At 47.0% G+C, this 58,770-nt stretch overlaps 1 long non-coding RNA gene across 2 annotated transcripts; it reads right to left on the minus strand.

Moving 5' to 3' along the window:
* Positions 1 to 25,899: 25,899 nt before the first annotated feature.
* Positions 25,900 to 42,442, minus strand: LOC127024049 (uncharacterized). Of its 2 annotated transcripts, none has more exons than XR_007767517.1 (3): positions 42,177 to 42,442; positions 40,850 to 41,037; positions 25,900 to 26,812 (listed from the first exon to the last, which is right to left on the minus strand). It is a non-coding gene; the product is annotated as an uncharacterized LOC127024049 (long non-coding RNA). The 2 variants fall into 2 exon arrangements; XR_007767518.1 differs by lacking the exon at positions 25,900 to 26,812 and adding an exon at positions 35,612 to 36,017.
* Between the last annotated feature and the right edge of the window lie 16,328 nt (positions 42,443 to 58,770).

A 58,770-nucleotide genomic window follows, 5' to 3' on the forward strand; every position in this document is an offset into this window, starting at 1 on the left:
TGGGAGGGAGAGAGGAGCAGGTCCCTGCGCTGCACCGGGCAACACCTGGGTTTATGGGGTCATGCCTTTGCAGAAGGATATTTCAATACTTTGCGCAGGATATTCCAATTGCCTCCTGGTCCTAGGGCAACGCTCTGAAAAAGCACCCTGGATGGTTTTGGCCTTAAATACATCTCCCTGCAGCTTTTTTGTTTAATATGTAAGATCATTAAGTGTCTCACTATACGCTAAGGGCTATTTATCTTCCCATCCAAAGGAAAAACATCTGGAATGAACCAGAAATGTTAATGTATGTCCTTTGCTTTGAGGATCCTCTCCATGCAAAGGCAGGGAAAAGAGCAGGGAGGGAAGGGGAGGCATCAGACATAGCAGCAGAGTGCTCTTTTCCCCTGACCAGGTATCTCAATTACCTGCAGCTTCAAGACATGTTGTTACCAAAAATCAGAAAGCGCTGGGGTCTTGAAACCTGTCTCAGCAACCTCACGTATTTTATATTTTGTAAAGAGTGAAGTGTTCGCCTTGTAGACAGCACCCATGCCTCCCCGTAATCCACACCCATGAGCTTTGGTTTTGCCTTTCAGAAGGAATTTAATCCATGACATGACACAGCACCGCAGGTCGGGGCGCAGGGGAATTTCCCTTCAAAGCCCCATGAGAGACTGACAGCCGCCGGGTCACGTCTGTCCCTTCGCGCTGTGCCTCCCGCTCCAGCGAGGGCTGCGCCCCTTGAGACGTGGCTGGGGGATGCTGCTGCTCTGGGTGTAATGCTCTGAGAGCTCTTTGGTCCCCACATTTCAGCAGAGCACAGACTAGCTCGTCCCACAGTGCTTCCCGAGAGAGGGGATGCTTCTGCACTGTCTTCCCATCGAGAAGACCCATGGGCCCTCAATGCAAGGTCCACCTGATGCTGGGAGAGGCGAGATGGCTGGGGGCACCTCTCCTGGCAATGTCCCACGAGAGAGAGTGGGGACACGCATCCCGGCGGCGTGCAGCCTTTCCGAGGTGAGCGGTATCCCAGGAGGACACTCACAACTGCCTGTCTTTTTTTTTTCCCCTTGGCAAAATTGCTTCTCTGGGCAATAAGACCTCATCCGAATGAACGGTTAGTAGGGAATGAGATGGGGTTTGTGCTGCTTTGAGACAACATTAAGCAGGGAGAGACTGAAATTATCACATGCTGTCTGATAAAAATACTGTTCTCCAGAGCCCAACATGGAGCCGCCGGATGGCACTTTCTTTCCTCACAGCCTACGTTCAGTAGCTGCTTCATTACTTCTCAGAAGAAGCCAGTGAGAGCTGAGCCATGGCTCCTGCTGAGCAGAAAGCCAGACCGTCTCCTGCGGCCCTTCCATGGTGGGTCTGTTCTCGTTGCTGAAGCCAACACAATTTATCCAGCTAGAAAAGACTCCTATCTTCCTATGAGTAGCCGTGCTCCAATTTAAAAGCAGAGGAGCTGTAGCACTGCCATGCTCGTTTGCAGGTGAAGCTGGGATGTCCAAGGTGGTTTCCCACGGCTACCGGCCTCGGGCTGCCCTGACTTACGTGACGTGCTCGGGGCAGCGTGTGCGCGGCAGCGTCCCTGCCTGCTTGGGCAAGAGGGGGGGAAGCCCCAGGGGACGGTGCAAGCTCAGGCGGTGCTGTGGGTGGCCACAAGATACCAGCCTGACAGGGTCCTCCAGCATGGCCTGGGCGCGCCAGCAAGGCTGCAAGGCGGCAGCGCCTGTTTTCATAGCGACAAGCAAAGCAGAAGACCCATGCGTGTATTGTGGAAAAAGAAAACAGGTCATCCTCCTGCCCGGCGGAAAGGAGCGCGGCTGTGCTGATGGCAGGGCAATGCCCCCTCTTTGCACCAGTGCTGGATTTGGCCAAGTCTGCTCAGGAAGTGAAGAGGGATCCAAAATGCAAATGTAAATAGATGCTGTAAAAAGCACTGGAATATATACAAGCTCCAGCAGGAATGCGGGGAGCAGCTGCTGTTTTTCTCCTTGGCCCTCTGCTGAATGTACACATGCACATTTTGTTGGTTGTAAATGTTTAGAGAAAACAGTTACAATTAGACTGTTTGAGGACCACTTTATATCAGCTGGGCACTCGTATGAGAACTGCGGCGGTGATGAGCTGCACACGTACAGCCCAGGCTATCAAAGTCTTCACCCTGAAGCATGCTAGGCAGAGCTCCTTTGCTCTTACATGCTGGTATTTCAGCATAGGTTACAAAGAGCAATCACAAAGAAAGCTGTTGAAATGATTGCTCTTACCTCTAGCAAGAATATCCCTAAGCTACTTATGAATTCAGTGATTGTCCCACAGAGCTGCATCGGGGAAAAGTCTGCTGGCCCCACTGGCAGCAGCCTTAGCCCTTGTACTGAGCTGTGGTTGCTTTTTTGTTGCCAGCTTTCGCTTAGTAGTTGGAAGAAAGCAGAGGTGGGCTGAAAGCAAAATCTCTGGGTCCAAGCAGATGGATGCTGCCGCAAAAACCCCTCTTCTCTTTCCTTCCCTTATGTCCATCTCACCCATTGAAGAATTACCAGCCAGCTTAGGATAATGTAGCAATTTAAGCCAGTGAGATAGGGAGGAGGGAAGGAAAGTCAATGGGCTGATCTCCATAAAGGTAATTGAGAAAGGCATGCACATCTTTAGCCCTGCCTTAGACTCCTGTCTCCCCCCATTGACTTGTATCCCTTGCTTAGACATCTAACACATCTGAAGCTAGATGAGATCACCCATCCAACGAGTTGAGAGGTAGTTGAAGATGTGAATTTGGGATGAAAGGAAAGGAAAGGAGAGAAGCAAGAGAAGAGATGGAAAAAAAAAGCCACCAGGAGCTGTTGCAGAGCCTGGCTGAAAACCTGTGCAGCTCTCCCTGTACCCCGAGCAGCTCTCTGTCCTCCCATGCAGAGGAGCAGAAGGCACTCCAGCCCTTTTGGCCAAGGCTCTCCGCAAAGAGCTTTGCTCACGTCTCACCCCGGCCCAGGCTGGAGCTCTCCTCCAGCTGGGACAAAGTCAGGCAAGGCAGAAAACAAACATGTCCTAATTGCAAGTGGCATCTCCTGCTGCGGGTGGTCGCCGGCCACAGAAGCGTGACATTGTCTGGGAGCCCCGCCGCACGGTGGGCAGCAGCGCGGAGGGGCGGCGTGTCCCTGCCTGGGGTTTTCGTCCTGCTGCTGGGTAATAAGGGCTTAATGCGGGAAAGGACGCACTGGGCTGTGCAGCAATCAGCCAGGAGCCGGCTGCAATAGTCATCATTAAAGGTGCACAACTGGCTCCTGGAGAACAAAACCCCTGTCTCTCCCACCAGCCCTCCCAGTACAGTTTTGGTGCTGGGCCAGGGCGTTGCAATTGTTGTTTTGACGGACGCTGATTCAAAACAAGCCCTCAGTCAGTAATGAGGCTTGTTCAAATTGCCTGGGACTCCATTTGTTCTCTTCTCAATTAATACTTTCAGAGGAAGAATGCAAATTATTTCCCAAACTGGGGGATGAGGAGGGGGTGGGGATGAAGATAGTGTTGAGAGAGGGTGACTGGTTCATTGGAGGCAAGGATGAACCTCCAGCTCTTTGCATCCAACCCAGCTTTGCCTCTTGGACAGTAAAACAGTTTAATGTTGACAAGCGAGTTCATAATTAATAACCTTTAACTGCGTGTCATTAACGAGGAAGGTTATGGCAAATTCTAACCCCACCATGCTACATTCTAGCAGTGTTCATCAGTGTCCTGGTTTTGGCTGGGACAGAGTTAATTTTCTTCTTAGTAGCTGGTACAGTGTGTTTTGGATTTAGTGTGAGAATAATGTCGGTAACACGCTGATGTTTTAGTTGTTGCTAAGTAGCGCTTATCCTAAGTTAAGGATTTTCAGTTTCCCATGCTCTGCCAGCAAGCAGGTGTGCAAGAAGCTGGGAGGGAGCAGAGCCGGGGCAGCTGACCCCAACTAGCCAAAGGGCTATTCCATACCATGGAACGTCATGCCCAGTATAGAAACTGGGGGGAGCTGGCTGGAAGGGGCAGATGGCTGCTCGGGCATCGGTCAGCGGGTGGTGAGCAATTGCATTGTGCACCACTTGTCTTTTCTTGGGTTTTATTTCTCTCTTTTTTTGTTATATTCCTTTTCAATACAATTATTATTATATTTTTATTATTATTATTGTTAGTATTATATTTTATTTTACTTTAGTTATTAAACTGCTCTTATCTCAACCCACAAGTTTTACTTTTTCCCCCCCGATCCTCCTCCCCATCCCATTGGGAGCAGGGAGGGGACGGCGGCTGCGTGGTGCTTAGCTGCTGGCTGGGGTTAAACCACGACAATCGGTCATTAACCGCGCGCGCTGAGTGCTGCTCCCTGGGTTGCAGCTCTCTTCCAGCCTCGGCATAGGCAAAGGGGGAGGCAGAAAACTGCCTCCATGGAGACAATTAGGTGACATCTCATGGCACCGCGATGCCCTGGATGTGGCAGCAGAGAGGCTGACTAGTCCTGATACACAAGTGGGTCATGGGAGAAATTTTTCTGTGGTTAGACAGGTCTGAAATACGCCAAAGTTGGGTTTCCCCTGCTGGTGTTCAGTCTGGAGCAAACTGGCATAAATCTGTGCGTTCCCACCGAGGACTATGCAGATGGGTGCCCACGGGCCACCTCCTCCCACCCATGTCGCCATGCACTTGGTGTCCCCTAAGTACCACATCTGGGCCACAGCGTATGGCTGTTTCTCACCCCTTCCCGTTTCCTGGGGGGGAAATTTCTACCTGTTGTTTGCCTATAAGTTACACTCGTGCCAAGGCAGACCACCCTGTGTGCTGGCCAAACTTATTTGTCATATGAGAAGACGCCTAGAATTGTTTTTTTCACCTGCTCTGATGAAACATGTCCCCTTTCTCCCAGTCTCCCTTCCCCTCCCTCCTGGCTGAGCCAAGAGACCCTGAGACCTCCGTGGGCTGGATGCTCTAGCACAGACAGAAACACTTCTGAGCTTTTACATTCAAAAAAAAAGGGCATTTTTGGGCCAGCAGGGTCTGAGTAGAGAGTCCTAGGATTGCAGTTTGAATTTGGGTCCTCAAATTTTTATCTGCCCTGGGCTGAGTGTGCAGGACACAAGGCATGCAAGCGTGCTGCAGGGTGCATGGCTGGGATGGCAGGATGCAGGCACATGCAATGGGGAGCCAAGCAGGGCTCAGTCCAGCACATGGGGCCCAGAAAAGAAAGTGGTGTTGAAAGGAAAGAGTAAGGAGCGCTGTTTTGCTTTTGGGGCGAAAGATAAAGGAGTGTAAACGAATCTCAATCTGTTCAGTTCTTAAAACTGATTGAACTCTTTGAAGGAAAAATAAACAGTTCTGGATTTTTTTAAGTTTGTGCTCAGTTCCTTATGTGCTCCGTCCTCTCCTTCAGAAATGTTCTCTGCGCTCTGTGTTTGATGGTCATTTTCTAATTGGACAAATGCTTTTTGTTTTTTTCCCCCCCAAATGAAAGCTTAGTTTTCCTGGATAATTTAACTTCTTATAAAATATTGAGAATTAAGACCTAATGGAAAAAAAACCAAAATAAATACTTTATGGCTCTGAAAAACTCCCAAACTCCAGCACGGAAAGCTGTTAGATACTGCTGTGTTTCTTTTAAAAAAAAAAAAAAAAGTAAGTTTACTGCTTGGAAAAACTCATAACTGATTTATTTATGCCCTTGGTGGCCAGGGGCAGCAGATTGTCATGAGGGGAGGGGATAGGCATTGGGCAGTTTTTAGGAGAAAAGCAGAAAGAACGAACTTTGCCCCCTTAAAAGTATCAAATGCTGATCTGTCTTTATTGACACTTTCGCTACACAAGCCACTTTTTAAAATCCAGATCCTGTGAAAGCCCAGCCCTTGTCAGTAAGATGCTTGAAGGGGCTCAGGCTCCTTGTAGGAGAAAGCTGAGCACTGGGAACAGGCCAGGAGAGCTGCTGCTTGCACGAGGCCAGGCATCGCTGGAAAATCACTGAGTTACCTGCTGGGGACAGGGAGCAAAGTTCACAGCCATTGCCTTGGGTTCCCCAGGGAAATGCCTACATCTAGGCAGTGTGAATCCATCCATGTGCATTTGAACATAAAGATTTAGGCATGTTTTCCTGCTTGAACTTGTTAGTGCTGCTATTGGCTTTCCACTAGATTTTTAAAAATGCAGAAAATGCAGCTTTTGTGAAAAATCCCCTTCCTGTACCACTTCTTGGCTAACGCCAGCCCTGCCTTTTCCCGGTCCTCATTACAGGCTGGGCAAGGGAGCGGGTCCAAGAGGTGACGGCGTCAGGGAGAGGTCAAGAAAAGTTTAAGAAGTGCTGTAATTAGGATTAGCCCATTTTTCTTTCTATCTAATCAATGAGGTTCTCTACATGGATGCATACGAACCCATTTCCTAGGAGGGAGACTGTAACTGTATGGGGGACGTGGGTTTTGATGGATCATCCGGCACAAGGGCGGCCTCTTCATTGGCCCCCTAATAACATCCCCACGGTATGGCAGCTGACTGATAGATGGCAGCTAGGAAACCCCAGGAGAGGGAAAGTGAAGGATATTCCTATTATCTGCAGGCATGTTCAGTAGACAGGATTCCTTTTTTTTTAATTATTATTTTGAATCTCTATCCAGAGAGGGTTGTTATAAAGGGGAAAACTGTTCGGCTCATTATCCTTTAATTATTGAAGTGAATGATTTGGGTAAAATGGAGGAAACTGAAAACATGGAGATTATATTCCAGTCCATTAGGCAACCTTAGATTTCCTAAAGCAGTATCTTTAAGGCTGGCAGGAATATTTTTTAATTTATTCTGTCATCTGTGAACAGAGAGAACTGTGTCATTACGGAAAGGACTTTTCAAAAGCTAGACATTTTATCCCCCTGTTTTGCTCTTCTTAGCAATAATCTCTCCGTGCCTCCCACCCCTAAGCTGCTGGTTTCTGTTGTAGTTGGGCTTTTAATTTAAAAAAAAAGATCAGTCTGGCATTGGAAAGGACTGCCTGACTGCCTGTTCCACTAGTGATCATACCTCATCTCTCCAGAAAAGTGAAATACTAAAAAGCAAGGAAAGAAAAAGTTTCATTGTGGTTAGAAAATGTTAAATAAGAAGTAATATTGTGAGAAAGATAAAAACATTTTCACTAAAAATAAATTGGTATTATGAGAATGCCCCGGATGAAGAATATGGATACTCTACAATCAGGAAGAGGGCTGTGACATTAATCACATACCTCTTTCTATAGCCCCATTTTTTTTCTTGCCAAAATGGGCCAGGGTAGCTCTGGGATTGCCCCTTCCCTGCTGATTTGGTGGGTGGGAGCTGGGCAGCTGCAGAGCCATGTCCCTCGCTGCTGGTGGCACCTCGCAGCCCTTACTGGGACCTCGCTGCTGCCAGGGCCAGAGCCAGGACCAGCATCCCCACACCTCCTCACTGCTGCCCACCTGGGAAACGGCACTTGTGATAAACTTTATAATGAGGTTTGCTAAGAAGTTTCCCAGAGAAAGGGAAGAGCTTCAGCCACTCACTTCACAACTCCTCTGCCGGGCTGCAGAAACCCCAGTAATGCTGCCGGGTTTTTCTTCCTGCAGTGCAAAGGCACTAGCCAGTCACTGATCTCCTACAACATCTCTTTGCTGTCACGGAGTCACCTCCCGCTCCTCGCCTCTGGACCAAACGCCTTGACCTTCCTCAGCTACCCTCTGCAGCTGGTCCTTCCTGCACTTCACATCACTCTGATGACCTCCAGCCCCTAACTTGTCCCTGTCTTTTTTGACAGTACCAGATTCGAAGTAGGACACGGTGTTTTGGACAAGACCTCAAACGTGTTAATAAAGCAAAGAAATTATCTTCATACATCCCCAAATGAGATTCGACTGAGAATTGGCATTACATTGCAATATTGGTCCATGTTTAGCTTGCGATCCACTTTCACACCATACTGTTCGGTCAATTAATTTTGATGCGGTACTTGTGCATTTGTATTCTTCTTAAATGTACCGTTTTACAGTTTTTACTGAATGTTACATTGCTAGATTCCTAATCAGGTACTTGGCTTGTAAAGATCGTTTTTGTTCCGATAAGGTGTTTTCAACCAAGTGTATATCCAAATTACATCTTTCAGACAGTGATTTCCTCCAGACAGCACTGTCCTAAGTTATGAGAGCATCAATCCAAACACTGTCAAAAGCCTCCTTACTCAAAAGCCATCACATGTATCACTTGGCTCTTATTCCAAAGGAGGAAATGAAGTTAATTTGACGTGTCAGCCTACATTTAGGTAAAACTGAGGAGTATTTTTAGCGTGGGAGAGTTGTTGTTGGGTTGTTTTGGAGGTTTTTAGCACAGAGCACCACTCTTCAAGTAGATCTACTCCACAAGACTCCAAAGGCTGGGATAACTCAACAGACTGTTGGTACACCAATGAGTTTGTCTGATGAAGAGAAGATCTAAATATGTCTTAAATAAAGAGATAAGTTCTCAGCTGGCTTCAGAGTCTGTCAGACTCAAACACCAGAAAGTTTTCAACAAACCTCTTCAGCTGCTCTCCCTCTATAGTTTACCTTGGTCCTTTCCATTTATCTCCAAAATCCAAACAGCTTGATACTTATCTCATGTGAAAGCTAACAGAGAGTTTACATTTTTTTTCTGAGAGAGACTTCAGTTCATCAATCTTGTTGCTTTTTTTCAGACACTCACTTTCCTAAGTGGCTTCAATAACAGAGTTGAGTTATGGAGACAACGTTACTATATTTGTTGTTGCCTCAAAGTGTATATTGCTGATGTTTGGCCTTATTTCCCTTTCTTTCCTCTATCTGAAATGTCATATCCTTCTTATTTCTGTTCATTACATCTTACATCATTATTCTCAACTTGCACGTGCATTTGTGAGGGTGGTTTTTTTCATGGGTAGCCTGAATCAAATTCAGTTTGAAGTTGTTTTATGTCTTTGGAAACCCATGAAAGATTTCTGAAAGCCAGACTTGTCCCTTATTAGCTGTATAACTGATGGATCAAACATAATGATACTAAAAATAAAAACCTGTTCTTAACAACTCTGATGGGTGGTTGAAGATTGAAAACTTAAAAGTGTTGTCTCTCAATAATTACTTTCAACTAATGCGTTTGCCTTTTGCTGAAGACTACTGAGGTGCAAATGGCTTCTGGAGCTGACTCTACCATTGTGCCTGAGAAATTTAACTCCAAGAATAAAGGTTGTTTCTTTGCAAAGACACAATGCAGTGTCCGTGGGATTTTGTTTCTATCAACAGTAAATCCTGTGTTTCAATCTTAGCAAGTATTTTTACAAAGTAAATTCTTAAAAAATATGATGGACCAGCTCCAAAAGTTGTGAAAGGACCCTTAGTTTCCCTTGTGCTAGCAAACCACCGTAAAAATATATACAGAGTTGAGACAAAGTTGACAATTTTTCCTAACAAGTAAAGAAAACACACTGCACTCAAATCCAGCAATAAGAAATGCAGAAGTTTCATAATGGTTTTGGATCTGATCCACAGCTGGTAAATTAAAATAAAATATTTTAAACCCACTTCTTCCCATAAGAAGGTACAGACTCTTAAGATCTATTTTTACATAGCTAAATTAGGATGATAATAGTTTCACAACTGTTTCCCATGAAGGGGAACTGACAGCGAGTCCCCCAAAATACCTGTTGAAATGCTGCAAGCTCCAAATTTGGGTACAAAAGACTGATGGAAGCATTTGACCTTCTTTTGGAAAGAAGTGGGGGAGGCTTCTTGCGAATCTTTCAAACAATGTCAGTCTGTCAATTTTCAGACTCTTTAATTTTTTCCAGCTGTAAATCAATCATCTTATTAACTCTTCTCTAATGTCTCCCACCAAGTTATCTGGGACTGGCAGCTTGACAAGCCATTTTTGCGGAGCCGTGAGAATAAAGTTTCTCTTGTGCATTGCCGTGATGTCATGAGCACTCACTCCTGGCTTTCACTGATCCTCCTTCACAAAAGCCTCCTTCTTTGCTCGTAGCAATTATTCAGCTATTAAAGCACATTACGTTAGGTTTCTTATTTTAAGAGTGATATCACTCCTTGCTTTAATGTCCAGCCGATGGAGCAATTTGAACTAACTTCCCCTGACACCGTGTTGGTGCTCGAGTCCCCAGGTTATATTCCTGCCCGCATAAAGCTGCTATTGATGGGATCTACATGTGGAGGAGGCAGAGGGGCTGTGACTGATTTAAACATGTAAGTATGCAATATTATGTACTCACTCCTATGAAACAACACTACCAGAGCCACCATTGAGCCCTGCTTGACAAATCTTTAAACCTTTCCTCCACGCCTCTTCATCTTGGCTTCTTAAGAGGATGAAGCTCATGAGCTGTCATGTGTGTGGGCACATGCATGTGTGTGAATGTCTCCTCCCCACTTCTGGCCCATCACCTATGCCAGACCGGACCAAGACATTGTTGCTCCAGGTATGCAGCTCCTACCAGTCCTGCAAAACCAGGTGGCCAAGTTGGAGAGGAAAACATGCAAAAAGGAGCTCGGCCCTCCTAGCAGAGAGCTGCCATGGAAGAGATGCTCCAGAGAAAGTTTCACTTGGAGCCTGCACCTCCTTATGAACCAAAGCATGCATACATAATGCTTTGGTGATCTGTCCCTTGTCTCTCTCCAGCCCATCACCATGCTAACCGCATTCAGGGATCTTCCTTCCAGAGGGAACCAGAAGAAAGTGAACTCTGGGCTTGTGGGAACATGGGAGCACACCCGGTGAGGGACCTGGCGAGGGCAGAGCCTGCTGGAGTCCATCCATCTCCACGGAGCCATAGAAAACCACATGGCCTGAGCCCTGGTGCTCTGAGGACCAGCTGCTGACATCCCCCCGCCTTTGTTACACTCCCTCTTCCTCCTTTCCTGCAAACTCAATTTCCTCCTCCCATTTGACACATTAATCACTAGCTTTCAACCTTCCATCCAAAACCCTCGTCCTTTCTCCCCTTTGCTACAGCGTGACGGGGGATGACCGCAGCCGCTGGAGCCAGGCTGAGCACCGAGGGGCTGCGTGCGCGGGGCTCTGCTCAGGCTAGGCAGGCTCACGTCTGCAACTCAAACAGCTTCTGTTCTCCCAGTTCAAAACCAGAATGACTGTAGCCTCTGACTTCCACCCAGGAAATGCCGATTTCAGCTAACCCTTGGTTTCTATTTCTGTCCCCAGTTTGGGAGTAGCACAGGGAAAGGGCTGATGCAGGAGAGCTCCCTGCCTATCCCAGCCCGTAGGTCCACTCCTGCTCCCCTGAGGGCATTGTAGCAAGATGGCAAGTTAGGGCAACCCAAAACTGCTCTAGAGCATCACGGTGGGACTGACACCACAGAGGCAGCCACAGAGCTGGCTGTCACCGAGCCACTTCTAAGCCTCTGCACATCCATGTGCACACCCTCCTCCTGTCCGGAGGATGCTGACAGCAGCTGTATCCCAACAGGCAGCACCCAGCTCCAGCCTGCCCATGGAGCCTGCCTGGCACCCACAGCCCTTTTCTGGGGGGGGGAAAAAGGGAGGTCTGACTGCTTTGCCCTGCTCACAGTGTCCCCTCAGAGGGGCTGAAGGTGTTCAGCTCCAGCTCTGGTTTCTTCACAGGTGGTCCAAAGCTCAGGAGGCTCAGGTGCACATATAAGACCTGCTATTTATAGGTCTGCTTAATTTCCCAGTTCCACTGTGTATTAACCACAAACTAAGCAAAATGTGCAGCAATCTCTTATTACTGCTACGTCTTGCATGCAAGGTGTGGAGCTCAGAGGCCACTGAAGGACTTTCCACTGACAAATGCCTATCCGGTGCGGCAAGCAGTGCTTTGGGTTTAAAGAGCCAGCGAGGGCTTAAAAATCTCTTTTCATGACCTGATGTAAATGTCAAATGAATACAGACACGCTGATGGTTTGATTCTGAATTTATCGTGGCATAACCAGGGAACAAGTGCCTACCACACAATGCAACTTTCTAGTCTCTCTCAAAAGCCTGAGCTTGTGATCTGATCAGCCTAAATTCATATGATTAGCTGATCAGATCAGCTTGCAATTAGTCTAAATTCATCATTAGTATCTTGTCTAGTCTTAATTAAGAGTTAACAAGGTGTTATCACTATTAACATCACTGTTCAAAGTGCAATTCACGATGTACGTGAGTATGTCAAATAGAGGTGCCAGTGTTTGAAGACTATACTGAATTTTTAAGTCCTAGCATGCTGAAAATAGCAGAAATCAAAGAGAAACAAGCACTTTTTGAAAAGTGATTCATCCAGACCTAAAACATTTGGGGTGAATTGCTCTCTGCAGATCCCTTTTCTCTTCACTACCAACTGAGGGAAACAAAATGACCAACTGACTCCATTAGCCTCTGCTAAGCTGCACAGGCCAGTTTGGGTCCCAATAATGCAAAGAGTCAGTTTTATACAACCTTTTTTTTTTTTAGACTATCTTGGCATGCAGCAGGACAGTGGAGAGAGAGCCTGAAATTTACGGGTTTCCCTCAAGTATGCAACTGAGAAGAAAATGCATTAGGTGCTATTAAATACTTGGACAATATACTGATGCATAGTGAGAAAACCAGTTCAGACTTTCCAGGAAATAGAGCAGAAGCAGCAGAATGGATGATGAAACCTGGGAAGGATTTAGTTGTGGTTACATGTAAAACAAGCTCAGAGGAAATCACAAAAAGGGAAAAGGTGTCGTAGGAGAAAGTGGCAAAGAAAAGCTTGACAAGCTGAAGGAACACGGGTTGGAAGGAGATTCATGGGACAAGATGTTATAAAGCAGCTCTGGGATAACATGACTACAAAGCACAACCTGGATGTTGGAGCAATCACATGACAAGGGAAATCCAAGCAGAAGACTTTGGTCTGTGTTAGCTCCCAACAAAACACTTAACACAATGCTCTTAAGTCTGAGGATCCGTGTTACTCATTCCTTCTGGGGTAGGACATGAGGCAGCCATTTAGCAGCACATGGCAATGGTGCAGAAAGGATCTGAGCAGGCTGTAAAGTGCAATAACACACTCAGCTATAACTACCTGGAGAGCATGGGCTCATGGCATGTAACTGCTGCCCTGATGGGAACACGAATGACCACACATGGTCAGGAATTCAGTCGATTCCCAGAAATGGAATTAAATGGAATGAAGTGATGCATCGGTGTTAGTGACTTCGTCTTTGGCAAAAAAAATCCAAAGGACTTTGGGTTGTGGAGTCTTCTCTGAGGTTTCCCTCTGCATCAGCATTATCTGCTGTAGGATCGCTTCTGCGTGACAGCTATGGGACTCTGGCTTCTGTCACCACTGGGATAACAGACCCTTTGCAACACACACCTTTTTAACTAATCGTGTGACTCACTTAATGAAGGCCCTGCAAATTCACATAAATTTTCATTTGAGAAGAATCCCATCAAGGAAGAGAAGCCTCCTGCCAGACTGGTTCTAATGCTTCTTGGCTCTGGGCAACAGCCAGCCCTGCCAGCTCAAAGCAAAAGAAAAAAAGGAGGGGGAGAAAAACTTGCAACTAAAGAGGCTTTAGTGGCAAAAATGTGCTTCAGATGAACTTTTATGGGGTCCCTCTGGACAGCACTAGTTAAAATCCGATAATCACTTACAAAAAATATCCTATCAAACTGGCAAAAGGAAAAAGCTGAATAAGGAAAAAATTGCATGAGATGGGTTATATATAATCACCATCATCATCAAGGTTTAATGCAGTTCAGATATGCACCATGGAGAGGGGAGATGTTCTCTGCTTTCACTTTGGTGCAGGGTGGGCTGGAGTGAAATAACAAGAGTCCCAGAGAGCCACCCTGGACATAATCTCCATGACTGCCATCGGAGGTGGCTGATGGCTGTACAAGAGAGCAGCCTGGCAGCTCAGCGCTGCTTCACGTCGTCTGCTCCTATGTGCAAACCTCTGCAGGGAGCTGAAGCTTTTTAAGCCCCCAAAGCAGCTGGTTATCATATCTGGTGCCCACTGGGGCCACCCTGCCTGGCACAAGGACTGCAGCCCTGCAAGTGGTCCAGCCAAAAGCAGCCGAGAGGGGGACAGTTACAAGGGACGGATGGATGGAGCGCTGAGTTACAAAACCCTCCTTAATCAATGGCAAAATGACACGACAACTACACCTGCTAGTCACTGAGCCCTAAACACCTCATTTAAAACCTCTTGGGTTTGAGGGGGTTTGCTGGGTTTACGGCACGTTAAGACCTGAGTCATCTTTCCCTGTCTGGGTACCCCTGTTGTCCCACGAACATTATGGGTCAGTTCTGGACTTCAGAACTGGCAGCCACTTGTAGCTGCTCCATGAATTTTTCTTTCATTAGCAGACGTTTTCTGCATTATGCATCTCTGCTGACAGCCTCCAGCTCGTGAGAAATGTGAACACTCATGGTTTCAACCTGATTTGGACTGGAAGCAAAATTAACGCTAAAAGAGTCCCATGAAAAGGAAATCCTGCTTCTTGACCTGCTGCGACGGCAGCAGCAGCAGAGCTGATCTCCCAGAGCGGGCCATAGGCAGCTACTCCCATTTGCAAGTTTCTATTTCAAAAGTCGTTGCAGTTGGATGGACAATGAAAGCCAAACACAAAATAAATCTCTTTGCAAAGGGAATACCTGATCCAGACACACTGGTGGGCCCTTCTGCTAAGGCAGTCTGCAAATAAGATGCCCCACCATGGGATGCCCTGGGGACCTGGCCTGGGAGATGACCAGAAACAGGGCTTTTTGCCCCTCATCAGCTGCCCATCAAAATGCCAAAGGCTGAGCAGAAAGCTGCACACACCCAGACAGACTTCCAACAGAAGGACACATGGCAGGGTATCTGCAGTACAGGGAGGTCTCATATACTGTATTAATGTAGGCACATACGTTTCCTTAGCGTTGGCAGAGGCCTCTCTGTTGCGCACTTTCTGACCTGGCAATGTCAGCAGGTCTTACAGCAGAAAGTCCAATATTTCTTAAACATCACTGTTCATGCATACATCAACTTTATAATTATCAGTCTGACAAAGTGTTTGCAGCACACACCTATGGCGTATACGCTGCAAAGAGCAGAGTTGCTCCGTATAGGCATAATGGGAATTTCCCCATGATTTTTTGAGGTCCAATAGCCTGGACTGCTGGATATCCAGAAGTCAGGTACACCACAGCCCACATTAGTATGGTGGTAAATCATCACCAAAATCGGTAGTTCACTGACCAAGTTGTTAAAGTCAGCAAGTCTGTGTATTAAGCATGTTGATAACTAGAGGACATCAGGTTTTTCATTGGGACCTCAACACCTTTTGCCTGCTGCGATGTTCAGCAGTTCTGAAAATCTGGACCTCAACCTCCAAAGGTTTTTTAACTTGCTCTAACATACAGGAACACATCAAGCAGAGGGGTTCATGATAAGGCAAGTGATCGTCACTGGGTGCCACGTAAGGTAAGTTTTTCCATCAGGTAAAAAGAAATAAAAATATGCATTTAAATGAAAAAAAAAAGTTACTCTTGAAGTTCCGAGAAATCCAGGTAATTTACAGGGTGAATGAAGGCTTCTGCACACACAATGTTTTCAGAGTATTGTTTGTCTTGGAGAAGAAGCGCTCGTAAATCTATGGCCTATGCCGTTGCAAAAATTATCTCAGCTAATTTCAGGCCCAAACTAATTAATCAGCACTTGTTGCCATGTTAATTAGCCAAAAGTGACCTCAGATGTATTTGGCCTTTTCTGGCTACTTAGCCTGAATGGGAGAGCATGCACCTGAGGCAAAACCTAGGAATAAATAGATGTGAAGCCTGCTTCCAGCTGGGTAAATACAGCCCAGACTGCCTGGTTCCTACGCTTATGAAATAAACTGTGCCCCAACCTTGCCTCTTTTTGCTTTCTGGCCTTGTGGAACATCTACAACTCTCCGGGCTTTAAATCGAGCCTTTGCAATGTGTTATTTATGCAGCGGTGGCCTTGGAAAACTTTACAGCTTGGTCTTGGCCACTCGTAAGGTTATTGCTGTAGTATGTCCTGCTGGGAAGGCTTGTTCTGTTAGCAGTAAACCGTGTGCCAGGCATGCACGACTGCAGCAAAGCGCCCTTTGCAGAGGGAACGTGGAGGGTTGCGCACTGAGCGCCCGCTGCCTGCGACAAGCTCCCATGCCTGATGCCAGCTACCTTCACGAGTGCGGTCTTTCTCCAGTCTCACTCCTTGCATTACAACTAATACTCAGGATTCATGCCTTAATCGCCAGCTTGTTCTCGAGACTAGAGTTGCAAGGCCAACTTTATCGCAAGAAAAACGGCCCCAGTGCCTTTCCAGCTAAGGATTAGTGGTGGTGAAGAGGGGAAAGCTGATGCCACATCACCATTTGAAAGATCGTTTATATCTACACAGCCATTCCTGTTGGTTTGCCTAAATCAGATGATCTTTTTCTTTTTCAGACTGAAATTAAGGAATCTGGCTTTCCCCTTCAGAAAGCTTCTTCTAGATTAGGACATGAAGATGTATTATGTGAGCTAGCTTGAGCTAAATCATTGATTAAGACAAAGCACTTGAGAATACACAAAGCTGACCAGGTCAAGAATATTATTCCTATAGATCTATTATTCTATATAGGTCAAAATTCTATATAGGTCTATTATTATAGATCCCTTTATTCAGTTTTGTGATTCCTAATGTGCCTAACTTTGCAATTCTCTGACAAGAAAAGAAACATGATTATCCCCATTTCACAGATGAAGTGACTTGCCCAAAGACTTGAGTGAGAAACCAAACCCTCCCCATCGACACGAACTCAGCCTTTCCAGCTTCTGTGTGCATAGGAATCTGGACTTCACTGCAACCCAGTACCATCACAAGCAGCTGGATCAAGCAGGCTAACGAAATACAAATACAAACCCTCTTTTCTATCAGAGCCCATGATGGGACTCCCAAAGGCAGTGCAACCATCACTGAATGCCTCCCGCTATCATAGGGATAAAGCTGGAGCACCTCCAGCCACTGCTCCCATCCTGCTTATGTGCAAGCAAGTTACTTTGGAAAGTTTCTGGTCTCAAGAAAGTTTCTGGTTTTGAAAGTGTTTTTTAATCTACTGGAATATTTTTCCTTCTAAAGAAATTGCAATTCCCACTCCGAACTATTTTAGCAAAACACCAGTTTTCCTATTTTCCCTGAGTCTCTCTGACTCCTGCCAACTTGCTTTAAGAACCTTTTCAACTGAATCATCCCCAGCTGAAATTGCTTGTTGTTGCTCTTAAACAGCCATTAACATTTCAAAAAACTGTTTGAAAATCCCAACTCTCTCTTGAGTCACTTCCAAGGAACTTTTATGAATCATGGTTTGTATCATATCACACCATTCAGCAAGACACGGGCTGGAACAAAGATATTAATGGGCATGACCAATCTTTAAAATATCCAAGTGAGAAGTAACATTTAAATGTTGTGAAGGTTACAGCTGGGGATGTAGGAAGCCATAGGTGAGCGAATGACTGCTACTTAAAGGCAGTTTCATTTTCTTCAGCTCTTTTGAGCCTGCAAAGAATGAAACATTCAGTGTAGGAAAGGGAATTATTTTCCAAAGTGGAAGTCATGCATGTTAGAGTGGTCTTATCTCTGGAACATGACCTTATTATGCATAACTACTCAAAATAAGAACAAATGATGTTGGTCTCTCTTGGGATCGCGTCAGAGCATGTTATGTTTTGAACTGAAGCTAGTTTGAAATCAGTCACTAAGGCGTCTGTAGGAATTCTTTAAGGACTTCTTCAAATGTGGTGAATTTAAAAGCAACATTACTTTTAAGCACTTCACTCTTCTAACCCGCTTCAGCTCATTATTTTGGCACCACGAGATGCAAAGGGAAGGCTTCTTGCATTTCACATATACTTTCTAAATAAATGGAGATGCCCTACTGCTTTTGGAAAGGATGATTATTTTGTTTATGAATTAAAAAAATGCTAGCTTAACTGCCTCTGAGACCCTATTCCGCTAACGTTAATGGCAGAACTGGGGAAGGAGCAAAACGGCACCTTCCCCAAGTCATCTCATCTGTCCCCAGTGCAGCGATGAGCCCACGCACACTGCACAAAGCTGCAAGTGATGTTCTCAGGCTCAGACCTGGCGTTTGGGGCAGGGGCTGTGGAGAGGAGCACCTGAAGAAACCCCACTCCCGTGTCTGCAATCTCCGGTACGTGACCAGAGCATCCCTGGGAGACTTCAAGAGCGAGTCAGGTCAGCTAACGTCGGCAGAGGATAACTCCTTCCTCTGCTCCCTCTCTTACCTTGCTCACACGTATTACACTTTGGTGCCTTTCACTGCAGGTTAGTAAAGATGCATTATACATGAGCAGCTACCGGTCGGTGTTGTTAATGTGGGGTAGGGTTACCCAGGAGCAGCAGGTAGAGCTGAAAGCTAAAATTGATCCCAGCCTTTGTTATTTGACCGCCTAATACAGAGTACTCAAACTGCCTCATCATGGCTCTGTCTTTTGTTTCGGGCTGCCCTGGTGTACCCCATAGGCTCTGATAACCTTTCATCATCTTCACAGAAGTTTTTGTTCGTTTTTTTTTAACTGAGAAGTGCCACTGAATCTTTCCAAGCAATGGGTTAAGGTTGAAATTTAAATTCTAGGTCAACAGGGACCTGTTCGTTTAACGGCAAGTTGTTGGTTCAATACTGATATATAGAGAGAAAGCAGAAAAAATCACCTGACAATGATGCTCAAACGAGGTCACTGGGAGCAAATCTGGTCAGGCTCTGCTGCAAACTAAACATGAGCAATCATTTCAGTCTGAAATAGTGCTAAATACGTAAAAGACTTTTCAAGGTTATTTCTTTTTAAATCGGTGAGTTGAATTCAGCACTAGAGTAAAAGGGAGGTATGAATATCCCCTTTGGAGGCACGGATTTTGGGGAGGAGATAGTTCTTTTGCCCTGGAGTTGGAAGCGCCTTCACTAAAAGGTTGTTTCCTCTGCGAGGGGCACATTGGTGCTGCTAAAATAAAATGAGGAGGAAAAAACTCCCTCCAAGGGGATTATTGTAAAGGGAGGGGAAGGGTTTATGCACACAGCTCTTCCTAGCCCTGGTCACAGTCATAAGATAAAGTTTGAAAACTTGTCCCTCAAAAGCTACAACCCAAAAGGGAAATAAAAAGAAGCCAAAGATACAGATGTATTTTCTACTATCTCAACATTTAGGAGATTGACACATGATTTTTGAACGCTCCGAGCTGGCAATATTAATAAAGCTGCTTTCATTGTCAGCTTTTCAATGTCAGGTTCATTGAAGCAAGGACTGGAACTGAGCGATTCTCTTTCCCAAATGCATGCCCTAACCACCAGGCTGGAGAATCTGCTGTATGCTCGCTTTCTAGCTGAGTGAATACTGAAATAGCCCATGCAAGAGAAATGCTGCAGTAGGAGGGACCGAGGGGTCTCTCTCTCTCGTACGGTGATCAAGAAACTCTCCTATAGACTGGAGCTCAAATCCTCTCACATTTGGGCAAGTGAGCATTAATTACTGATTTAATGTTGGGAAAAAGGCTGTAGCAGCAATAACTTAAACCTTCAATTACTAAGGCATGGAAACAAAAGGTTGCATTTCAGGTTACAGCAAAACACAATTCTCTGGGTTTTCACTTTGGGGAGGAAAAAAGCAAACAGGCAAACAAACAAATTACTGCAGACTAATCACAGGCATAAAAAAAAAAAAATCACTTCTTCTCTCCAGATGGAAAATAGAGTATTTGTACAGCCCATTTTCAGAGTGTTTCTTCCCTTTGAAAGGCCATCAGAGAACTAATGAAAAATACAAAGGCAAAAGCTGTATCTGGCAGTATCCTGAAGATCTACTGCAATCCTCAGAGAGTCTGGGACAGCAAAAATATACTGTTCCTGGAGACTGCCAGACTTCCCCACCTGCATCACCCCCATGATTTCTGCAACATCTTGTGGAAATGCCACAGTAGGAAGAATGGGGCAATCGGAAGGAGAAAAGCTCCTTTCCAGCTCTAGGTATTCATATGTACCTAGGTGTATTTTCCAAAGCCCCAAATCAATGAACTGGGCATGTTACCCATCAATATTAGTGAAAATATCCTGTGTGTTGTATAAAGTCCACATTAGCTCCTGCCCTGAGAGTTGGTTTGAAGTTAAATCAGAATTGGGTGTAAAGTCCGTTCACGCCAATAGGAATCTTGACTTTAGTTTCTGGACCTAGTCCTCAAAACAATAGGAACCAAGCAGAAACCCAAACCCCAACCTGCTTCTCATCCCCTGCCCTTCCTTGTAGGACTCCCGTCCCCTCAGCTTCTGTGAGAGGGAAGGGGACCATGGGGTACAGCGGTGGGAAGCCATCTGCTCAGCATTCATCCCCCTGTGCGTGCATTCGAGTTTTGAGGGTTTAATGTGAGCATGACTCAAAGGAGAAGTCCTGCCAACCCCAAACAAAGGTTTTGATCCCTTCCCTGCCAGGTTCTGTCAGAGATCCTTCCTGCCAATGCCATGAAGAAAAATAATTAAGGTGGACAACATAGGCGACATCTGAAATTACCCAGTTTAATGCATCTCCCCATCTCTTTCAAGCTCTGGATAACCAACGACCCAGACACTGAGCTCTAAAATGGCTTCACCCCTGTGCAGCACACATCATGCTACAATCTCATGTTCCCTTCTCTGAAATACATAAACCATATGTTCACCCTCAGCACAAAGGTGACTTTAATCCACGGCGCACATGTACAGGCACACAAAGCAGCTCACTGTTTTTGTGCACTATCTGGAGGGAGGCGTGCATGTGCCAAACACATCAATCCTCCAAGAAGCAAGTGTGCGCGGAAACACTCGCTGATACAGGCAGTTAACTATTTAGTGCACACCGCTGCAAATGTCTGTAGGACTGAAGGGCTCACACGTGCCCTCGTCTCCGTGTTTGCTCCAGATCCCTTCGGCACCTCTTGTTGCAGGTGCACTACTCAGGGTTTCATCCCTGTACAGGATGGGCAGCGTCCTCCTTATTTAAGTATTAAAGCTTGCATCTCCTCTCGCTTCTGCTTTTCAACTCATCACCCAGTTGCCCCAACCAGACAGGCAGCAAACTTCCCCACATGCAGACCCACAGCCCTGAGCTGATGCTTGGTCCTGCGTTGGCTTTCTCAACGAATCTGTGGCCCAGGCAGCGTGCACCAAAAGGCTGTCAGGTCATTCTGCATCTGAGCACCAGAGTACGACCTGATCCAGGCTTGTGCAGCCCAGAGGAACCCTGCCTCGTAGTAATTGCCATCTTTGGGCTATTTTAAGCCAATGCAACTGCTGCCCATCCCATATTACGCTGCAAAGCGAGTATGAATGATGACAGTTGATTATGTCAAGCTGTGTGGTGCTGTACGCGGGAGAGCGGCCTCAGCTGCGTCCCTTCCTGCCCCCTCTGCAAGATGAAATATTCCATATTCATCCCTCTTAATTAAAGTGGGTAGCACACTTACAAGGGGAAGCAAGAGGTTATGCTCAGCAAACAATGGTCCACTCAACTAAAAGAAAATGCTCCTAGGAAACCTGGAGCAGGAGAGTCAAGTATTTTCATTTATCCTCTGCCGCCTTTTATCCAGACTTGATTCTGCTTCCACCAGACAAGTCACATCTCTTTCCCTCGCTCCTCTTTCTCGCTTACACCCACCCACCGCAGAGACCATACCTTGCCCAGAGCATATGCCTTGATGTAGTAAACCGGTCGCCTGGCAAATGCTTCCTGAAATTGTCCCAGCAAGGCAGGAGCCTGTAGTCAGTAACAAGTCTGGCAGGTATCTGACCATAGTTTAATGAGGTTTCTGTGCACAAAGAAGGAATTACTGAATATGCAAAGTTTTATGGTAAAAGCATTCCTATTCAAGAGTCACTTTTGAAGTGAGAGCTGTGTACTGCTTTCCCTCTTACCTGCGGGTGCTTAATAACAACTTTGGGTTATTAGATGAGAAAGATTTTTCAACTTCTAAGCTGCTCTTCCCCAGTGTTGCAATTCTCTTGCGCAAGCTGGCAGGATTGCTTGTCAACCACTTCTTCAGCCATGTATCAGGATCATCTTTCATTTAAACAAAATAATAGGTTTCTAGCCAGGTTGAACAAAAAAGCCAAGCTGAACAGGCTCAAAAGACAAGAGGCAAATGGAAATCTCATGTTATCAGTTTCCCAAAAATAACATGATTTTTAAGATTATTTTTTCCCCCCCGGCTCACAGTTCTCAGTCACTTGAATTGGCAACACTGCTCTACTATTCAGTCCATTTATTTACTTTCTGCACTCACTGAAAGTAGAAAAATCCAAGCCGGCTGGTTTCACATGTCATTTATAGGCAGATGTAAGCAGGGTGGAAGTGATGTTTGGGTCTGTCACTAACCCCTTCCAGAAGGATGAACTTCACTGATCTCCAACCAGCTCCTGCAGAAACCAGTGGCCAAGCCCTGGTGGGACCAGCTCATGCTCACACCACCCAGGTTTCACCATAGCCCTCGGGTCCTGTCTCCACCACCCACACCGCAGCTGCTGGGGACCCGGTGGCTTGTCTCTGGGAGCTCCTAGGGCAGCGAGGCTGAAGCTCAGGGGCAAAGCGGCTGCCCACATCGAGCTTCTGCCTCCATCCCACGCATCCCCATGGAAGAGGGGGACACGCAAAACACCAAAACCTGGAGGGGATCTGACATGAACTGAGGGTCTGACCAAAACAAAATGTGGGCGCCCAGCTCCCCCAGGGTCTTTGGGAGTGATTCCCATGGTTTGTGTAATGTATTATGACTATTATCATGATCGGGATAACTTATTTGTCCTTCAAAGCACATTTTTGACATGTCAGGTGCTGGGCACAAAAAGCACAAACCAGAAAATAACAGACAATTGAAAACCTGTTAAACTTCAAGTTTAAAGTCTGAGAGGAGGCTCTGGGAATGTTCTTTTACATCTTCCTTGGAAGGAGCCACATCCCCAACTCCCTGGCCAGGGCACAGAAGGTGCCGCGAGGCTTTGGAGAAGCCATTTGTCATTCTGGGAGGCAGCAGGGACCACACAGTTTGGCAGCATCCAGCAGCCTTGCCAAAACTCCCCATCCCAGCCCTTGTGGCACAGCACCTTTCCTTGGGCACAAGGTCACTGTAGCACCAACTGGAGCAAAGGTGCAAAAAATGCATTAAAAAAAAGGGAAGAATATAGCAAGTGAACTTAGACCATCACAAAGTAGAAAGCAGATACAAAATTCATTGAATTTTGCTCCATTTCACACAACAGACTGTTCAATGGCAGATGTCAAGGGTATTTATGTTGTGGGAACATTTCCAGATACTTCCTGGGGTCTCGGTAAGATCGCTGCGATTTGCCTGAGAGAAACTGTTGTTGCCACATTAGAAATGAGAGTTTTCATATTTACAACTCTAGTTTCCATCCTCCATAAACCGTCTCGTGCTCCCAGAGGAAGACACTCAAAATCCTGCTCTGCCACAAACATCCTTCGTTGCTTTTCACCCTCTGTCTCTGCTCCCTGCTGTACCACAGGAAAAGCAATCTCTGCTCTTACCCATCGGCTATAGGCTCTTTGCAGCAATGCAAATTTGCTCCTGTGTCTACACAGCACCTGCAATAGGTTGGTGTATGTGTTACCAAACAGCCCTCCACTCTCGAACAACCGGTTTGGTATTTTCAAGGGAAAGCATTTTTTCTTTAAAAAAAAAAAAAAAAAAGGTATTACAATTGAATGAAACTAATAGCAAACTCGCATTAAATTAATTGGGTTGTTTGGCAACAAAATCATGAAAAAAATGAAACATCGAAACACTTTTTCCTTGATATTTTCAAGTAAAAAAATTTCTGACATTTCATTTGGAAACAAAGCTCTGTTTCAAAAGATAACCATATTTAGTTATTAAAAAAGAGGGAAACAAAAACAATCAAGCACTGCATTCTGAGAGAAATAAAATGTTTTCCTGACCCCAAAAAAACCTTAAAAAAAAAAAGTATTTACAGTTTTCTTGTGGGAAGCAAATTAATTTAAGATAAACTCAGAATGAATCTTATCTTGGGAAGAGGGTTATACCGTGAAATGAAAAGTCAGCCGTTTGCACAGTCCCTATCTCCAACATTTGCTATAAGTGGGGTTGCTTCTGCTAGTAAAGTTTTGATAAGCTACGAATTGGTAGAAAGCAAATAAACAAGGCAGGGATGGACTCAGCTGACACAAACCCACACGAGAAGCCAACCAGAACCTCATCAAGCACCAGACGGAGAAAGGAGAGATGGTGTCGGGACAGTGGCACAGGGGCCCAAATCAAATTGTTCACGGGAGGAAGCAGCTGGCAAGAGAAGACCTCCAGTGCCAACGTTCATCGGATCGAAACTGCCTTTTTTTGGCTGGCTGCTGCTCCCGAGGCTGGAGCGGGAGCTAAATCCTGGGGGAAACCTTCTCCTGCCACCTCCCCCAGTACTGCTGGCAGAGCCCTTGCCTTTGTGGCAAATTAGGGATGGGGTTGAGGAGCTCAGGAGTGATTGATATCGCTTCCTGGAAAACCAGACTTCCAGGTCATCTCGCCTACCTTGGGGCTGGCAGTTCATTATTATGCTAACAGCATGAAAGCCCCAAATCTCACTCTTTCAAACTGTAATCCTTTATTACCCGCTGTCAAAAATACCCTGGGCCAGTTTCAATTCCTCCCACCTGCTCCCCATTTCCAGCTCTGCCTGGAAAACACTGGGCAAAACCCAGCCCGAGGTGCAAGTCCCATCCTTTTGTCTGCGCTGGGGCAAACTGGCTGCTCCTGGCGGTGTCAGCACCAGGCGGGCTCTTTAGTTGTATGACGTGCTAGCTGATATCCAAACCTATGATATTTTTACGTGTATACAAAGTGCTCCCCAACACGCACACCATCTAGGGATTTGATCCCCCCCTCAAGCTCAGAAAAACTGATGAGGGTGCAATGAATGGGGAGTCTCCTGGGGCCAATTAGCAGAGATTTGGGTAGAATCCAGACGCTGCTGGGGGATCACTGAAAAGGCTCTGCCTTGAATTTACAGCCTGCTCTCCTCAATGCGCTGTTCGCTTACAAACAGGCACACACACAGCGGATGCAGGGGGACTTTGATCCAAAATAGATTTTTGTTTATCCAGACAGCAGGGCTCGGGCACCGGTGGTGGCAACTTGCACGTCTGTTTGCATCCAAATATATTTCAAGCGGTGAAAGCGGCCCCAGCGTTGCAGCTGGAATGCAAACAAAGTGCCGAGGCCGCCTTCAGGACAAAGATGGGGTGCTGCCGATGCCTGCTGCAATAACCTTGTTGCCTGGAAAGCTGTATGCCAGGGGTGTCACCAACTGCGTTATCGCCTTGCTGGGATGCATTTTGCATTTCTTTGCCTATGCAAACAAAAGCAGGAAGCGATGAACGTTAAACAGCTCTCTCCCTGCGATGACGGCTCTGCAGCAGGTAAGCAGGGTGAAGGGAGGTCTGCCAGGGCTTTGCTGGAGCTCCAGATCGCTGCAAGGGCACAATGATGGAGAGTAATTGGGTACCTGCCCTCTCCTCTGGAAAGGAGGGGATGCTCTTACCTGAAATCTGGACGATTGTAAAGAACAAGCTGGAAGTGCTGGAAGACTGCCTCCAGTAAAAGCTGATGATGTCCCATGTGCTGCCCAAAACTTCCCTAGAAAACCAGACAATTTTTTCTCCTCTTTGTTTTTCCACTTGCAGTGATGCTCAGGTGCTTCTTGTAACTCCAGAACAGAAAATATTTTTCTACAGAAGCATGATGTTTTAAAGGTGATGGTATGTTTTTATGAGGCCAGGAGGGAAACATTTCAGCCACGACTAAGAGTTTGCTGTCTAGACAGGTATTTGACCAAAAAGGGGACACTTTTTTAACATAGCCCTTACCACAGCTTACAGAGTAGCTGCTTACTTACTGAGCACAACTATTCAAAGATCCTTTTAAGCATCACACCCCAAAAGCCTTTCTGCCCACAGCAAACTTAGTGTAAAGTATACAAACTTCAGGGACATCCCCAAGTCCTGCCCTCACCCCAGGCACTCCCCCCATGCATCCTGCCAGCCCAGCACGAATTAAGGGCTGGGTATGAAGACTGAAGTTAACAGAAACACTCCAAACTTCAGACAGCTTCAAACCCAGGCTGTGCATGGACAGTCAAACATAAAGAATATCTGAGATTCCACGCCATCACCAGGTAAAACACCGCGTACGTCAGAGGAAAGCATTTCCCAGGGAGCAGGGAAAAAGTGACAGTTTACTTGCAGCAATCGCATCAGCCTAAAGTGTAATCTGTTGTGCAAGAAGCCTATTGGAAACATCCACTTTGGCTGTTCAAAGGCATTCCCGCCGCTGTACACCTTGTCCTTTTGATTTATGCTTGTGTGGGTTTCATATGATGTGGCAGTACTTTATCAGCTGGAGGACCCCGCACAGATAAATAGCTCAGCCTTACAGAAGCAAACATGTCAACCGGTGACAAGCATTTCTTTCATTAAGGACGAAGCGACTGATGTGGTTCCAATTGTCCTGTTCCGGGTGGAGGAGGCACTAATCCCATTATCAGTCATCTGCAAGAAACTGGATCACCAGTCTGAACGTGGGCCCAGGTCACACAGGAGCTGTCAGGTGGCGGACAGGCACATCGGGAGCAGAGGTTTAAAGCTGCCAGACAGGTCTGAGGTTTCCTTGTCGCACCGATCTAACCTGGTCACCGACATGGGGCATGGCTGCTTATTGCAGAGGTCCTGAAGCGCAGTTGTGCTTCAGTTGTCTTTACACTGACCCCAGGTTTCAACCGCAGAAGCCATCCCTCTGAGGATGGGATGACTTCTCTGAAAATTAACAGAAATTTGGAGTTAAACACCACCTCTAAAGAAACGTCAATGTCTGTGCCAGTCAAGTTTAACAGCAGAACGCCAAACTTCAACTCCAAGATACTGAGAAACTGCTGCAATCATGTGCACAGAGTACCCCTGAAGACACTAAATTGTGATGTGCTGAACTATACGGTGCATTTGCCGATCTTTTTTCATTACATGCACCATAGGCAGTGCCATGTCGCCCCACAGACCGCTCTTGGTGACCCCACAACGATGTGAGCGTTCACGTTTTGGCGGGTATGATTACTACTGCACACATCTCACATCGAGCAGCTCTTTGCCCCAGCTTCGCTCCACGGCACAGCCAGGCACCGCTTGCCTGTGGCAGGAGGCTGGGGCAGAAACAGGCTGCCACGGGCATCCTGGTATTGATACAAGCAGCACTTTATGCAAGGGAAAAAAAATTATTTACTGTACCCTGACCAGAAATGAACCCCAAATCCTCCACTCCTGGCCAATTCAACACAAAACAAGTCGTTAACCTAGTCAAGAAGCATTCAGAAATGCATTAATCTGCATTGCCTGATCAGGATGGGAAATGTCCCTGTCCCCAAACCTTGGCCGGGGTCCCCATGCCATGCACCCCTTTGCTCATGCACCAATCCAGCAGCGTGGCGCAGGGCTCCTGGCGTTCACCGCCGGGACGGGGCCAGCTGGGGCCTCAGGCCACGAAACTGCTCATCCCGGGGAGCAAACGATAGGAAATCAGTCTGGCATGAGAGATGCTGCTGTGCTTTGGGCAAACTACAATACATTTTCAGTGTTCAGAACAAACTTTGTATTTTAGGTATTATAGAAAATTTTCAGCAAAAGGTTGTTTAGACATTAGAATTTTCCCTCTCTTGGAAATCTACATTTTTCTTCAGCTTTCCTGTAAAAGTGTTATTAAAGCACAGAGTTACTGAGTCTCTGGGCTTGCTTTCTCTAGCTACCAACAAATTTTCCCTGCACAGCTCCTTCTCCCTTCCCTTGCCATCCAGACCAGCTCAGGCTCCCTGGGAACAAGGCATGCCAATCAGAACAGCAGAAAATGCAATTTCTGATGACTTAAGGATGGAGACATCAGATCAAGTACACGTGAGAGAAACTAAATGAAACGTTAAATTTTAGAACAAAATAAAAGCATATGTTCCATTTCTTTCTGTTGCCAAATTCTGCAGATATTTCCTTCCTTGCTAACCCTTCTCACAGGTAATCACAGGAGTGGTTTTTGCTTCCTTCTGAAGGTTACACGGCTCACGCTAGATGAACGGAAAGGGTGACTGTGTAGTGTCTTTGAATTTCTGCTGTTGGTTATGCCTGGTTAGGAATAATTACACTTCGGTAATGGTTATTACTCACGAGTTCCTGACCCACTCCCCGACTGCAGCTCCACCTTCCTGGGTTTTCTTGTTTTGGGAATTGCTCTGCAGTTGGGTTTATAACCTTGACAGACGATCGCCGCTGCAGAATCGTCCCAGTGCTAGTGTCACTTCTACCAAACTTAACATAAATGCTATCAGGAAGGCAGAGAATAAAGCGAGTGCTGCTGTGAGGTGTGAAAGTGCCAAGTCTTTCCTCCTGCCTTAACAGCAGCAGCTTCATGGCCCCAAAATATGCATTTCTTTCCAGGATGGGGATGCTTGCGTGGCTCTTAGAGCAGAGGACACGCAGAGCTGGGGCAGAGCAATAACCAGGTCTCTGTGCTGTTACAGGACCAGGTTAAGAGATGAGGCAATGCCATCACTAGGCTTTCATTAAATGTCCTCAAACCAGCAATAACCCAGTGTGAGTTATTGGGAGATGTGCTGAAAGGGGATGGTAAATCCTGGACAGTGATGGAGCAGAGCAGCCCAGCAAGGGGAATAGTTTTAGGCATCGGAAGGACACATGAAAACACCTCCAGGATGGCTGAAAAAGCTTGTTTGGCCCAGTTACTGCTCCCTGTAACAGAGCTCCGAGCTGGCTTGAGCTGCTGGAAGTTGTTCACCCTGGCTCCTTCAGCATCTCTCCAGCCCTTGGGATACAAGGGATTTGAGCTTCTACAGACTGATTAAATAGATGTCATTAACATTTGTCATCAGTACACTTCAGATCATGGTATTAGAGACCACACGTGGAGCAGAGGCAACAGTCCAAACGCTAAGCTAATGGACAACTAAGGAGAACTATGGGTTACTCCAATAAATAGCACAAAACTGGAAAAAATGTTAGAGAATAGACTTCTATCCAAAAACATAGCGGGACCTAACTCCAGAGGTCTGTAAAATGTTTCAGCTGCAACATTTTCACTTGAAAAAAAACCAGAAGGAATTATTTCGCTTTTCATCACGATGTCAAAATTAGCGGTGAGACTGAAATGACTGCTTCTCTTCCCACTCAAGCCAGCAGTAAAAGTGCCACTGCCTGAAGGGTGGCAGCAGCCTGAAGGGCCTCCTTGGCCCAGCACACCCGTTACAGCTGCTTTATCAGGGAGCAGCTAAGGTCTGTGCTAACACAAACGACCCCCTTGGAAGCTGCCAGCTTGAGAAGGGAGTGACACCATTGCTTTGGGACGAAGCCAAGCAGAGAAACACGTGTCCTGGGCAGGATCATGGAGCAAAGTGGATGTCCCAGGAGCTCCTGGCAGGCGGCTGGGGCTTCTGGTCCCCCCGGTGGGGTCTGGCTTGCCAGAAGGAGCACGCAAGTCCCAATGAGGCTCCTGCAGCCCCAGCCCCGGGCGCTGGCACTAATGAAGCTGCCTGGCCCTCATTCCCTTTCTCTTTTCTTTTCCCAGGTTGGAGCACCCCATCCCACCAGAATGCACTTGAAAGAACAAGATACTTCCTTTGTACCGGGAAACAAATGATGATTAATGTGTTAGTTGTAATTAATCTGCGATGACAGATTAGCAGAGCAGTGGCAGTGTCTTTTGCTGCTGCAGGAGGCAGTGCTGATAGGACAGCTGGTGAGAGGGGACACCAAATTCAATTTGCTCCTCATTTGCATACATATGACAACCATCTGTGCTAATAGCACTGCAATGTCTCTATTAGGCTCTCTTCTAGTGTGCCAGCTCACCTAGACTCCAATTAGGCCTTTAAGCGAGAAAGCTTACAGCATAAATATTTGCAGAGGGGAAGGGGTGGCTCGGCAAGCCGCTGTGCACTGCCTTTCCCTTCCTGCTGAAGGCTGAATCCTGTCCTACGCCTGAGCTAAGATGCTCTGCTGCCATTTAGCACCTGGTAATGAGATGCTGAGCACAACCGCCAGACTAAGTCCACCAGCCCCACGTTATCCAAAAATGCCTTGAACCACGCGAGAAAATCCAAAAGAGCTGCAGAGGCTGATTGAAAACCAGGCTTGCAACGGGGAAGAAGCCTTAACCAGCAAGGGTGCATGTCTGCCCTATCTTTTCACCCAAATCTGGGAGCTTTCGGGCTTGTAAGCAAAAGAGTGCTACCCCCGGGGTGAAAGCAGCAAGGCTGTTTGCAGCCATGAAGAGGTACTGTATGGAAGGTCACTCCTGCAAAGGTTGTCCCCTGCCCAGGTTTCATCTGACACCACACTTACCAGCTGCTATCGGAGCAACTGTGCACATGCGGCACGAGCACACATCTGGCTCGAGCTATGAGCGTGCCACGGGCATTTGTTCCAAGCGGCCATTTATTTCTGTACATGTATTTCAAAAATAGCAGTCCCAGGCTCCCCTGAAAGCTAATTAGGGAACCAGTTAATTAATGAGCTGGCTCACCTACCCAGTCCTTCCTGTTCTTCCCATCAAGGTGATTTCTGCAATCTTGAGTTTGTTTCTTGTTTTCTAGCCCTAATACTTCAACCCCTCCAGAGCATTCAATGAACTGAGAGCACAAGGAAGGACTGGGCAGGAGGAAGGACTGGGCAGAAGAAAGGACACTACAGGAGCTCACTGTAACCACAGCCAGGGATGCAGTAATGCCTGCAGCCAACCTAGAGCTGGGCTACCGCTCCAGGCGCTGTGTAGGTCCCTTCAATATGACCAACTGGAAAGCAGCCATGGAGCGTGAAGTAGCAGCCACTTCTGCAGCTATCCAAATTGGTACCTTCATACGGTTCAGTGCTGCAAGGAGAGATTTTTCTACACCCTGACCAGGAATCAAGCCCAAATCCTGCATCCCAGGCCAGTTCACAGCATGGCACTGGGTTAGCCCTGCTGCGACCACAGTGCTCCTGGTCCCAGTACAGGTTCATGTAGCATCACCTAAAGCATCCAAGTGTCAGCTCAGAAACTGTCACCCACAGACTGGACTGCCTCTGCGCTGTTTTCCCCCATTGCTATTTCTCATCTCTGCAGCACAACCTTTGCAAGACATTTTCCTTGCCAGGTACAAGAAAACCAACAGGCTCCCCATCCAGGTACTGCTGCCCCTCTGCTTGAGCAGGGGGATGTTTCCATCACAGGGCATTAGGTGAGCAGTTATGTTTCTTGCCCAGGGGCACATTAGGCATCCTACCAGGAATGTCTTTAGCACCAAATATTTTTCACTTGTGGTTTTTTGCTTGTTTTGGGGGTGGGGAGAGGGGTTGGTTTGTACTGATGGGAAAATACATTTCCCTTGTAAGTTTGAATGGGTTTAAGGTTAAAGGGCAACCCATTTACCTACCCCTACCCATGCTTCCATAGGACCCCCAAGGCTGTGCAGATTTTTTGGAGACTGCCTCTGCTCCATCTCCTGCCCCGGATGCCAGACTGAGACAGGGACCTGCATGCAGCCCTCAGCTGGGACAGCACATCTCTGCCCGGACACTGCCAAACCACCCTGGCAGCTCATAGCTGAAAAGTTAATCTGTGCGCACAGCCCTGGGTGAGCGCGTGAAGGGCTTTGTAGCGCTAGCTGGGCTTAATTAACCAAATGCAGTGCAACCTAAAGAATCTCATTTTACATGTGAATCTGCAGTTTAAAACTGGCTGGACTGTTATCTACTGCTGACATCCAGCAGGGACATAGGGACCATCCCCTGCTTGCACATACACATCCATCTCTACAGGAATGGCTGGAAGTTCTAACAAGAGCCTTTTTGCAAAACTCCTCTGCCCATGGAATTGCTTGTTGAAGATAGCTGCAAGCAATGCCAAGCAATTCAGCCATGGGGAAGCACCAGGAGCAGTGGGCAGCTGAGATGGGGCAGGGGTGCAGGCTGGCCTTTGCTAGCCAGTGCTGTGCCCCAGATATCACCCTTTATCCCTGCACAGGGCTCACTGAGCCCGGGAGAGCTGTGCTACCCCAAGCCAGCACGCCAGAGCCCACCAGTTCTGGAGGCAGGACAAGGAGGTGTTCGTGCTTACCACTACTGGGAGCTGAGATCCTCAAACGTATTTAATTCTGATAGCAATTAGGCATTGAAATACCTCCTCCCTGTGCATAAGTGGTTTGTCTCCCAGGGGGCTTCGGCAGTGCAGAGGCTCTGCACGGAGCCTCTCCCTCTGGTGAGCTGTGGTTTTATCATTGGCAGGGCTTGAACCTGCAAAACTGAGCATCAAAACAGCTGCCAGCCAAGCTAACAGGGCTGCTCCAGCTCACACGGCCCCAATCCTCCCATCAGCTACGAGGCTGCCTGGCAGGGACTCGTGCTGGTGGGTTTAACCTAGAGAAAGCAGCTCCCTGCCTTCCCCAAGCCCGGTTCTGCCATATCCTGAAACCACGGAGCCAGGCTCGGGTCCCCCATGTCACCCAGGGGTCCTGCAGCCCTGGGGTCAGCTCTCCTCTGCACCTGGTGGAGCAGAGCAGAGCAGCGGGGAAGAGCATCGGGTGCCTTTGCAGCAAAGGCTCAGATTAATGAAGGATTTTAGCAGTCTGGCACTACCCAGCTCCCCCTGAGAAGCAGGGGCTGCCGAGGGACCTGTCTGCTGCCACCACCAGTGCCCACCGGCACAGATCCCTGTCCAGAAACAATCTGGGCAACACCGCAGGCAGTGCAGCGCCGAGCATCCCCTGCAGCCCCCAAATCCCATCACTGAAGTGGCATTGCCAAAAAGGGTGAAGGACTGTGCCCTGCAGGACCAGCCCCGCAGTGCCTCCGTGGGGAGCGTTCCCTGGGGCTTTGCTGGCACCGCTGCTTTTAAGAGACATCAGCTCTTCTACCACAAAACACAATTTCTGATACCAAACCCTAACACAAAAAACCATCAGAAACTCCTTCAGAGGCCTCTCTACGGGTGCATGCAGAGTTCAGGCGTGCCAGGCCATTATGGTGATACTGATGTCTGGTTTGAGGGAAACTCCTACTGTTTTATGGAAAACCATTTCCCACCACTGCTCCATCCAGCACAGGGTACTGGTTGTGCAAGGCAGGTGTTAACGGCTCCTCTAAACGCATACAGCACGCACACGCTGCATTGTTGTAAGGCACGGGGAACAAAGGAAATAAAACTCAAAGTCTTGAAGTGCTTAATTCCAACCCAGACAAACCAAACCACATACACCCCCACCCTGTTTCCATCAATTAAGTATGGGCCAGAAGTTTACAGATCAAACATAACAGAAGGATACTGGAATTGTTCCAAACCCAGGTATTAAATAAAGCCAAAACTTCAGGCATAAAGCAGCACTTCAAAGAGTCCAAAGAGAATAAGATGTGAAAACATGTAATTAAAATCTCCAGACCACCTTAACTCTGCCCTCCAGTGATACCAAGCATGGTACAACGATGATCAAGGCATATTCCTCCCTACAGAGACCAACAGGTTAAATATTACTTGTCTTTGTGCCCACTTAAGCCATGGAGATTTATCCTGAAAGAAAACCTTGCCCTCCACTGGCACATCCACAGTTTTCAGATTTCTATTTCTTCTTTTTTTTTTTTTAAGGAATGATGAAGCAAAAGTTTTATATTTTGCCTTTAGAAATAAAAAATATTGGCAGTTCCAGTTTAAGAGAGGAAAACTTCCATTACATGCTTTTTATATAAAAAAACATTTCCGAAACACACTGCCTGTTATCTACACTGTCTATGTAGACAGACTGATAGCGCTTCAAGCTAAAACCAACTGCAGAGTTTCCTGACCTGACAGTATTAGCGTTACATGATTTATATTTTTGGCCACTTCTTTTTTTCTATTATTGATCCAGATCATTAACTACCACAACATTAATTAACAATGTCATCTTGTAACTCAAAAAAGACCAAATAATGTAACAGTCTGGTGCAGCCGGTATAAATTAGTTAATTAGTTCACGTGAGTTTTGAATGTTTCTTAAAAAAGAAAAATATTCAGGCTCAAGGACCAGGAGTGATGGAGAAACTGCCACGTCCACTGCTCTGCTGTATCTATATGTGCCGGGCTACCAGCAGGATTCAGCTGCAGCTCCCAACTCCCGAACAGCAGATAACTCACTGGAGAAGTACAGCCATAAAAGAGAAAATAAGCAAGGATGTCCTGGCAGGGAAAGCAGCCCCCATGCCAGGGGCTGGGGACGTGTATGTATGCTGGTGCGAGCATGCTGGAACTGCAAAGGCATTGAAGGCACTTGCACTAATTTGGAAATATTTGGGAAATGGCAAGTTTGCAAGATTTGCAGCCGAAAAAATAGTTTTTGCAGTCAGATCCTTGCAATGTCTTACCTCATAAGGAAAACACTGCAAAAACCCAACATCATGTATTTTCTAGGCTAAATACTCAACACACGCAATTTGAACTTCACAGACGGTGGGCTCCTTTGGGAGCCCAACCCCGCACCCGCCTTTCTGCACAGCTTCCCTGCAAGGCGGCCCATTGCAGAGCACCCAGCACACACCACTAGCAAAAGCATCTTTTCCTTGGACTATTTCTCTGAATCCCCAGGCCCACCCACTGCGCACGGAGCCGATGGGGATGGGACCCGGCTCGGCCCCTCCATCGTGCCGGCTCTGGCCGGGCAGCTGCCACACCTACATGGGCCAAATCGCGGCTTTTTTTTTTTTTTTCCCCTCTCTCCCCAGAAGCAAAGGCAGCTCTGGGGGGCTCAGCTGGTGCAAAAACAAAGGACCAACCTTTCCTCTTTTCCCTTTTTTGCATGCACAAGTACACATCACGAATACACAGCTGAGAGCTTGCAGCCAGGCAAGAGGGATGCTGGCATAATTAAACACCAGGACAAGCACCGCACTACCACCGCCGGGTTTGCTTGTGCCCGCGGAGCACCGGACCCCCTGTGTACCCCCCACGGCCGAGTGAGGAGCTCTGCTCCAGAGCCCACCCAAACCCCTGCCCTCAGCAGACTGATTCGCCGAGTTAAACACGCGATCCCGCCAGCGAGCTGTTCCCACAATTAATATAAGATGTCATGCTCTTAAGGGGTGAGTTATGTGTCTAGGAAGGAAGACTGATATGATAAATAACACAGTCCTCCCGGTGGCACTTCTGAACGCTACAGCACTGCTCTCATTTGTGAGGAACATGCTAATTACCCTTCGCCAGGGAGACTCCCTCGTCCCACCAGCCGTGGTGCATCTTGATAGCGTTAAGCAAGTCTGTCTGCTGCTTTAACCATCAGTAGCTCCGCGCTGTCACTAACACTTCCAAGCTAAATAGCAAATAAATGTTGACAAAATACTCCCTGACACTCGCATTCAAAAGCTGCAGAGTTCCTTGTTTGTATCTTTGCTTGCAAGGGACAAACTCCGGTGAACCCTGGCAGACCCAGCTCGCGAGGGTGACAGCCAGCAGGACCAGGGCACCCGCAGCAGGAGGGATAACGTGTGGGATTTGACAGTGCCCTCTCGTGCAAAAAAAAAAAAAAAAAAAAAAAACAAACAAACAAAAAAACCCACGCTTTTTTATTTTCCCCCTCCCCAGGAGGAAGGGAGCATTCAGCACACATATTTGAGAGCCTGGGGTTCACAACACCACTGTCACCGACTTTCCTCGTGGCCTCAGCTGAGTCATTTTGCCTCTTGCACAAAAATTACACCATGCACAGGATGGACAAGGGGCGGCTTCAGAAGATAATTCCCATTTTTGCCCAAGGAATGCTGCCACATCAGGGAGAAGCTAAAATAATCGCCAGGCACCGAATGATTCATCGCTCCTGGGACCGTCCCCCACGTCCAGGATGAGGTGGCCTCTGTGGTAGGTCCCACGCAGACGTCTCTGCCCCTGTGATTACAGAGCCTAATTGCAGCCCAGAGGCATGCCTGGACACACACGCCGTGCTTCAAGGAGATGGGGGCAAATCTGTTCCTGGGGAAACGGCAGAGGAATTCAGTGTGGTTTTATTGCTGCGATAAGCAACCAAACACGCTGAGGAAGGACCGGGCAAAGTCAGCCCACGAGCCTGGGACCTGCCGGGGGGGTCAGGGTGAGCACGGCTGACATTTCGCCAACCGTCCTGCGAGGGGATGCTTGCAGCCCAGTGCCGGTATCGAGCCCAGCACTGACCTCTCTAGCCCAAACCTCCTTCCCTCCGAATGTGGGGGGCCTTTTGCCAAACAGCTATTAGCCAGGACGGGCTGTGGAATGTCCTCTCCAGGGTGACATGTGTCCCTGACCCTGAGCCATGAGCATTTCTGCAACCAAATAGGAAATTCCCCACTGTGCTGCTCTCACTATGCCCATGAGCTTGCAGAAAAATCCCACCCATGCTCATTTTAAGAGCCCAAATCCCTAATCTCACCCTTCCCCTTTAGGTACCTCCACCTCCTTCAATACTGCAGGAAAGCCAAATGCCTGCAAAGGCAGAGGACAAGGCCAGAAGCAGCTGCATCAGCTAATCCATCTCTGTGCACCCTCCAAAAATCTCCTGGCTCCTTCGCTGCCCTGCCAGCCTGCAGGTGCCTCCATCCCGCTCCCCTTTCTGCTCCCGCTGGTGCTCACCGAGACGGATGGTCCGATTTCCCCTTCCCATCCCTGCGCCCCAGAATCTAGTTTCTTGGACACAAATTAATCAACACCAGAGCTATGTTAATTAGTGACTCATTAATTTTTCAGTTCACTGGTTGAATGAGAAGAAAAAAATATTCACACTGTAGACACCAAAACTTGGTTTCACCTGAACTGCAGCATTTCATGCTCATTTCTTAAAGCTATTTGGAGATGACATTTCAAACAGAAATGTCAGTTTGAAACAGAATACTCCAGAAAAATTTGAAATTAAGCATTCTGACTTTCTTAAATTTTGTTTTCACCCCGTGTGAAAGGGAATGGGCTAGGAAATGATTTGATGAATTTGACCTGAATGGAAGAATTAGTTCAGCTGACTAAGCATTCATTTTTTCAGAAAACAGTTACATCCCACAAATTTATCATTTATGCCATTGTTGCAAACGTAGAATTAGTGTTCAAAGCTGTTGGGGAGAAACTGAACATTACTTCGAGGAATCAGCTGCTACTCTGCATGCCAGCATATACAGATTTGTTGGCATATACGCATGTCCCTGCCTTGCAGGCAGAACCGGGGTACGCTGCTGTCTGGTGACCCCGTCTTACCTGCCAGCACGGCACAGCGCAGCTGGAGCAGCTTTTGCCTCTGAAACAAGGGCCTGAGCTCTTCTGAAGCCAGAAAATTGCTCTGAGTGTTCCTGATTGCTAGGACTTTGTTGAAATATTTACTCAAGGCTTAATCAGGCAGGTCTTTTTATGCTGCAACTAGCAGACAGGTTCAAAACCTGCTTCCCCCCCCCGCCCTAAATGAATGCACAGGTCTGTGAAAGACTTCAGACTGCTGCCACTGCCTCCTGACCCTGACTGCAGGCAGAGGAAAACTGGGTGGCAATTTAAAGGAAAATCCTTGGTTTTTCCCCTGATCCCCAAAAGGTGACATTCAGAAAGCGTCAATGACCAAACCGCTATCAAGCAGGGAAGGAGGAAATTGGAAAAGTGGAGAAGAATGTCCCAGCTTCATTCCTATTCCATCTAAATTTATGAATTGGAAGCATTTTGGTGAGGTGCAAGCAGCCCGGCATCTGTATGCACCTCCCGCGACCCTCAGCTCAGGGGAATCCACAGCACAAGAAAGGGATTGTTATAACTTCCATTACTTCTAGTGGCCTGATTTCTCTTAAAAGCTCTTCCACTAGACTTGTCTTTTCCTGTTGCAGCTTGCCGCAAGCTCACACCGTTTCCTCTGAGCAAGAGGAGGCCTCTTTGAGTTTAATTCTGCCAGCACATTGCCAATGCGGGAGCGCATACGCTGCAGCAGCCCTCCGAAAACTATCCCTCAGTGAAGCATCTCCCGTAGCAAAAAAGCATCAGGTGAAAGCTTGGGATTTGGTGGTTTAAGGATTACACTGCTTGGAAGGTTGCATTTCTTAAAAGCACAGTGCATTTTCGGACGGCTGCGTTTGTTCCTACACACTGATTGACATGTCACTTGATCCATGATAGTCAAGAGCAAGTACGTAGGGTTGTCTTTCAGTGAGGCCCCTCACAGGGGAGTCAAGGCTGATGGCTGACACTTCACTTATGTCACAACCATACTGAACAGTCACTTTGGGATAGTTGGAGAAGATTAAGCCCTGGTTTGGTTTTCCAAGTCGAAAACGTTTCCTTGGTGACTTTCTCCATATAACTGCTCTGCCTCTTGTTTTCTGAACAACATACTGTGAAATCAAAATGGTACAACTGGTTCTGGATATTAATTATAACATGTTCTGGTATTTACTGCTTTTAAAACTCCAGATGCTGCATTCACCGAATTGCACAAGAGTAATTCCATTTTAAATAAGATAATACATGTTCCTGTCCCTTGTGGTTTGAAAGAAGAGCACCCACAGGAAACGAGCACATCCTAAACGCTCAGAAACCAAGTAGTAAATGAAAAACCACAAACTTATTGTGTCTAAAAATACATATTTTAATTTTAAAGCTGATCTCAGGGGTTTTCAGCCTGACTCAGGGCTCTCTCGCCTACCACCTTTTCATGTTCCCAGACAGGAGCACAGACAGTACTTTCCCCCTTTCTTAGGGGAATTCTCTTTGGGTTTTGCTGTTTCCCATTACTCAGTCGTGAGGCTGGGTGCGATACAGCTGCCCCTCCCGCACAAAGCAGCCATGCGCTATACACTTGCCTGGATCATTTCCCCAGTTCCTACAGCAGGTAGATCTACTGCCTGCCTTAGTTTCAGTCTCATTTCTTTTTACTCAGTCCTCCCTATTTCACAGTCTCTGGGTATGTGCTTTTATCCTTGTAATAAATTAATCTCCAGTGCCATTTCTCAGTCTTATATCACTTCGAGGCACCGAGCTCCATCCCTTCCCAAGCCTGCTCCTCTGTCTCCCTCATGATGCTCTTCTGAGCTTTTAGTCACTTGCGCTCAAACCTTTAGTCCTAACTTTCATTTTTTAAAGTGGTTTATGACTTCTTCAATTTAGTAAGACATTACTGAATGAGGCTGGAGTTTGTCTTGTCAGCTTTTCCAGCAAGATTATAAATCTGCTGGTGAAACATGAATCTGATGAGAGGTTTGAGGAGTAACAGGCCTTTACTCCTAACAGGCTGCAGATGCCCGTGCCTCTGGATCTCAAATGAGATCCATTTTAAATATAATTTATTTTCTCTGGAATGCATAACAAGTAGGGAAGTTATGGGGATTCTTCAAGGGCAGCAAGCGAGCTGTGCCCAGAGGCACAGTGCAGCCAGGACAGCCTCCTGCAGCCTTTGCTGGTTAAGGCGATACTCTTAAACCCGTGCAACCTTAAATCTCGTTATCTCACATATAAAAAGCATGGCCTTTGCCCAATAGAGGAACATAGTCCAGAGCGGTCAAATGGCATCCATGGACTGGATTAATCCCATGAAACCATCCTATCCAACCTGCCGCCTCCAGCACGGAGGAGACGAGCCAAAGCTTGCTGCAGAAGGCACAAGGACCCATCCCATAGCAGGGGAGACACGTGCGAGGGGAAGAGAGATCGAGGCAGCTCTCCAACACATGGTAATGGTTACCCAGGTTTTAGCCAGAATGTGCCGACAAGATTACATTTCATCCAAAACTTCTTAGTGGGCAGTTACATACTCCAGGTAGCAGCGGGACAGGGGGACCCCACGCTGGAGTCTGCCCTTCCCACAGGAAGGATGCATGGAAATTAGCTGTAAACAGTCCCTCAGCACCCATTTTTAATGCTGAAACCAAAGCCCTGCAGTTTACCGCATATCCAGAGCTCAAGGTTAAGGCAGCAGCATGCAACTTGCCTGTGAAGCTGCGGTATTTTCTCAACGTGGATTTATACGTGGAGCAACAGGCCATTATCTCTCGCAGTTCCACCACTACTTCCCCAGCTGGATTCAGCCACATTCAGCAGCGGGGATTGCCATCATCCCCAGGGAACCTGCAGCATCACCCACTGCCAGCACCTCATCCAAACGCTCCCCGTCACTGCACAGGGAGCCCGGCCTGCATCCCGTACACCTCAGCACCTCTCATCAACCACCCCAGAAAGTTAAGGAATTAAACGCATTTTTGTTATGTTATACCATTAAGCACCACAAATAAAGAACAGCCATAGCCTGTTCGCTGTGCTTTTACTGCACCTATAAAACCTGGGATCTAAAGAATATATTCTTCAGCCCCACCTACTGGCACCTTATCTATTAGCTCTTTGCATATGCAGCAGTAAAACATCTCCACGCATACAGATGTGGCTCTCAAAAACAGCACGCTGCACCCCGATACTGCCCTTGAACATCACAGCTGGCTGAGGGAAACCCAGCAGGGGCTCTGAAAATGAGCGTTCAGATCTCTCCCCATTAAAGCATGCCACCATGATCTTATGGAGAAGGGACATGGACAAAAGCCATAAGTTAGGCAGGCACATAAAGTAAGAATAACCTTTGGACAAGCTTTTCCTGAAAATGCAGCATTTCCTTGGAACCGAGTCCAGTGGGGAGAGTTATTATGGGAAGATTTACTTCCACTGGGATGCCAGGCTTTTAATATCATCCTTTTAAATAATGCACATTTAAAAAGGTTATTTTACTGTGAGAAAAGGTTAACGCTATTGTTAGTTCTCTCCTGCCTATCCAGGATCAAGTGCCTTATAACATCCACTAGTAGAAGAAATAAATGTGGTATTACCTGGCTCGGGCACAGCTGTATCAGACAGTGGCAGCAGACGAAGGCCAGAAGTGGGGGAGCCACGACATGCTCTCTTGCTGCCGAATTTCATCTTGGAGAGGTCCTGGTTAAGGGGGTCAGCCTGGCTGTTGGTTCAGGTTTTGGCTCTTCTGAATTTACCATCTCCCATCTTGCAACGCACCCTACACCTGGGCAAGAGGAGTGCAAACTGCGCGTCAGCTGCTGCTTCTTAGGAGACACCCATCAGTGGCCGCAGCCCACCTGCAAGTCAGCCTTCTGCTCTGCCCCCTCCTCTCTCAGCAAAGCAGCTGGGGGTTTACAAAAGATCTGGAGGAGCCACGCCAGCTAAACGGCCTTGGATGTTCACACAGAACATGGTGCCTATTGCTGCAGAATCTAAAATCTTCAATAAACTATGCTGTAAAGTCGCAAGGGTTTATTATTGACACCCAGCAAATAAAAGCTCGTGAGCGTGCAGTGGGAAAGGTGCACGACTCGATGCTTTGCTGCGTGCTTGGACACATCCTCAAGAGACTGCACTGAGCAGGTCGCATCAAATCCATTTCCTTCCCTTGCACTTTCCCAGTCACCTCACCCAATCCAATCACTTTTGTTTTGTCACCTTCTGGTTGCAGTTTATTATCACCTTGGTCACTGGTTCAGTAGTGCTGCTGATAAGTTTGCATTAGCTCTGACTGTTATGTATTGAGGGTTATTAAAGCAGCTGGCAGGTATATCAATCCATCAGCCATGCTCCTCCTCTCCCTCAAGCTCTTTTTCCTCCTCCCTTAGCCCCAACACCAGGCAAAGGCCGGGGGTACAGTGGTGTGAGGCAGCCAGGGATGCCCCGGGGAAGGGAGTGCCATGCTCTGCAGAAACAGGAGCGTGACAGAGGAGGAATTACAGAATTTGAGTTCCTAACCTTCCTCACCTGCTCTGAGCGCTGGAGCAGGCAAGGGGCCCAGCAGTGGGAAGGACATGCTGACAGCATGGAGCTAGGAAAATGCTCAAGAGATGCTGTGTTCTGATGCAAAACCTCATTTTCCTGGACTGGCGCTTATTTGAGCATCTCAGTCTCATTTTCCTGATTTTTCTTCTCTCTTCCAGAATGAATCAGGAAGCACTAGATGTTGTGTGTCCAGCTATCTGCTTGCCAGGCAAACACAAGCTCTGGGGACTGGGGTGGGCTTGCTGGGCAGCAGAGAGCAGGCAGCAGGGGAGATGCAGCAGGAAACAGCCCTGGGGGCAGATCCCTGCCCACAGCCAGCCCAGCCAGGCACCCCCGAGAGCCATTTGGAACCAGCAGCTACAGGGCATGAAGACTCACCTTGTAAAATGACAACCTTCATCAAGACAGCAAATATGCACTTGGAGCGGCTCCTGAACATCACACAGTACCGGAGAGCAGCAGGGGAAGCCACTGAAATACCCGTCACATCTCCAGAAATCCAGGGGACAGCCAGGCAGGCTTCTGCAGCACCGTGCACACCTCCAAGCAGTAACATCAGCCAAAGTGCAACAACCAGGAGCTCAGTCTAGAAAGAACTCTAGAGCAGTAGCATTTACAACTTGCACAGGCTTGACGACATTCCACACAAGCACTTAAGTAATATAGAACCTGGAAAACAAAATAAAAATTAGCAGGTCTAAGGCTAGCATCCTGAAAAGGAGCAGAGGAGCTCTAACTCAGCTTTACTCGCTGAGGGTACCTCCCTGCCCCCAGCTGAGACCCCCTCAGCCTTTAACAATTCCTGTTAACAAGTCCTGCTGTGTCTCTTCTCCTGCTTTGGAAGCCTCAGGAGCAAAAGCAGTATGCTTCTCCTACCCAGCGGTTGCTACATCTTGGCTCTAAAAAAATGTTCTATATTTATATAGGAGTGTTTAATATGTGCTAATATTTCTAATGCATGTGTGGAGCTTGCACACAAGAAGGTCTGCCTCCAGCCAGTCTCACCTGATCAAGCTTTGCAGTAGACATGACTAAGGTTGAAGGTATCACTGTAGGGAACCGCAAGGTGACCAGTCACCGCCAGTCTCTGGGCCCTACTGCTGCTTGCAAAGCACAGCTGGTGCTACAAGGATGAAGGAGGATTTGAAAGCTGGTTCTACGTGCTGTTGGACGGTAGGAACTGAGAGGGTAACTGGTGCTTGGAGAGAGGAAAGCTAAAACTAGAGGAGAAGCTTGGTAGATGTGCTGCTCCGAGAACCAGAGCAAGCAGGGAAACTGGACTTTGCTGCTTACTATAGGATGAGGTGATAAAAGGAAACTTTTGCTTTAAGAAAGCAAAACATTGGGTGAAAAGATGCTTTTCGGCAAGACAAAGCATTCCTGGATGAGGTAATCAACACAAACTATTTTCCACCAGGGTTAAGGCTGGTGCCTGCTGGCGGAAGGTGCCCCAAGCTGCAGCAGCATGAGGCCCAGGCAGGGCTGGGGTTAAAACCACCGTCTCACGAGTCACCAAAACCTATCCCTCGGTGCTCACAAATGCTGGACTCTGGTTTGGTGCCGTGCCAATGACTGTGCCATACCGCCTTGTATTTGCAACCATGCGCCACCTCTTTGCATTGAAATCCTGCAACGTGCCGACTGGCTCCATGGAGAAGCCTCTGCTTGGCCAAGCCCTGGTGCATCTGTAGGTGGGGGACCACGGGTACGCTCCAGACTGAAGGATTTCAGGTGAGTCTGGATGAATATCTCAAGTGTGGACTGCTGTAGCTGTGAGCTATCTCAGCTCTATTGCTAGTTAGCTAATGAGTCTCCTCACTAAATCATTAGCGCTGTCTGCTCCCTGTTAACCTTTTCTCCCAGTCTCATCAAGAGATACGAGGAAACATGCATCATATAGAAGGGGAAGGTCTATCTTTTTGTTCTTTGATTTACTGATGTACTAACCTGCAACGCTTTCTGGGATGAAGCTTTTCCCCGCTATAACCCTACTGTCTTTCGCAATATTACAGCTGGGAAAAATTTATCTCACTTAGTGGAAAAAGGTGGCCTAGGGAGGAAGGGAGGGAAGGACTTGCTGATTCCAGCCCTGGGATTAGATTTCTTCAAGCAGGAGAAATTGATAGATGGTGGATTTACAAGGGATCCACTGGGAACAGCGTAGTCAGCTATGCAGTGTGGTTTGCAATCTGCAATCCCAGCACATTCTGCAGCTCATGTGTGGTTTAACTCAAATTTACTTCAATGGGAAGTTTTCTTTGCATTTGAACTTGCATACAGTGGCATCATATATACTTGTAAGCACACAGCTGATGAGCAAAGGGATAGACTTTCTCTATTGAAATGGGTAATCAGGAAGTATTACAGTAGTTGCTGCTTTGATTTGCTTTATCCAGGGCTACAGCCACTCCTCTGTGTTGCTGTTGTGGCTTAGCTAATAAGGTCTGCTTGAAGCTGCTGTGACTTGACTGTTTTCTGTGGCACGTTTTCCCTCTGGGGTACCCAGGGGGATGACAGAGTTGCACGGAAGGACCAGAGGCACAGAGCAGGGTCACACAAGATACCTGGTAGCAAAGCTGGGAACAGACTCTCCAAGGTACTTGCTTGATAGTTCTGCAACCTGCTGGAGCAGGAAATCTCCTCTCTAGTAAATCTTTTAGGATCTTAGGGTTGTTTTACAGACTCCGTGTGGATTTGTCTCAGCTAACTTCCAAAGGCTTTTCTTGTAGGATATGTCCCCCAGTCATACCATAGAGAGGAATATGTTTAAGACTGGCTGGTTCAATAGTTAAGCTGTGGTCAGATACTTCAGATAGGCTAAATCATTCACTGGCATGAATCAGCACACCTCCTTTCAAATATAAACCTTGCTGCTTTACATCACTCACTCTTTTTTGTGAAGTTTATTTTCTTCCCCTTTCCAAGCCCTGTGGCTTCAGCCTGGACCTGTATTCATAACTAGCGTACAATAACTCTTTTGCTGCATCTTTTGCCTCACTTAAAAAAACCTTGTAGTAATGGTCTGAGCAAATGGTTATGGAAAGATATCCCTGTTCTTTCAGTTGTTGTCCAAGGTGTTCTTGATCAGTTGAGCAGGTTCTCACCTGAAGCACCAGGTTTGGGGATGGTTACACAAAACACAACTTCTTACTCTCTCCCCTTGCTCCATGGCAAGCAGCGCTGGGGTTTTGCACCCCTGAAACCAGCGTCACCTGATGTGGCTGGAACATTAGGGGCTATTTAGTGGCACGCAGGACCATAAGATGAGCCTTTAGGGGATGGCTCAGCCTAGCAAGTTGTGGTTGTCCAGGTATGCCTCAATGCTGGCCCCTGGGAACAGGGGTGGATGGTGCAGAGAGGAATTTGATCAAACCTAACCCCATCAACAAAAACACACAATAATGTTAGAGGAAAAGCAACGCAGGATTAGCCGCCCATGACCTGAGCTTGCTGTGTGTGTATCTTATTCACATGAATGAGGTGTTCATGTTTGCCTTCCATGGTATTTGGTTTTTCTCCATCTGCTCATCTGCCTGGGAGAGCGCTGCCTTGCAGGGATGAAGTGGCAGGATGAGGCTGTAACGAGCAGAAGAGAGATTCAGTCAGGGCTGTGGAGATCAGCGATCCCAGGCTAATGGGATATATTACCCCAGAGCAGTGGAAGGAAATGCCTTCCCTCCTCTGTGAATACTTCCAAGATTTTGTAAGTTTTCTCCAATTCTAGTGACAATAAACTGACAGCTTTTCTAGAAAACTAGAAAATCCTGAATAACTTACCAGGTAAGAGCTCTCAAGGGATTTAGGTTGTGCTATGAAGATGGATGGATGGATGGATAGATAGATGTGTACAAGTGCACAGCCACAAGCCTGTGAGCCCTTGCTGAAGGGTAGTTTCCCCAGTGTGACTGACTGGGCGGTCTGCAGCCTCAGAGCCAGAAGATTATTACTATTGCATTCAGTTTTCTTAAAGTTTCACAAACCCTACACTGGGAAGGGCTTGTATGACTTCAACACATTGTGTGAAAAGGTCCTGGTGTGGCAGGAGATGTGTAACTCTTATTATTCCTCCTAATAAATTTTTCTTGTTGTTTAATACAAATGAAGACAAACACAACATTACCCAAAATGACTAATTTTGAGGACTAATTTCTAATCCAAGACACTTTGGGGTCCGATAGTCACATGGAGATGTGCACTCCTTTCTGACCAGGGACTCCTGTTCACCTACTGCTAGCTGGCCTTCAAACAGCTGAGTTACCCCAGATCACTTAAAGGAGGAAGAATCCAGACTTCCAACCACATTAACTCAGGATCTCAAAGAGCAGATGGGATACGATATACCTTATGCAAGGATATCTTTGTTCAGTAGTCGAAAGGTTTTTCTGTCCCTGGTCAGTGAGGTCCAATGCAGACTTCGTAATACGGCTTTTTAGCTGTCTGAATTTCTCAGCTCACTTTGTTTAAAGCCCTAGTTCCTGGGGTCCTGTGGGCATGTCAGCATCTCAGCTTTTCCTAATTCTCCTAGTAGGAGAGGAAAGCTAAAAGGGATGCTCAAGTGCACTGTTTGGAAGAAGACAAACAACCTGCTCCCGAATTTGTGCTGACTTAGAAGTACCAGTTTTGTCTTGGCCTGACTCCGGGGTCAGCAGTGTTGGGCAGAGGGTCTTCACCCACACTTAGCAGAGTCAAGCTTTTGAGTTGCACTTGAGGCAATCACCTGATTTATTACTCGGTTAAAAAAATCTGCCTACCACAGCGTCTGGCAGGGCTGTGTACTGATGAGGTTAGCAAGTCAAATCCAGGGTCTGGATTTGAAAGAGGTTGGTAAAGAATAGATTCATAACTGTTGTAATTACAGAAACTAGCAGTGGGGTGATTAAGTTCTCCGTCTGGGAAACACAGCTGACCTGTTAGTGTCCAGCCAGCCCTGTGATAGCTGGGAGGCTGGTGATTTATGCTGTGGGGATTCACTTTTCTAATGATTTTTAGAAAGCTGGTCCATCACCTGAAGTTGTTTGCACCTGTAGATCAGCCTGATCAGTTTGCTGTCTGTGGTGGCTTGTTATTCTTGTTTGATTGCTCTGCTGAACATCTGTATTTGGGCTGTATCGCCCTGACCTGGATGAGTGCAGAGAAAGGAAAAAGGGGGGGATGTGAGAATACTCAAAGCAGCATTACGGATGCAAACATGAGGACAACTCTTGCAGTTCATGATGCAAACAGGAGGACATGTTAACTGAGGGATGAATGAAATTCCAGCTAGCTGGGTACTGCAAAGATCAGCCATGCCTAGGGAAGCCTGGCATCTCCCTTTGCACTTTGAAATATCTGCTGTACCCCGCATAACCCTGTTTTTCTGTCCCTGCTGTCCCTTTGGCAGGGCACGCTGCAGGCAGCTGGAGCATTGCTGGGTGCGGTATTGCCTGACATGGTCTTGCAGCACGGGCTGTTTGATGTTATTCTGAACAGCCACAATCTCCTTAAAAAGTGAACAAGGAAAGAAAATTAAGCTTTTTTTTTTTTATACAGTTAGATTATCCACTGGAAAGCAGAGCTCGGAGGCTGTGTGTGATCGGGGGGAGGGAGGGAGTTCCAGCATATGCGGATTTAGGGGGAACAGGGAGGAAGGAGCCCCCTCCAAGGCTGCAGAACACCCCTGTCTCTTTGTGGCCCTGCAGGGGCTGTATCCCAGTGTGATGGGTGTCAGCTTTGTGTGTCAGCTGCCCTCACCCCATGCCTCCATCCCACCGGCTCTTTCCAGCCCTGGGAGCAGACCTGAGCATGGATGCCCAGTTTCCCGTGCACACTCCTCACGAATGAGCTGCTGCTGGTCTAATCCTTTCTGTCCCCTGGAAGGAGAGGAGAAGAGCAGGGAGAGGGACAAGTCAGATGGGGCAGAAAGGAGGGAAAAAGGAGGCAATGCTTTTTTGAGGTATTGCAGCAACACTCACAAGGAGAGCAACCACTCCCATTGCACCGCACCACAGTGGTCTCAAGGGTAGAGCAGAAACCCTCCCAAAATAAAGCTTGGCAGAGCACCATACTCAAGCAAGGCCACCCCTTCCAAGCTTCCCACCGCCAGCGATGTCAGTGAGGACGTTGCCTGGGCTCTGTCCCCACATGCAGGGCAGTACCCGGGCAGCGTGGGGAGGCTTGTACAGAGAGACGAGCCGCTGCCAGCGCAGCCCAGCAGCTGCGGAGGTGTGAAATGCTGACACACCAGCTGCCAGCACCATTTACATCAGCAAGATTGGTCTCTTAGGACAATAATGGATGTAGGACAAATGATGATGGTGAGCTGAAAGTGCTATTACTCATTATTGAAACTTTGGATTACTCTCTGGCCAGTGCTAAAACTATAAAGCCGGCAGCCAGTGGACAAGCCCTCGGTAACCTCTGCCACTGAACTAAAAGCTTTCGGAGGGGGAGCAGAAGTGCTATAAATCTTGTGGGTGACGTTTAACATTTGTCAGAGAAACACTTTGGACTTATTTTAATCTCTTCGTTTCGGAGAGTTCATCATAACAAATAACCGGTGCCCCAAACCCGGCCAGTGAATCCCCCGCCTCTCCCAGCTCCAAATGGAAACTCAAAGTGGCCCCTTATTAGAAAGGGCAGCTTTGCTCATCGGTGCCTCTTGTGCACTGTGTGGTCTCCCAGCCGCTCCTAAATGGATGCAGTCCTTGCAGTGTTTACACGTGCTGCCTGTTATTGCAATGACACTGGGGCCTGCAAATGTTTTAACGTGATTTTTTTTTTTTTTCCCCCTCCCCAAAAAACCTGTCCATTAATCTTCCTCAGCGCTTCGAAGGAAAGTAAATTATTTACGGTGCGGATGTTATAGGGGATTGTTCCTGCATTAACGTTTCATTTGGGAGTGTTAAATCTGTCTCTCATGCTAAGTTAGGGATTGGGTTTGTCAGGTGACTTGTCCAGAGATGAATCCCATCCAAGCACACATCCACCAGCGCGTCTTCCTCTGCCCAGTTGCTTCCCCGCCATGGAAGGAGTGCCTGTGCTCCAAGTGAAACAAATGCAGGGGCCAAGGAGAATAACCTTATAAAGTCTATTTTTAAGCTGTAAATTTCTGTACGCACCTAAGTGAGAAGCAGTCTCGGCTAAAAAAAAAGGATTTTGTGCTAACTTCTCACATATGGCTCTGCCAATGCGCTGCCATTAGCATTCCTGCTATTTTTGTCCTGGCTTATTCAGGCCACACTGTTCTGCTTGATGAGAGACTGTTACTGGTAGGTAAATCAGTCAGTAATGCATTGGATTGTATTCTTTAAGAGTTGCTAAGCCTAATTTTAAATCAGTATGTCAGAAAAGAAGTGACCCTTGTTATTGTCCCCATGGTATCCAAGTGAAAGATGTATTTGTGTTCCCTGTGCTGGGCTGTCCTTGTCACTGCTCCTCGCAGGCCCCTTCCCAGGAGTGAAGGGAGCAGGCTGATGTGTGGCAAATTAGAATGGGACCATTCTTCCAAACTTTAAAAGTTCAGGTATTAGAATGAGTTTTAGACATACCTATAACCACTGTATTAATAAAAAAATAACACTGAAGTCCTACTGCAAACAGCAGAGCTTTATCCTGGGGAAAGCTGTTAGAGGAAAAACATAACCTAACAAAAGCCGCCTCGCATTTCTGAGCACAGCGTGTAGCTGAGCAGCTGCTGTGGAATAGCCAGCGAGCTGTAAACGCACTGGCTTTTGTACACGCATTAACTTGTGTTGCCATATGCTGAGCATCAGGATTTCCAGGCTGTCTTCTGGCCATCCTCGGCACACTCGGGGCAATGACTTTCCCTCTCTCAGCCACCATTAACCTTTCTGTGACTGCAACGACAGAGCAGGACGCAAAATGCTCTGAGAGCCTCTGCTGAAAAGCGTTGGATAAACGTACTGTAGAAACAGCATATACTTAAACCTTGACCGCCACCATTTCCCTGCTACATGTTAATGTATATTTGGGGGGAAACGTATGCACAAATAAAAGCCAAACTGCGATACTGAGGTGCCTGCAGTGTGTTCTCCGGAGAAGAAATGTTTGAACAGTGGATTGGAAAGCAGTGGTTAGAAGCAGGCGGGCTGGGAACGCCTGAAGTTGGGAGCCTGCAGTGGGTTTGACCAGAGAGGATGAGTCTGTTAATGGAAATATTGATTGTCTCAGAGGTTCAGTGCTGCCAACCAACCTGCACATATGGTACCAGTTTTATTGATATATGAATAAGATTAAACATGACACCTGTGTCAAACGAATCCCCTGGTACCATTTAACTAACACTTAAAGCAGCTGCTTTTGAAAGATTACCTTCAGGCACAGGCCACCCAAGCAGAACAATATCATCACCTTAAGCACTTTCCCAGTTGCCGACAAATGGGAATTCTTGCCTTGTAGCAATATAATTAAACAATATTAGTGAAAGTCAAACAACAGGGCATTCAGCGCCTGAATGTGCTCTCTGGCTATATGGTGGCTTCACTGATTTTACTGTTATCTCCGTGCTCAATTGCGTGTCTATGGGCGTTAGGGCTCTGAGTCTCTGAGCTGCTGGCTTGAGATTGGGTTGTTGGTTTGCAAGTAGGATTTACTGTGAATCAAAATGTTGAGCTATTCTGCAATCTTCTATATTACTGTTTAAAAATATATTTTATCTCCACCTTTAATAGAATAGTCTTATCGTGACAAAAGGCTAGGAATTAATTTCATTTGTTACTGGGAGCGATAGAGTGGATTAAGGATGTGTCTCCCTGTTCAATAATGAGCAAGTAATTGAACTTTAAGTCTTGTGTGAGTGCAAGAAACTTCTTCCCATATTGGGGCTACCGTCAGTTTTCTTTTTTCTGATTTCTGCTCAAACTTCTGCTTCCTAATTATTAGTCACAACACAGGAAAGACTGCCAGTCGGGAATAATAGCAGAAAATTCAGGTTTCTGTATGGCAAGGATACTTCTGTAACACATCTCCTCTAGGAAAGGGCAACACTCCAGCCCTCACTGCTTGGTAGGTGACAAGGGTGAGGCGGGCAGGGGACAGTGCCATTTGCTGTCCAGGTCGCAGGTGACCAGTTGGGCTGTCACACGGCTGTGTGCCTGGGGACTGCTGCAGTATGGTCACCGCAGTGACCGGCTGCTCAGGGTTTATCAATAGATCTCCATTTCCCCAGCTTTGAGCATCCCTGTAGCTGGAGGATGTGTGAGAGGCAGAGGGACAGCATCCAGCCACCTCTGTCTTCCAGAAGTGACACGTTAAATTAATAACCAGTTTCATCTCTCTACATCCACCGCCTATCCCTCCATCTAATCTATCCACCTCTTTGAGTAAATCATCCTTCTGTTAGGACTGCAGTATTCTTCCTAGGAAAAGGATAAGTGGTGATGGGTGGTGAATTGAAAGCAGAAAACAGATCACTCATGATATGGCTATTAGTACTTTTGCCATTAATAGGTCAAATATTCCTTAGAAGTCAGTTAAACGCTATCCCCTGATATTACAGGCCTGATAGGAAATGTAAACAGCTTGGACTGCTATTAAATTAATCCCCTTCTCAATACCAATTTTGAGCTAATAGAAGACTATTCATGTGATGTAAAGTCCTACTGACTTCTGAGACTCTGCATGACTTCTCAACGTGGATCTGACCAGAAGATCAGGGCTTACCCTGCAGAAGATTTATATGCACCGAAGAGCTTTAGGAGCATAAATCCTGTTGACTGATGAGCACAAACTCCACAAGTTGCCAATACCTTCAGCAGAACACAGCAACCTGCCTAGCGTACGCGGGCAGAGCGCTCATTTCGAAGGAGTGTGTGGCCATAAATCCTCTAAATACTTTTGAAAATCTTTTCCAGAGTTGTTGAGCAGAAAAAACAGGTTCATGGGCTGCAGGGAGCAGATGTATCCTGTGCATATCAAAGATGTATTGGCTGCGTCATGACCTCATGAAATTGCTTGAGCTGGCAGCTCTTCCCCCGTTTCTGCCATGGGTGCAGCTTAATGATACAATCTAACTTTGTTTAGCTACTGGAGTAAAACAGAATAGAGCCAAACATATATAACTTTGTAATTGCTTTGCCTGCCCCTTGGCTCCCCTGCAAACTCCTGTCTTTTATCCTCCGCCTGCTCCCGCCACACTTCTGCTGCAGGCCGGTGCGGCTTGTGACAGCGAAGCCAGGTTTATGAAGGCATCACCTGCCAGTGTCAGAAGTGACACATCCGAGCACAATCTAGAGCTCCCCATGTCCTAAGCCTCTGCTGACTGTATTTATAATCCAATTATGCTGAAAAACACAAACATAACTTCTGTCTGACCTTCTCTATTAAACCATGAGGACTTCTTTCTCTAGGATTTCTAATACCTTGACATATGCAGTATTTTGTCTGGTGGCATTTCCCCTGCTGTTTCTCATATTATTTACATGGTCAGGCTATGCCTTGCGAAGCTGACAGCTTCAGGAGGGTGTATGAGCGCCTTGCAAAGGTGTCCGCTGGTAGTCCTTGTTGGGCTGTGTGCGGAAAGGGTAGGGGCAATGACTTGCAAGGAAAATGATGCCAGAGGCAGTCTCTGAAGAATGAGCGCAAATGACTGCTTTATGATGTGTTGTTGAGGCTGGAGGTAATGAGAAAAGCTCTCCCCAGCTCCCATGCCTTTCGCCCTCGCAGTCTCTGGGCATCTCCAGGATACGACAGCATTGTTATTACCCCAGTTTATAGGATACGGAGGTTAAAGCATTGGCTCAAGGTCCTTCTGAAAGGTAATAAAAAAGGCAGGAATGGGACCCAGGTTTCATGATTCCCCTTGCGCCCCAGAAGCCTAAATCCTGCTCTTGCCTTTTGCTTTCTAAAATCAGGCACTTCTCACAGAGAACTCCCATTTCTTTGTTTATGGGGACTACGTTCAATGCTATCAGCAGAAACCTTTCAAAACACCACTTGTACCATCACACCAAGGCAATGTGGGTGTCTTCTGACAAGGCCCGTCTGCACCCAAATAAATGACTGCGCGTGGCACAGGGTGATGGAGAGCCCATCCTTACTCTCCTCTTTCTTGCACTAAAGCAAAGGTATATTTGAAGACTGGTGTGAGTGAGTGCTGCTCTCTCACTGTCAGCTGTACCCGTACCTTCTCTTGTGGACTCCTAGATAAAGACCTCTTGATGCTGTGCTTCTATGGGTCAGACTAGATGATAGCCCGTCCCTAGGTACAGCTGTTGTCCACCCTCTAGGGCCCAGAGTTGTGCAGACATACAATATTAATGGAGACCTCTGTCTACATGAAGACAACCCATGTAAATGAGGCCTTAACCTGATTTTCATTGGACTAGAAGAAATCTCAACTCTAAAGTTTACCAGCTTTGCCCAGGCATCTGAGTCAGATGAAGACAGTCTCTCTGTCTCAGGGATCACTTCTGGATTTGGGGATTCCCGTCCTGCACTGGCCTGGGCAGTCTCGTGTGAACCATGTTGTTTATTGTTTCTTGTAATTAGTCCCATCCTTTGAAGTTGGAGAAGTCATCAGCTTCCATTTGAATGTGTTCCCTCTCAGTTCAAAACAGACTGTTTTAGAAGCTATGCATAATTTATGGGCTGGTTATATCCACTTCCAAAGGATAAATGTGGATAGTGGAATTCCTTTGTAAGCTGGGTCATATGTACAGTTGCACCTTTAGCAGAGTAGGAGGCATAAACTCCTGTATCAAAGTCTGGCTGAGAAGCTATGTTTGGTCCTACAGCTTCTCCTACCATATGTTGGGACTGTGCAAGTCAGGTAGGCATTGCTGTCGCCTTGTTTTCCTGTGTTTGAGTATAGTCACCTACCACTCTACCTTATATATAAGCCTGGCCTAGATTGCTGATGCTGTTATGTCAGCAAAGAGCATAGGATAACGCATGTCCTACCCAACACCGCTGTGCTGGCAGGGCTCCTGGTGCAGGAGAAAGGGATACTAGCTCAGCTCTGAGCTGGTAACTCATGATTAGTGCATGCCTCGCCTGCTACAACAACAAGAAAATTGCATTTGCTCGAACCCTTAATTGAACACTTAAATCTAGCTTTGGTGGTTTTGTTGCTTTTGCCTGTTTTACTGAGGCTTGCAGCAGAGCGGGAGTGTGCTGTTACAACTGGGGACTGCACTTGAGAAAAGTCACTTCTAAACCAGCCCAAACTGATCGTTTTCCGCCATCTGATGCTGCTGGGGTTGTAGTGCTGCTCCTCTGCCAGCAGACTGTGCATTCCCACTGGAGAGCCATGGCTATATGGGCAGGGCTTCCCTATAGCATACATACCTTCAGACTGCAAGCTATTTGGGACAGGGATTGCCTTTTCATACAGACCATCCTTTTGCAGAGCCGTTAGGAAAAGAGGATCCTTGTCTGTGATCTCACAGGTGGTGTCATGCTGTCAGTAGGAAATGAAGCTATTTAGGAATTCATCCCCTCTAGGATCTCTGCAGGCTCCTTTGGCATTTGAACGGCCACTGCCCTTGTCGGAGTCCATTCCAGGAACATTTCACTGCGCTGGACACCTGTGCCATAGCCTCTGTGGCTTGAGTGTCCCTCATGCATTTAAAATATCCTTTATGGCTGTTAGGAAAGAGAAAATTAAAGAGAATGGCACTTACAGGACATCAAAGATACAAAGGGCCTCTTTATCCAGGAGACATCTCTGCATTTGGGGCAGTATTTTACCTGTTTAAATGGCTTCTTCTAGAGCCCTTAAGTACAGTGTTGTGCCAGCTAAGTATGGATTTTTAATTAAGCCCCCCTCCCTCCCCTCTTTTGCACATAACCGTAATTTTACAGGTTAAGAAATCCCCTTAATATCTAGCTAGAGGTTTAATGCTATATGCTCTTTAAAGAGCCCCCCCAACCACTGTGCTGTATTAATAGCTCTGAGATGATAATTTTTACAGTCTTCTAGGACTGATGTCTGCTGTTAACACTTCACGATCATGTTAAGGGAGCAGGGGGGATGGGAACTGTACCTGTCAGCCAATGTTTTAACATGTGGCTTTAATCTTTTTAATTAACACAACTTCATGGAAAAAAGCCGGGCAGTGCTCAATGCACAAGCCTTCTACCTGGGGAGGCGGTGAGCGGCTCCCACTCCTGCAGTGTGGATGCTCCTCGTTCGCAGCAAGAGGAGAATCACTGGTCCCCACTGACACCCACTGCAGAGCCCCGGGTTAGACTGTGGCTGTGGAGGCCTGGGGATGCCGCAGTGACAGACGAATATGCAGGAGAAGATGACTTAAAACCTTAGCTGCTTGCATAATTCATATGTCAAGCAAACATCTGAGTAAGGTTGCCATGGCATCGAGGATGAATATCATCTTGGCCATGTGTGCGCTCAGAAAAATATAGGAAAACTTGCAAAGTACCACGTTTTGAGAAACATGACTGAAGCACGGTTCTGCTCTTGGTGTTGACGAGGTTTTGTGTTTAAGAGCACCATTGCTGGCTGTGGTTGGGATCCCAGGAGAGAGGATTGCTGCCATCCTGGGTCGGACCGGACTGTCTCCTGCAGTGATTGGTGATGGATGCTGCCGGAGAGTAGAAGGAAGAGGGCATGTGTACGGTGCTACTTCAGAAACACTCTCCCACAAAACTTACCTGCCCAAACCCAAGCCTGCTCTTGCATCTGTTCCCAGCCTTTTCTCTGGTACTGCACGGATCTGGTCCATCTCTCCTCTGCCTGTTGTGACACCCTGAAGTCAGTGAATGAGTCCTTGAATCGTACATGTGTGAGCAGTACAGTCTTATGCTGCCCCAGCCAGCGCAGAACCTCTGTCCTTTTCTACTGTTTCCACTTTTCAGTCACCGCTGTGCCGGTTTTTGCAGCAATGTGCACTGGGTGGTGCTGGCAGCAGCACTGTGGTAGGATGGGTAGCCCTGGACCCGCATGCCCTGTGCTGGCTGCTGTACAAACATCCATGCAGAGCTGGTTCTCTCCCCACAGTGCAAATGAAGATGACTTGTATAAAATACGTATTAATGCTGAAAAGCACGGGGGATTTGATTTTACATCTTTCATTTTACCCCTCGATCGCCTTGTGTACAAGGCCTTCGGGGACTGGAGATGCACAGCCTTATTTTGTGCCCTGCAGTAGCATCTCTGCTTTTACTGTTACCCCTCCAGCTAGTTTGAAGCCAGCCTGGGTATGCCGACCCATGCTACAAACACCTCCGCTTCGTTTTGTGGACACGCCACATCTCGCTGCCAGCACGGCTTTCCCCGGCTGCAGCCCAGCAGACCTGCTCCGAAATGCTAAACCACGGACGGCTCTGCGGGCGGCTGCCTGAGCCTCGTTGGCTTCAGCGGGGCTGAGACACATCTTTAAAAGCTGAGCGTGTGCTTTGCTGGAAAGAGCTGGGTTTGGGCTGCAGTTAGCACTTCCCAGCAGTGGCAATCCCCCGTGCCTCACTCCTGTGATCTGGGCTCCCATTGACAACAGCCTCCGCTTTGAAGGAGCATTCAAAGCCTCTCGGGGCCAGTTGGGAGATGACTTCAGACCTCTCCGGTTTAGCACATGGCATTCGGTGGGCAAAGATCCCTTTCATTAAAACTGATAGATGACACTTTTTTGCAATATTTACAATTCAAAGCGTTCTGATCAAAGTGCTGGAAATTAGGATGTTGATGTGAGGTAATTACTCCTTTCCTAGCGTTTGCACCAGAAGAGAGCGCGCAATCCTCTTTCCCTTTGTATACCCTGTGTCAGTTGAAAGCATTTCTACATAGCTGATGCCTGTAGATATATTTGCTGACTCTTAATGTCAGCAAATCCCACTATGATTAGGCCTTGAGGTGACAAAACAAAACCTTGACTGTTACAAGCTAGGTAGCTCAGTGCTGAGATAAAACCTAAAAATAAACCCCAGTAGCCTTTTAATGGAACTGAGCACAGCGCAAAATAAATTTTTATAAGTTGTTAGGTCCTCACAGCAAAGGGGAGAACTATAAAATCCTGTTTGATGGTTTTTTAATGGCAGTTGTTTCATTTAAAGCTTTTAGTGTAGCAGGTTACATGGCAAAAGCAGAATAATAAGCAGTAAGAAAATGCATTCACCCTGTGAAACAACCACGATTAAACACTCAGCGATAACTTGGTGATATCAGCTCCGGGATTTTCAGCAGGACCATACCAGGGGTGGGTTTGCCTGCTCAGGTTTCCATCCCCAGCTTTCCGAGGAGGGCAGCTCTCATCCCTCGTCACATACCCCTGGTTCTGCCTTGCCCTTTGCCTTGGCTTACTTTATAAATGCTTCCCTGCAAAATGTTTTTCAGAATTGAGCTTTCTCTGTGGGATACCACACTGTTGCAGCACTGTAAAACAGTCTTTCTTGTTTTGCTGAATCAAATGAGAGGTGCATGAGGTGGTTTCACCACCTTTGCCTTCCCAATTCAGCCCTCGCTCTGGGTTTTGCAGGTGAAATTCAAGTGTCAGCAATAGCTAAACTAATAACAAACCTGCACAGAGGGATTCCTCGCTCTGTGCATCCCTCATGCCCCCAACATTGTGAAACCATGTGCCATGGAAAACGTCCACGGCTGATACACAGAGAGAAAACAGGCAAGGTAGGAACCTGCCTCTTGCAGCCCAAACCCACGTCAGCCAAAATTAAGAGTGGGGAAAGCAGTGGGCTCCTCCGAGCATCTCCGGCCAGCTGGTGACCAACAAGCAGCGCTTGGGGCAGGTTTTGTTTTGCGGGTGGGAGCCTCAGACACATGGTCTGGGCTTTCCTCCGCTCTCTGTGGTTAAGGTGCCGGTACGGTGCGGGCCGGCTCGCTCTCGTGGTACGACGTCAGGGAGAGGAGCCCTTCTGCCGGTGGGGTTTGGTGTTTGAAAATCCACGTTGCCCTGCGTGTGAGCTGAAGCATGCTTTGCGTCTGGTTTGGAAGAGAGGAGATGGTTATGATGAGTCTAATCCTTCTCCCAGCAGAAGATTGCTGTTGAACAGTTAATGAATAATGCTCCTTTACTGGGGCTTTGTTTAGAAATGGGCTTAGCTTCGAAGCTATCATAACACTGTGATACTGGCTATAAAAACTGAGAAATGTCTGTGAATGTTTCCTTGAAATATTTATAAGTAATACACTGGAAATCCTACCCACCTTTCTAAACTGTCCCAATCCCAGAGGTGCCAGGGGCAGCTTTGCCCTGGTGGTCACAGCCCGGCTGACATCGATGGACATCAGGGAAGGATCTTGGTGCAAAACATTTTCTTTATAATCATCAGGAAATTCCTGCAGCCTGATTATAAATGTTGGGCCTAAGCATTTTGACAGTATTCTTTTAATAGAAACCAACCGTCAACCCCAGTCAAGTAACAATTTACTCTGCGTAGTTAATGCCATTGGAAATACTTTCTTCTTTGTCATTTTTTTTTTAAAGAAACAAAAAATGAGAAGCAAATCCAAACCCACATTTTCCATTGATCTCAGACCAGAGACACAAACAGCTGGAATTTTAATGTCATACTTTACAGCAATGTAATCAAACCAAACTTCTGAAATCAATATTTCTTCATAACTGACCTTTCCAGATTAATGATATATTACTGTACTGCTCCATAGACAATCATTTCCAATAGAAAGACTAACCATTGAGATCACTTTAATTAATCTTCCTCCATTCCCTGCTCACCCAATGAACTTTTAGTGAAGTTCAGGAGGCAGCAGCCCAACTGCTGAAACCCATCAGCATCAATGTTCAGTATAGGGGAGAAAATCGTAGAATCATATGTCTCTCTAAGCAATACAGAAGAAATGTATGTAAACAAAAAATCTTTTTGAGTCTACTAGCTCCTTCTGTGCTGTCTCCCTCTTCTTCACCACCTGGCCACAGCCCCAGGACATAATCATCTTCCGATGGTAGGGAAGTCATTCCCATAGGAACAGACAACGATGTGACAAACAGAGCTCGGTGACCTCTTAGCATGAGCATGCGGGCAAAACGGATGAGCTGTGCAA

Source organism: Gymnogyps californianus, chromosome 19 (genome assembly GCF_018139145.2).
Source record: "Gymnogyps californianus isolate 813 chromosome 19, ASM1813914v2, whole genome shotgun sequence".
Taxonomy (NCBI): Eukaryota; Metazoa; Chordata; class Aves; order Accipitriformes; family Cathartidae; genus Gymnogyps; species Gymnogyps californianus.